The following is a 71,256-nucleotide window of genomic DNA, read 5'->3' as shown; positions in this document are numbered from 1 at the left end:
AACCTCATTATATTTCTAGATTTCATACAAATCATTAGAAATTAGAGATTATGAACTATCCACTGTTGAATGTTGATTGCTCCTCATACATTTCATAAACTTCTGGGAACAAGTATCATGCTATAAATAGAGCACCTACCTTACAGAAGAATTGTCTGCATTATGTGTTTTGTACCCATTGGGGATGTGCATGTACTGGTTGGTGCATATGGACTCCCTCCTTTCTGCATGCGCATATATTGCAGTACATATGGATACATTAATAATATAAAAAAAATTCTTAAATGTATTTGTAATTTGCACCCAGGAATCTGATCTAGACTTGTAACTGCTTGCAGCTCTTGTGGGTAAAAGAAAATTTGCAAGAGTCATGGTCTATGGCTTTTAGGTGGATGGATCTTAGCGACTGGTTGGCATATAGGTAAGCTTTTGAGATCTGATCTATAATGTGACTTCATATCTTTGATAAAAATGTAAATATTGGCTTACAGTTATGCTGTTTTAAGTGGTTGGTGTTTGGTGGACACTTATGTTGCCATTCCAGCCTTTTCAAAGCACCATAGATAATTATTCTCTTTTACATTTTCCTCAGAGCAACAGGTGATGACACTCGTAGCCTATGCACGACAGTGTGCAAGTGGACATATCTTGGTCATGCACATATGCAACAAATGAATGAAAATGACTCTCAGGCTATGGAAGCCTGTGGGTGGGATGATGTCTTCTGGGAAGAAATTGGGCTTGGAGATCTTGTGGAAGGGAATCATGCAAAAATAGGTATGCATGATTATGTTGAGTTTCCTCCAAATTTATTGACTTAATCCCTGGATGAAAGGGTTAACTTTTTTCTTCTTTCAGAACTTGGTGGGAAATGAATTAAGGAAAAGTATGCTATGGACCATATGATCATGGAAACAGTATGGTCCCAGAGGCCTTCTCTTCCCCTCAATAGGTCAGATGGTGTTGGAGGGAGATTGGGTCTACCAAACATGTCAGGAATTCAGTTGTACCTCCTATTCTCCTTCCATCACTGCCAAACCCATTTATCTATGGTGATAAACCATTAACCCCCATGACCTTGCTGTTGCCGTTATAATATGAGTAATAGCATATACTATGTCATGAATTAATACCTTATGATGCTTTGATAAATTGGATTATTGAAACTTTTAGCCCTTTGGTGCTTTTCCATGAAATATTAGCTAGTAGTGTGTTGTTCGAGTGCACTTTTCTAGCTTATTTTCTTTTTAATGTTTGTCCTTTTTATGGAAACTATACTTAGTTTCAATTATTTATTATCAGCCAGTGTATCTTAAGGAAGCTTCATGGTCTTTATTGTGTGGTGTACGGTGATATTAGAACCACACCAGGAACTGGTATTCACACCGATTGGAGGGGTCCCAGACTGGAGTGGACCCTGAACCTGTATCAAACTGGAGCATATCCAGTTCTACTGACCGGCTGGTTCAACTGATCTATAATGGATAAGTATGTCCCAATAGACCGGTTGGTTCAACTGATCTATTGTGGATAAGTATGTCCCAATATGAAAGGTCAAAACAAATGATGAATTTTCTGGCCATTTTTTTACCCATTTTGTCCTCTTTTTTTTTTTTTTTTTTTTTTTTAAAAAATAAAATATTTTCACACATTTATAGGGGTCTTGAGGTCCATACGAACACTTGGCTTGGTTTTAGGTGTTAAAGCCCCAATATTGAGGGAGAGAGCAAGTTTGGCTCTTTTGCTTTCTCTTCTCTCTCTCTCTAGACCCAAAACTCCTATAACTTGAGGTCCTTCTCTGGCGAGATTTAGGACTTCTCTGGCCACATTTTGGGGGAATGTGTCAGCCTCCCATGCAAGTATTATGTTTTTTGCTTTTTTTATTTAAAAATTGAGAAATTAGAAAGGGTTACATGGTTTCTATGGGGTTCTAGGAAAGGAATTTTTAGCTAATATTGCAGTGGGTTATATTAGGCGTGTGATATTGTGCTTTTTATGATATATTATGGGAATTTGTATGGTTATGGGATTCACTTACTTGATTAATGCCCTTCAAATTCAATGTCTATATCTTAAGGAGTTATTCGAGTGCTTCATGTAATATATGAGATTGTTTATATTGTAATTATGAAATTTTTGTTATTTAAATGTTTTTGTAATTTCGTTTATTTATGATATTATATTTTCCTTTTTGCTTGCAAATATTTTCAGATATTTTTTCTAAATTTCTCTGGAGTTTTTTCATTTTCTTCTTTTTCGTTTTCAACTTTTTTCTATTTGTTTGTACTTTATCTAATTTTACTTATTTTTAAAACCTTTTAACTAGTTAAATATTGCCTCCATTGGTTCGATGGCCAGTCTGGTCTTGTTAACACTTATGGTGTGTGGCATGTCCTATGTTTTGCCTTTATGTTTAATTAGTAGGTTAAGTCTTTGGTCATAAGTAAACTGTGTACAGGACGAAGCGTTGCATTTCCTGGACATCCCTTGGGTTCTGGTCTGACGGCTGCTGCTGCACAGGCAAGAAATTATATTGAAGAATCCACATTTATCTTAAGATGCATTTGCGGTTCACCAACTCAGAGAAACACAGTTATTCAAGAAAAAATTTGTCTAATACTCATTGGGGATGATAGTTTTAGTTGCGAGACCAATTTTGTTTTGTACGTTCCACTTTTAACAAAATCATGTTGAATGTACAGGAGCTTGGTCTCGCAGTGGGAACCCCTGTTGGAGCTTCATTGATTGATGCTCATGCAGGAGGTGTAGGGGTGATGGAAAGCATGCCTGCTTCACATTTTCAAGCAAAAGGTATGTGCAAGATGCTTTTCCTTTTCTTTCCATTGGGAAGTATACAATAGTAAAATGGATTATGGGGAAACATAATCCAGTGGGGTCATCCTCATTGATGAAATAATGGACATGATGGAGAGAGAGTAAGAGAACACACCAGGAAAGGGCATCGCTCCCATGGACAATGGTTTTCCGCTTTCCATTTTATTCGATGGTGATGACCAATGGACAGTGTTGGTCTACAGTCCTTTGGACTATAGTTTCTTTTCCCTTTTCCCATTGTGAGGTTTTTCTTATTTTTTATGAGAAGAGTGGACATTGCAGGGGTTGACGACAGTGAAACAATAACCCATCGTATGGTTTTGGTTTGTGGAACATCTACTTGCCATATGGCGGTGTCACGGAGTAAAATCTTTATTCCAGGTGTCTGGGGCCCATTTTGGTCAGGTATGCCTGGTGTATATTGGTCTTGTAAATTAGAAAGTTTGCTATAATCCAATGGACTAGGGTATACTAATAGTCCATAGGGGTCATTACAATGATGAATGATGATGTGAGAACTAAGATGACCTCATTGATGTGTCCTTCTCCCTCCATTCTTATCAATGTGGTTGATAAATCCATTGGACTGTGGTTTCCCTTATTCCATCGATTATCCCTTGGTCCATTGGATTATAATTTGCTTACTGCTTGTCAAATCCATGGTGAAGAGTAGAAAAGTATGATGGTTCTGCGATTTTATAGGCTATTAATAGATGCGATAAGTCATATTATCCTGGTTTGTATTTGGAATTCAAATGCATCCACTGTCAAATAACATTGATCCTGTTTGCCAGCAATGGTGCCGGAATATTGGCTCACAGAAGGAGGTCAAAGTGCAACTGGTGCCTTGCTAGATTATGTCGTTGAGAACCATGTTGCCTCTCCTCATCTTGCTGATCGTGCTGCATCTCAAAGTAATTAATGCATTAACTTTTGGGCTATATGGAACTTTGGTGAAGTGGAAGTTTTCCTTGAGTTATGGATACAGCATCAAGCTTAAGCTTGTTCTTTTCATGTAGTTTACTAAATTTAGTATCACCATGAATGCATTACTTTCTATTGCCAAATTTTCTAGGTCTTTCACTCTATGAATCACTGAACAAGATATTAGAATCAACCATGCAAGAGTTGAAAGCTCCATTTGTTGCCTCCTTGACCCAGGATTTACATGTTCTTCCTGACTTCCATGGGAACAGGTAATATAGTCTTTTGCCGAATATTAGTAGAGTGTAGCATAATGGGCCTTTCTAATTATCATAAATCCTACATTTTTCAATAAAATGCTTACTACAATGGTGAATGATACAGGTCTCCAATTGCAGACCCCTTGGCAAAAGGAATGATTTCTGGCTTAACACTTGATTCAAGTGAGAAACAGTTGGCCCTCTTATACCTTTCAACACTGCAGGGTATTGCATATGGCACACGCCATATTGTTGAGCACTGTAATGCTCATGGGCATAAGGCTAGTATTCACTCTTTGGCATGATACTTACTATTGAGAGAGAAATTCTTTAACATGATATCTTCTGATTGATGGATGATCTGAATGTATTTAAAGTTCCCTTGCTTGGGACATCATAGGCACAATCCATGCGTTTTTTGGGAAATAGATTTCCTTTTATGTAAAAAAATACATTCTGTCCAAATGCATGAGAAACTTTATTATGAAGATATTCCTGATGGAAGAGTACTCTTCATTGAGGGCGATTCCCCATAAGTTAAGAGTCAATGCCACCCTATCCCCTTTCTGGCCTGGTGATAGCATAAAATTTAGACTAGGACTCTTATTGGAATCCATCAGTTTCCCATCATGTATATGAGGGGGACTAAGAAGAGTTTGACTTGCAAGCTTATTGTGATTCATCCCTGGCTTTCTAATTCTTTAACATAGAGCTCTGTTTATATGCATATACTAACCCGAGGTCAGGTACCACCTAGGAACTTATTAGCGATTTGGGGCGTAAACTTTCACAGAAACTACTCTCAGTTTGGGGCAAAAACTCCCACTTTCTCCACCTTTAGTGGAGTTTGTTTCTTTTCTTTTGATGTTGGAAATATAACAAATGCTGCTCCTTACTAAAAAGAAATTGTTTCTTTTGTTATGCTTTTCATCCTTTGTGCCAGAATGTCCATTAATTGTCACATTGACCATTGGCTAAATTGTGCGCTACTGGAACGAATGATTCTATTGACCCCCATTCCAACCTCACAACTTGTTATCTTTAATGATCTTCTTTTTTGCAACTCCAAGGCACCCATTCACACTATAAGGTTAGGTTAGCAGCATTCAGTTCTTTGTATTCTCAATTTCTAATCATTCATTTGGTCTCATACTCTGTTATCCATTATGATGCAATAGGCTTATTTTTTTTTTATGTGACATTTTTTAATACGAGCTATGTTTTGTCTACAGATTGACACACTTCTTGCATGTGGTGGACTTTCCAAGAATCGCTTGTATCTTCAAGAGCATGCAAATATAATTGGTAGGTGAATGCACTCATGCTGCCTTTGGCTGCACACTCTCTTGCTTTCATACAGACACACATGCACACACACATATGCACATGGAAACCTGGTAACCTAATGGACCTGTTCTCATAGGCTGCCCAATAATCCTTCCAAGAGAAAATGAGTCTGTGCTATTGGGTGCTGCCATCCTTGGTGCTGTTGCTGCTAAGAAGTTCCCAAGTCTTCATGCTGCAATGAAAGTACTGAATGCAGCTGGAGAGGTAATCTAAAGAACTTGTTACTCAAATAGAACCAACTAGAGAAAAATAAACTGTAGAAATGTTGCAGCCATTGATTACTCACATCTTATGGTTCTAGGTATGTTTTCTAGTTGAGTTCAAGCAGTTTTTATGATCCAGTTCTTGGTTTGTAGGTTGTTTTGCCATCTCAAGACCCTAACATGAAGAAATACCATGACGCTAAATATCGAGTTTTCAGGGACCTGTATGAGCAGCAGCTCTCATACCGTTCAATTATGGCTGAAGCTTTGAGCTAAATGTGAAAATATGATAACAGTGCATGAAGATGCAGAGAGAATTTAAGTTACCCGAGGGAAATATGATTCCTTCAAGTTCCAAAGATCACAAAAAAGATAAAAGCAAAAAGAGCTCATGGGTTAATGATTTATTCATGTATTACTATGGCCATTCAATTTCTTGTAAATGACAGCAAATAAAGCTCTCTGACTAATTGTATAGAAGACTTCAATTCATACTTCTCTGTGAGGTACTGTAAATAGCTGAACTTTCTTTGCGGAGACTTCTTTCGGCTAGATATAACGTGTATGCAGAAAAGTGGAAGTGGCGAACACAGTTGTTCGACTCTTGAAATAGCTGGGCCTTATCTTATCAGGAAATGGAAATTATAGGAATTATTGAGGCATTTACCCATAAAACTTTTCCACTGTGACATGGCCCAAGGTTCAAAACCAAGCTTCCTCACCCAATTTGGAAGGAGCAAATCACTAATTAACCACCCCGTATTCTAATCAATTAAAAATTTGGGAGGTTTGGGGTCCATTAAAAATTCTCTGTTTTGGTCTGCTATGTGCATATAAGCTTCCCCAATTTTTGACAATGGTCTCTGTTGTTTTCACAGGAGACCCGTTTGGCCTCCATGTACATTTACATTCTCCTTGTGTGCAGTGAAGATTTTGGAAATTTGATGGTTGTGTTAAACTCCCAAACTCGATGAATTTCTAAAACCAAGAAGTAGATTTTGTTTTTTGTTTTGTTTAGTTTAAAATGTTAAGTGCACCCATCCCATAATAGAATAAAGAGTAGTGTTAAAAAAAATGGACTGCCCAGCGCCTAGGCGGTCCAGAAGGCTTAGGCGTATCGCCCAGGTTTAAGCGGCCGGTGGCTGCCCAGGGCCTGTGCCCTACTCAGAGGCAAAAATGTTTTTATTTTTTTTGAAGATAAAAAAGGTTAAAAGGAGGAGTTTTAGGTTCACTTAAAATCTAAACCCACAGTTTTTAGAGAGAGAAACTTTTAGAAATTTTATTTTTTAGATTTTTTGTTTTCTTTTGAGATATCTTCTTTAAGAGCTAGTCGAAGTGAAGACCCGAGTTGGAAATATGGATACAATTTAATTTCAAATGACAAAAATTTGTGAAAAAAATACAAACTGAGGGATAAAACCGATTGAAGAAACATCTTGTAGATATCAAGGGGGATGTTGTCTTTTGTAAAAATGTTCTTGAAGCTATCAAAGATGAGATTAAACAATATATAAGTTACGTAAAACAAAAAAAAGAACAAAATCCTTGTTATAAATCTATTTTTGCTATTTCTTCTAAGAAGTGGTTCGGGTTGGAAGTATGTGTACAATCGAAAACTAAATGATAAAAATTGTATAAGTTGCAATTTTGTGAAAAAGATACCAATGGGGGAATTAGCCGATTTAAAAAACACTTTTTTGGTGCTAGAGGTAATGTTGCTTCTTGTACATAGGTTCTTGAAGCAGTTCGGGATGAAATTAGACATCTTTTGAATTTAAAAAAACCAGAAAATGATGAAAATAAGCATTGTTTTATGGAAGTATCTTCTTCAGGTTCTAGTCGGAGTGGTGATTTGGGTTGGAAGTATGGTTATCACCAGAATCCAAGTGATAAAAATGGTATTAAATGTAATTATTGTGGAAATGATACTGATGGGAGAATTTACCGGTTTAAAAAACACTTTGTCAGTATTAAAAGGGATGTTGCTTCTTTAAAAAATATTCATGAGGCTACCGGAGAGGAAATTATACAATATTTGAGTTCAGAGAATCACAAAGAAAAAGGTAGAGTACAAGACTCCTAGGGCTTCATTGGACAGACTGCACATACTAGTAAGAGGAAGGTAGATAAGAAACAGAAGAAGACGCGCATTATATTGAAGAGGGAGATGACTCTGATGATGATGGCGTCGACTCTGATGGATATGATGATATGCTTGTCCTATTGATATTCCTTCTGATGATGATGGCGACTGAAGATTCTTACCTCTTGGTGTTGAGTGTTGACTGTTATGTTGAGTCATGAGTGTTTACTTTTGTTAGACTGTATATTTTCTAAATTTTTGTATATTTCTGTTGTGTTGAATGTTGATTTTTATATCCTACACTTGTATAGTTTTATAGTTTACTTATGGATTATCAAAATTTTCTTCTCGACGTCCAATTTTTTTTTTTTTTTCAACTTGGAATATAGTATATTGGTATGTTTTTTTCAATTGGGTAGCCCCCCAAGTTCTAGGTGCCTGCCTAGGCACTGGGCGGCCTGGACTCCGAGGCTGCTTAGGACCCGCCTAGCCCTTTTTGTTACACTGAAAAAAAAACATGAATCATCTGAAAAAAGAAAAGGAAAAAGGCCACTCTTTTAGAAGGGGAGAAAAACAGAAAAAAGTTGTCAAAATACCAATGAGAGATGAGCCATTTAACAATTTAATCATATATTTTGATTTAATTTTAAAATACCTAAAATGACATGTGATAAAAAGGGTAAAATTTTAAATAATTCATCTCTTATAGGTATTTTGATAAATGGAAAGTTTCTATATTTCCCCTACAACATAGATACCTCCACCCCCCATCTAGCTGTCCAATTCAGATCAAGTGACCTGCTGACTATTTGATCTAGAATAGGCGTCTCAAAGTATTTTAATTTTAAATTTTTATTATAAATTTTATGAAAATAAAATTTGGTACGTGCCATCTTCTCAATGGGGCACACCTAAAAGAATATTAATTTTTTTTGATAAAATATAATAACCAAATACCCCTTACTTTTAGGGGTATTTTGGTCATTTTATTTTAATGGGAATACTTTTTAAGATTTTTTAAAAGCACGAGTTTAAGAGAGAAGTGGATGCTCAAAATTTAGTGTCAAAATAATTTATGAAAAAAGTAATAAAAATAAAATAGTGTAGAGACATGACATTGTGATTGGGGTCATCTTAGCCCTCCATTCAGAATGGATGGTTGGATAGGAGGAAGTACATAATTTTTATGCAGTGGGAAACATAAAAAGTTTGCCCTTTTGATAAATTTTCCCAAAAAAATGACCACTTCTTTAAATCAAAATTTATGGATATTGACTATTTAACATTTATCCTCATGTCTTTTGATTAGTAAAAGTTGGTGAGACACTAAACAATCAAATTAAGACGCGCCTTAAAAATTCACAAGAATTTTTTTTGATACTAGACCCATAGTTTGATCATCTCAACCTCGATATTTATGGACATAAGAAAAAATAGATTTCAAGTTTTGGAAATAGTGCATCTTGTAACGCGTAATTGTTATTCATTGATCTACTTGATTTACGTTATTTTTTAATATTAAAATTTTATTATTAGAGATGAAAATAAATTTTCAAGATATCACAATGATTTTTTATACTAAAACAATATATTTTGACACTATTGAAGGTGCACCTTACTTTGATTGTTTAGGGGCCTCAGCTTTATACAAACCACAACCCTTTTGATTTAATTTGAAGGTTGCAGTTTATATAAGGCCTAGGCATTATCAAATCAAAATAAAACCTTACCTCGAATCCTCATCTTGATAGCACTTTAGGCATCAAAAATCTCCATGATGGCTTTAAAATCAATTTCCAACACTGACTATGAAATTTGAAACTAAAAAGTATACCAATCTTACGGATCCATGAATACTTATATTTAAGGTGAAATAGATGGCCTAGATAATATGTTGCAATTACATTATTTTAGAGTTTGAAATCCTACTTTTTTTCACAACTATAATGGTAAGGCTGAGATGATTGATTTGAAAGTTTTCCGACACCATAATCGCAATTTTTGTTTTCGTTTTGAAGTGAGGCTTTACTTATTTTGATAAGATTGTAGTACTATCAAATCATTTTCCAATTTTAAAATACCTATTAAAAGACATACGATCATGGTGTAGAATAGTTGTAGAAGGGTAAAATGTTGAATATTAAATCTATTATTAGAAAATATAGAATGATACCATTTACTTTTGATACAAAGTTGTTACAATAATCTTGGTCATTAGATATCCAATTGGATAGCTGCAATTATTTCATTAACCAAGCTCAAACTTCAAAAGAAATTTTTTCAAACTTTGTGGCACATCTAAGCTATCAAATTTCAGATCAACTGATAACTACCTTGTATCACTCATTATATACGGTAACTACCTTGTATCACTCATTGTATACAATCCCATATGTTATTGGTAGTTGAATAAATTTGCCCTTTAAAAGATCGAAAGAAACGGTAATTCAAATAGCCAAGGAAATGTAAATGTGTAACACATCCAAGATTCAAACTACAAGAGTATATAAATCCGTTGTCCTACTCGTATCAAAACCATTCATTGGATTTCAAGCTGATATGTCATGGTTGATATTTTTCATAGAAATGCACGTGTTTAACTAAAAGAAAAAGTTCACATAAACTTTTACCTTATTCGAGGCCCACATCATACACTTCTTAGAAGCGGTTTTCTCAAGTCTTAAAAAATAGTGATCTCCATCATTTTTTATGCTTTAAATTTATCATAACAAGTGGGAACCAATTCATCGGATTTCAAGCTGATATACATTTTTCATAGAAATGTACATGGGCTGATTTCAAGCTGATATATCATGGTTGATATTTTTCAAAGAAACGTACATGAGACCCGCATCATTTACTAGAAAAGGTTATTATGACATTGACATTGGAAAAGACTCTATTGGTATATATATATATATATATATATATATATATATATATATATATATAAAAGATATCTGGTATGAAAAATAGTGATATGCATATTTTTTATGCTTTAATCAGTGTTTCAAAAAATGCTAGGCGGTGACTACGTGGCCGGAGATTCAAGCTGCCCAGCACCCAGACGGGCACCCAAAACCTAGGTGGCCCAAAGAAAAATGTTTATGTAGTCTAACAATATAACACATAAGAGTTAGGGACTTAAGACACATCAAATGTATAGTACATAATAACTGTATGACACATAAGAGTTAATGACTTAATGAACATCAAATATATAATACACAAGTTCACATAACACACACTTCTCCCTACTCCATAAGTCTATATCCAATTAGCCTCGTCCATATTCCATAAATCTACATCCAATTATCCATAGTTGTCCATAGTTTGGTAGTCCACACTCCACACATTGTTAAAATCTTTTAAAAAAAACCTTCCAATAGATTTATAAAACACACATTGTTAAAATCTTTTAAAAAAAACCTTCTAATAAATTTATAAAACATCTAAAACTAAATCTATTATCAATGGGTGATGCTTAGATCAATTTTTCGTAACTTTGAAAAACTCTTCGATCCTATGAAAATCACTAAAACTAGTTTTTATAGGTTCTTTTCCTCTAAAATAAGCTCTAATAGGTTTTTCCCCTTTTTTTACTAAAAACCCAAAAAGTACTTTCAAATGAACCTAAAACCAAAAAATACCCTCAAATATCATTTTAAATGAAAATAAACCCACAATTTTGGCCATTTTATATTAAAAAAATCATTAATCATTTCCACCCTGCCTCTGGACATGGGAACCCGCTTAGGCGGGTTTCTTAAGCACCCGCCTGGCAAACGGGCCGCCCTAAGTGGGCCCAAATGGGAGCAATTTTCAAGCCATCTTAAGAGTTTCTAACACCAAATCAGCATCTTTCAGTAGCAGCGCACCTTTTATTTTGATTGTTCTTTTGGATCGCTTAAGCACTTGACGGTCCGCTTCGCTTTTTAAAAGAATAGCGTTCATATTGTTATTACCAAGTGGGAACAAAGCCATCTTAAAGAGTTCTTACACCAAATCATCATCTTCCCGTAGTGCACCTCTCTTAGATGGTTTACGATGGGCAACTGGGCAAACCGCATCGTCGACAAGATGGTTTTTAGTATGGGACATCACAATTAGATACATATCCTATTGGGTAGGGCGACGTATTTGGGAATTATGATGATCTTTTTAATCGTGGTCACAAGAAGGAATCCCCAAGTACTCCACGGATTTAACTTTTCCATCAACTATATCGGGAAAGGGGCAATTCACTTGATGATACCACCGATTTTATAGCTTGCATATATTGCAAAGTTCAATCCTTTTTCACAATAATTGCATACATCAAAACACCGCGTCGTCGAGGTAGGTTGATTTTCATCGCCTTTTAATATGTAAAAAACAAAAAAACTGATGTTCAAAGTGGCAAAAAGTCAGCGTACACCTCTACTCAAAGCATGTAATAACATTTTCATGCAGAGGAAAGAGAGAGAGAGCGCACCAATGTCAACACAAGCTAAAGTGAAGTCATCCTTTGTTTCTTCCTTTCCTCTTCCCTCCTTGTTTTGCTCCCCTCTTCTTAGGTTTCTTACTTGGTTTGAATGGTTTCTTACCACTCTTGAATGGTTTCTTTTTCACAGGGATATGGTGTTTCTTATCTGCTTTGGTGTCTATCAATGTAGCAGGTTGTGGTGCCTTGATCACATTGTCTTCAGGAATTATTTCACTTGTTCTCACAGTAATAATCATATCTTCATTGTCATATGTAGTTGTTTCTAGAATCAAAGTGCAATTCAAAACAAGTCAGAGCCAGATAAGATGAAACAACTAAAAACCAAGTCAGAATTATTCAAATGATGAAAAACAGATCAACCAATTTTCATAATAAACATTACTTGGCAATATTTACATCAACAACAGAATATGTTATGCTCTCTCTCATATGTTATAGCGTTTCGGCTGCCCACCAATCAATTTCCAGTTTGCTTATTTTGTCAACATAATAAATGAAATGGTTTTAAGAATGAAATTGCAAGTGCCAAGAGAACATGATGCAGAGAACTTAAATAAACAGTGAAAATCAGCAAAACAACAGCCAGACGTGCAATTTTGGAAAAATCTAAAAGCTTTCCTCCCACCTAAGGCTCAAGCCTTGGACTTCCTTCTTTCAAGACACAGTCTTTATTTCTTTTCTGAAAAGAGGGATATGTGCTCTTTCTCCAGCCCATCCACACCCCCTCTTTATATTAAATATTTATTGTTTTAGACAATATTTGTCCACAATTAACTTTTGATCAAAAGGTCTAACGTTTTGGACAATATTTGTCCATACAATTAACTTTTGATCCAAAAGTCCTAACTTAAGTATAACTCGAACTTAAACTCCCTTAATTTTAATTAAAATGTCCAAAAAGTCTTTAACGTGTCTAGTAATGAAATAAATAAATAGAAAATCTGAAATAGCCACAAAACACCTAAACAAATTATTTGTTGCTCTTCTTGTTCATCTGGAAGCCCTCCTAGGGTTTTGAAGCTCCAAATATTAATGGGAAATGGGAGGAATCCATCCCTCCCAAAGAAGATACTCATGGCTATTCGTGCTCAGCTCATCATCAGAACATCAGAAAAATTTGCTTGGATATCCAATTTACTTGGAACCCACCAAGTAATATCCAGTTTACTTATTTCATCAAAGTAACAAATGAAACATTATGGGTTTTTTTTCCATTTCTGATAGCCCAATAGATATTATGCTCTCGAGGGAGTATACTGTCTATTTACTCCCTCAGGTAAAACCTCATCTAAGATTAACTTTAAGAACCCAAAATTTGAGGAAATAACCTCTTCCTCATAGATTAATCTCAATATAAAGGGTGCGGTTTACACAAGGTTGAGGCCCCCTAAACAATCAAAGTAAGGCGCACTTCCAAATAGTATTGAAAGATATTTTTAAGTTGCAAAAATCTTTGTGATAGCCTAAAAATGTATTTTCATCTCTAACTATAACATTTAAAGCTTCAACAATACTGTAGATCGAGTAGATTAGTAATCACTTCAAAAAATTGAAAATTGATGACCAAGACAAAGCATTGCAAGATGCACACTATTTCCCAAACTTGAAATCCATTTTTTTCCACATCTATTTATCTCGAGGTCGAGACGATCGATTTGAGGGTTTTTTGACATTGAATTAACATCTTCCGGTGACTTTTTGAGGTGCACCTTAATTTGATTGCGTAGGGCCTCAACCTTATATAAACTTTTTCCCAATAAAAAAGCTCTCCTAATTGCATTATCTATGCACTGAAAAAAATTGGTATCTCAAGATTGAATAGAAACTGCCTAATTTTTAGAGGGTGAGACCCAAGTGTTGGAAAACTCAAAATTCATTTTTTTTTTCAATTTGATAATACTTATCTAGTAATTCTAAGGTGCTTAGTTCTTCTCACACTATGATCCCATGGGAGTATAATATACACACTCTTCTCATACAAAATAGATAAAGAGTGATCGGCTTTGTATAAGATGTAGGGATCAATTTAATGGTATCATAAGCAACATCCAATGATGGATTTTTACCTTTTAATTGATGTGGAGCCAAAATAGACCACACTCGAAGCTAGAACTACAGCTTGCATCAGGCTGTTAGTCTCAGAAGGTGTCCACTTCTGTAAAAATCCGAGAGCTTTAACGGGTTTTCCGGACTTTCAATAGAAAAAAAGGTAATTATTCGAATTTATCAACTATTAAAATCGTGCACTTACGAGTTCTACCACATAGTAAGCTCCCTCATCTCATTAACTCAATTTTCAATTTCCTTGTTCCTGACTTCAATACTATTTTAATTTTTAAATTTTTGTTATTTTTTAATTTTAAATTTTTTTTAACGAACAATCAAATGCTGATTCTTTCAGTTACAAGTTCTGACTCTTGTGAAATGTTGGGCAAAATCATGACAAAGAAATTGAAATTGGTCAAGTAAGCAATTAGTTGCTGGAGCAGTAGAATCACACAATGCATACTACAGAACTGAAAAGCCCAAAACTTCAAATAGACAGGCAAACCATAACAAAGAAGGATTCAAAGTAAATTCGAGATTTGTGAGATGAACAAAGAGTTCGCATTCATAGCCAAGTTTCAAATCAAACTATAGAACTGAAAAGCCCAAACCTCAAATAGACAGGAAAACCATTACAAAGAAGGACCCATAGTAAATTCCAGCATTTCAAGTCAAACAACTTGTTTGAATTCGAGCCAAGTTTTAAATCAATCATCAAATTTGAAATGGCAATCACACGTATGAGGAATCTAAACTACTACTCATTCGAAGGATAATCTGCTTCAGTGTATAGAAAAAGAAAATCAATTCAGCTTCTAAGGAATCATCTGTACTGGCAGCAATAATTTCAAATTTAAGAGGAACGAGGCAATTAAATTAATCATAAGAGTAATAACGTTAAACCACTCACCAGATATTGGAGCATGGTCACCGTCCTCTTCAGAGTCACTACGACAAGCACCTGAGCTGGAAACCGGATTTTCCACAGCTCCAGGTCCACCATTTAAAGCTGATTCTCTTTCTAATTTCCTCTAGAGAAATAACTATTAATTAGAATCAAACTAGGTACAGTAAGGAATCTCCAAAAGAAAGGTTATCATGAGATAGAGTAAAGCAAATTAATCAATTCTATTCTCTCTTAAAGAACCGAATTCATCAGACATTTATTTGGTTAGCGATGGAACTACAGATTCCCATTTCAAAATTTAAAGCCATATGGTGCACAAATTCAAAACCTTAAGCCTCCCTATTAAGAAGCAGATTTGTATGAAGAGATTCAGTGCAAATCCAAACCTTTTGCCGCTGTTCGATTCGCCGGAGTCTTTCTTTCTCTTGATTCTGTTGTTCCGCAATTTTTCGCCTTTTTTTCTTTCTCTTGTGGAAACCAGTCACATAATCCCTGTTTAAATACATCGATTTTCTCATAAGAAAGATAAAAAATTGTTCTTTTGATTAATACAACGGGAAGAAATACCTAGCCAATGCCAATTATGAATTTATCGCTCAGAACCACAAGTATGGAAAACTTTAACAAAAATCTCAAAAACCCTTAAACCCCAAAAAATACTTTTTTTTTGGATAAAGTAAAAACCAAACGGAAAAAGGAAAAATCCATTTGCCCTATTCCAGCTCATGTTATCTTACTTGAAATATTCCATATAAATATAACCATAAATATCTATCTCATTTGAAAGAGTCTTCCACAGTAATCAAACCCTAAGATTTTCTGATGATTTGCCTTGAAAGCCAACCCAATCCACCCACAAACATCAAACTTAGGAAACCAATAGAGGAGAAAAAACACCTAAAAATTACAGATAAAAACTATCAACAATAATTATAAACAAAAGCAATCGACTATTAAAAAAAAAAAAACTGGGGTACCTTAAATCTTTGTCGTTGAAGGCTATGGTAAGAGCCTTGTTTTTTAGGGCTCGTTTCTTGACGTGCCGGATTCCAAGTGAGTATTTCTCAGGGATCGCATCGTCTTCTTCTTCCATTGAAATCACAAAACTAGAACTGGTTTTGCTCTCAAATAATAATAAAACATGGAATTTTCACCAGGGAATCCATGAATCTTATATTTTTTGCGACTGCTGTTAATACTTAAATTAAGACCATAATAACGAAAATACGGCAATCATTCATTGTAATGACTAAGTGGTCCTCAGTTAAACGGTGGCTCTAAGAAGGTACATTCTATGAGTCCATGTATAAATGTGTGAGCCTCTTAAAAATCTATTTTTGAGGTGGATTTTTTGACCTAATTTTGAATGGACATGTAATCTCTAATATGGTGGAATGAATATGAAACATAAACAAATTTTAAAAATTAAAAATAATAATTCTATCACAAAAATATTTGGACAAATAGTTTCAAGTGTTTTTAGAAGGACCTCCTATTTGCATCCATCCAGCATGAAACAATTTTCCTTTAAAAAGTTCATATGAAATTGTAATCTTAATAGTAGAAGTAAGGTTGGAGTAGGGGTAGTAACATGTTGGGTTTGGATTATGAGGCCTGGACCCACCTGAACCCGAAGTTATCAGATCCAGACTTGGACCCAGTTGGACTCGGACCTAGACCCGATCAAATAAAAAAAAAAAAAGTACATTTATATATGGGAAAAGTTTATATAGAGCCTAAACAATCAAATTTGAGCCTACCCCAAAAATTTCATTAGAAGAGGTTGTTTTGATGCCCAAATATCTTTAAATTGATCATCTCAACATCAAGATGCATGGACAAGAGAAAAAAAATAGATTGCAAGTTTTGGAAATGCATTTTGTTACGCATTTTTGGACCGTAAATTTTCAAGATTTTTAAATTTTCATACAAATGTTGATCTACACTATTTTTGAAGCTTTAAACTTCATAAATAAATATGAAAATATATTTTACGGCTGTCACAAAGATTTCCAATATTGAAACCACATTTCTCGATACTATTTGAAGGTAGGTTCTAATTTGATTGTTTAGAGCCTAGGATCTATACAAACCACACCCTTTAAATATACTAATATATTATGTTAGGGGAGTGATTTCATGCAATAATTGTAGAGTTATATAATGAAACAATCTTCAACAACCATGTTAGAGCCATTCGTTAGACCTCAAAATTTGAATATACACTATTTTCATTTTAATGAATAATCTCAAAAAGGCAAAATTTGAAAACACACCCTATAAAGTATTTTTTTATAATAGAAAAAAGCTAAAGAAATAGATAGCTATAAACTATGGTATACATGAAATGATAATAATAGAAATGATATACGCATATAAGTAGAGTTAGATGATAGAATTAAGAGACAATTTTGGGAGGACATAGATGGAATAGTCCAAGACATACCAAATGGAGAGATGACCTTTTTAGGTGGGGTCCTAAATGATCATATAGGGAGGATGGTAGAGGATATAAAGGGGTATATGGGGGATATGAGTTTGGGGAAAGAAATGAGATGGGTGAGATAATTCTAGATTTTGCTATGGCTTACAACCTAGCAATAGCAAGCATTTACTTTAAAAAGCGAGATGAACATTTAATAATTTATAAAAGTGGAATACATAAAAACCAGATAGACATCTTCTTAGTTAAAAAAGTAGATCGATCATCATGTAAAGACTGCAAGGTTATCCCGAGAGATAGTTTGACTACCTAACATAGGCTCGTTGTCATAGGCATCTGCATAAAGACATGGAGGATAAAGGGTGAAAGTAATGGGTATCCGAGAACTAGTTGGTAGAATTAAAAAAAAAAGAGAAAATAGACTTATTTCGGGATAAATTAGTTGAAGAAAGAAAATGAAACTCTAAACATGATGTCAATGTAAATGGAATGAGATGGTTGAATGTATCAAAAAAGTGACAAAAGATGTTTTAAGAGAATCTAAAGAGAAAAGAAACTTCGATAAAGAAACTTGGTGGTGGAATGATGAGAGATATGTACGATGGTGCAGTAACTAGTGTATGAACAACTAATGAGGAGACGAGTGAGTTTTCAGTAACAATAAGTCAACATTAAGGGTCAGCATTGAGCCCGTACATCTTTGTCTTAGTCATGAGCGACTTAACTAGGCACCTACAGGATGAGGTACCATAGTGCATGTTGTTCGCAGATGACATAGTTTTGATTGATGAGACCCGAACCCGAAACGGCATCAACATAAAGCTAGAACTTTGGAGGGATGCTCTAGAATCCAAAGGTTTTAAAATTAGTTGGACTAAGACATAGTATATGGAATACAAATTTAGCAATAATAGCAATAGAGATAATGAAGTAGTTAAGATTGACAGTCAGAATATACAAAAAAGGCCGCACTTTTGATATCTTGGGTTGATAATCCAGAAAAATGGAGAGATCGAGGAAGCTGTCATACACAGAATTAGAGCTGGGTGGGTGAAGCGAAGATGTGCAATTGGAATTTTATGTGATCGCTGCATATCAATGAGGTTGAAGGGCAAATTCTATTGGACAACGGTGAAATCAGTTTTGCTTTATAGGGCGGAATGTTGAGCGGACCAAAAATAATATATCCATATAATGAGTGTAACGGAGATGAGGATGTTGAGAAGGGTGAGTGGTAAGACAAGAAGAGATAGAATTCGCAATGAATTTATTCTAGAGAATTTAGGCATGGTATCAATAGGCGATAAAATGAGAGAGAGTAGATTTAGATGGGCTGGCCAGGTGGCGCCGACCAAGTACAACACCTGTTAGGACGTGTGAATTAGTTCCAGTGGAAGAACTGAAAAAGGCAAGGAGAAGGTCCAAAAGGATGTGGTTGGAAGTTGTCCAAAAAGATATGTGGACTTATCGCCTCATTGAGAATATGCCTTTAATAAAGTAAAATGGAGCACCATGATTCATGTAGCCAACTCCAATTAATTAGAAAAATCCTAAATTGATAATGATGATTCTATAAAGTATTTTCTTAGCCAATTAATATAGGCGAACTATTTTAGTAAGATGCTTAGATCTAGGTTTTAGAAAGATTTTTGTTTTCGTTTTTAAATTTTTTAGATTACTTTATTATGATTCGATGAACAATGTTAAAAACGAAAACAATGATTTTGAGTTCGTAAAGACCTAGATATTAAAATTCACCAAATAGATGGTCTAGATTCATTGTTGGAGGGGTACTTTTTTTGACCATATATAGGGTGTGGGCTGCATTTTTTTTTGTTAGGATTGATTATTGGAATGAAGAGAGGGTGTGTGCAATTTTTGGGACTACACAAATACCACAAATATGGTTTTCTAAAAGTGTGGTTTTATTATAGGATGCGGTTTGTATAGCCTTCAAATAGTGTCGAGAAATGTGGTTTTAATACTAGAAATCTTTGTGATATCCTTAAAATATATTTTCATCTTTATTTATAAATTTTAAAGTTTCAAAAATAGTGTAGATCGAGTAGATCTATGAAAATTTGAAAATCTCCAAAATTGATGGTCGAAAAATGCATTGCAAAATACACTATTACTAAAACTTGAAATCCATTTTTTTCTCATATCCATGCATCTTGATGTCGAGATGATCAATTTGAGGATGTTTGGGCATCAAAACGACCTCTTCTAATGAAATTTTTGAGGTGGGTTCTAATTTGATTATATAGAGCCTTGGCTCTATAAAAACTTTTTTTTCTATATGATATTAGTGACATGAAAGTATTCCCCTTAAATATAACCCTAGCGAATTTGTATTTTTTTTAAAAAAATTGTGTTTGTGTTTTATAAAATATTAACTCAAGAGTTTGTGAGAATAGAGCTGAAGACATCATGTAACACCGTCCATCCTGGCAACTTTGCTTTGGGGCCAATTCTTCAAAATTTATAAAAAAAAAATTTATCTTCTTTTGTTTTTCCGTGTTACCTTTTATTTTTATTTCGGTGTTGGATCACACTTGTGTCGGCCCGGACCCGATGGAATGCCTTGAATATAAGGTAAAAAGGCTCACTAAAGGCCAAAAGGAGAGAAAAAAAGAAAGGCAAAAAAGCTAACCTAAGTCACATGGTACTACTTTTAAAACCACTTAAGAAATTTAATTAGTCAAATTATTTGTCTTGTTTTTTGCTAAAGCTTTTATTTTGTTCTTTTTAAAGAAAAAGAGGGGAAAAAATCAAGAGCATACTTTAATCAGAGCACACTGCGCGTTTACTCCCTCATGCAAAAGTGCTATTTAGGAGGATTTTTCAATTTCAAATTTGGGATCCACCTAAGAATCATTGAGCTTTTTTTTTTGAAAAACTGGATATAATGTTTACGAACATTTAGATCTCACCGTTGAAAAAGTGGTCCATACCTCTTCAATTTTAGGGCATTATTTTTTCAAGCACATATGGAATCGCTTGATTAATACTCCTGGATATGGTTTTACCTTCTGTGGTTAATGTGTTGGCACGGTCCCTCCAGCCCGTCCGTCCATGTGGTCTAACATCTGAATATTATTTGGGTGAGTTCATATAAAAACTCGGCCTAGTGGTTTCTACCTGGACGAGTTAGTTGGGGTCCGGTCCTTGTTGAGGCCAAGTTGGAGGCCAATTTGAGAATCTTAAAAATAAATTAAAAAATATAAAAACTAAAAAATATATTTATAATATTTAATTTATATTTTCTATCATTTTGGCAGATATTAGAATGTATTTTGATTATGAATATTTATTTTTATATTTTCCGACATTTTTTAGAAAAATTTGAAAATATCTCGGATTACCAACTCATTTTTTAAAATCTATTTTATCACTACTTTTTTAACCACAATTTGTTGTGTTTTGTTAAATTTTACTTTTGGGTATATTTTCTCTTCGTTTTAAAATTTTTTTTTTTATATTTTTTATTTTTTAAATAATTTTCAGGTGCTACGATACTCGGCCCTACTCAAGCCGAGTTACTCGGGTGGGGGAATGGGGGCCGGATTCAACTTTTCCAACACTTGTTCATGTTTAAATTTCAAATCTCAAATGGATGAAAGTGGAAATCCAACGGTCATATTATGGGCAGGTCCCACGTAATATATGTATGTGCATTTAAAATCTCACCAAAAATTTGATCACTTTTTCAACATGCAGCATCTTTTTCTCCACAAAGGCACATGGCATCCTATGCTCAAACAACTGATTTATAAGCCACATTCAATCAAACCAGAGTCTCTTCACCTCGTTCCAAGTCACACTTGTCCCTGATCATCTCTGCTAAATTTAGCGGCAAGGCCAGATTCCTTATGTTGAGGGCACTGAGAAAGGGCAAGTTCTGGATTAAAACCAAGAAGAGGAGGAAGAGCATTTGTCCACACTGTTGCAGCTGCTCCTCTAGAATAGAGCCATCTGCTCCTCCTCTGCCACCTTCATGGATAGATTTCCAGCCACCCCAAATGCCAACTCCTCCTATTGTGAGCTCTACTTCTCAAACCCCAATTCAAGAAGCCTCTTCTGAGACGAGTCCCCTGTGCGCCCCTCCTCCTGTTACAAGCTCTTATCAACAGTACATGGACTCGAACCCAGTATATGGTGTCCCTCTTTCCGCTGCGAATTCAACGGATCAGACAGCTGGGTCTTTTGGCTGTGCTATTGGAATGGGCTCTTGCCTTCTTCGCGTTTTCTGTCCTTGCTTTCTGGTCAGGAGAATAGCCTAGAATTCAAGTGTGGCATTTAACTATTAATAGTTTCTAAGGTCGCATTATGTTGGGCTGATTGGCACTTAATGTTGATAATCCAAATTGCCCAAAAGTGATGCTTCAGTTGCAGATGCCATATGTTAGTGGATAATGTATTGTAGTCAAATGGACTATGGAACACTTTTAGCACAGAAAGGTCATCACCGTCTGATGAGCCAATGGACGGTGATATAGAGAGACCAACCAGAACAAGGAACCAAATGGTGGGTGGGTTTCACTCTCTCCATCACTATCCATTGGCTCATCAGCAGTGATAATGCCCATGAACTAGGCTCTTCCATAGCTATATTATAGCGTGTGTAATTCCCCAATTAATAGTTTCCAAAAAACCTGTTGCCTTCTCTTAGTTCAGATTATGTTTGGTTCTCCGTCAATGGCTGATGGCATTCTTCCCTTATCAGATGATCACTCGAGCAGTTTTTCTTTACCTGAAAAATGGTTCCCATGTGTATAATCGAAAGAATGCTTCACTTTTAAAAGCTTCGTCCTAATTCAAGTTTGTTGAAACACTTCGGAGTTTCTCGTCATGTAAGTTTTATCCCTATTTAGCAAATCGCCCTTTAATTGGCGATTTTTAAAAAAATCGCCTTTTTTATGGAAACAATTTTAAGCGACTACTTTTAAAAGATCGCGTAGTTTTCCTAAAAACTTTTACAACGCGCTTTTTTTCATAATAAGATTTAAATCAGGCCAAAAATGATCTCTTTTTTTACCTATAATTTTTTGAAAGATATTTGTTTTTTCCCCCTGTTTTGTGTATTGCAGCCATGCTACTTTCAAGCTTTTGAAAAAGAATTATTTTTTAAAAAAAACCCTAAAATTGAAGCCCATGATCTCTTCCTTCTTATCTCTATAAACTCTAAGGACTGTGAGCCCAACCTTATTTTATTCTCTTCCTTCTTCCTTCATCTCTCTCTAAACCGTAAACACGAGATTTGAAACCCAAATTTCTAGGACCCTCTTTTCGATTAAAGAAATTTATAAAATTTAAACATAGTTAAATCATTGTAATGAGAAAACAAAAATCATGTATTTTTTTTGTACCTTCTAAGTAGGTGTGATGTTTCAGTATTTAATGAATATATTTGTATAGTATATTTGTCACCATATCATAGTTAAAGTATTTACTGAATAAATTTATATAGTATATTTGTTTTTGATATGTGATAAGTAGGTGTAATGTTTCTTAAAGTATTGAATGGGGTAGATTTTATATGACACATTTTTTTTTGGTATATACTACTTTTATTGGATGATTGGATGAAGAGCCACGAGACATCTAAATTAATTAACTTAATTATATTAGTCTAGTAAAGTTTTTATGGGTGAATTAGTTATTGATGGCTTTAATATAATTTTTATTTTTTAGAATTTCAAAATTTATAATATTATAAATTTATTAATTATTGATGGCTTTGACGTAATTTTTATTTTTTAGAATTTCAAAACTTTTAATATTATAAATTTATCAGATTTGTTGACTTCGATTTTTTGAGCCTAATCCAATATATTAGCGATATCTTTATATGAAGTATTTTTGCTGATCTGTATTTTTTACCCAAGTTTTTCATCTGACTTTTTAAAATAAAAATGATTTGTTTTTTATTTTATGGTGAGCCAATTTATTGATAGTCCCCGACTTGCTAACTATAGTTTTATCAAAAATATTGTTGAGTCCAAAATGTATTCAGTATGTCACTACCACCGGCAATACTAAGCATTAAAAGCCAGTTTGGATGATAAGTAATTTTATCTCAAATATATATCTTATATGAAATGGGCAATCTTTCTATGCTTCCCTTACAACATAGAAGTTCTATCTTCCCCTTTATCCAACCGTCTAGTCTATTTTGAATGGAGGGCTAAGATTGCTCCAATCACAATGTCACGTCTCTACACTATTTTTTTTAAATTTATTTTTTCTATAATCTATTTTGATACTAAATTTTAGACATCCATTCCTTTATTAAACACGCACAAGCAAAAAATATATAAAAATTATATTTTCAATAAAATAAAATAACCAAAATACCCCTGAAAGTTTCAAGGGGTATTTTGGTCATTATATTTTATTGAAAATTATTTTTAATATTTTTTTATAGGTGCGTCCAAATGAGAAGATGACACGTACAAAATTTCATATTCACACAATTTGTGTAAACAAAATTAAAAATAAAATGCTTTAAAACGTCGGATCTAAGATCAAACAGTGAGTGGCTCTCTTGATCAAAATTGAACGGCTGGATAGTAAAAGGAGGATAAAACTTCTATATTATTTGGTACATATCTTATATATTATATATACTGTTATTTAAAATATTTTTCTTGGTTTCTAGCTATTTTTGGACAAGAACATGTGATGCTCAACAAATTACTTTGAACAAACAAACTTTCAAAAGACAACTTACACGTAAAACTGCCTTTAAGATGATCTCTTTATGATGAATAGAACCAAACAAACAGGATTAGCTTTATTGAAACAACAAATTATCAGTAATAATGAGTACACCCTTAAGTAATTGGTGCGGCGAGGGTATAAGCTTAAAAGCATAATGCCTTCTCATTTCATGGTTTGGATGATTTCGCATTCAAAACATCTACAAATCCATTTTCATGACCCCCGAGATCCAGATCAGATATAGAACCCTAAAATGCTCCATCTTGAATGTCACTTCAACATAGGATCTGGACCGTCTATTTCAATGGACCCTAGATTACTCAAATTTGCACTATCTTGAAGCTCCTAGTCCAATTTTCCAGGGTAGTAAAGACTTTGCAGGGCTTAGATTGGCATAAAAAAGATGGAACTTAAGGGGTCCGCATATGGAGCTTGCAATGGCGCAGACCATGTGCTAGCACTATCCTAAACCTAACGTTTGAAGTCTAAGGGTTGATAGTTGCAGCTTGTGAACAAATTCAAGAACATAACCGTTACAATGGGATAGAAACATTACAGAAGAGAAGAAGTTAAAAAATCATGATCAGCATAATATTTCCTCCATAAGGCATTACATTGGAATACACAGGCAAATCTTGTTTTTGGTACAACATAAATCAAACTTTTGAATATTGGTATCCTAAATGGGGTTCTCCCTTGTAATCTGTAAGAATTGAAAAGCTAAAAAGTCCTCGAATACTTCCTGATATCATACATGATGGAGGCTATGGAAACTAAATCTTTGTTAAGGGAAGAACCACCTCCAATTCGCTTTACACATTCTGAGAACCTGGTGTAATAGAGCAGCAGTTGGGTCAATGCACCTTTCAAGATGTCCATGCCACATAAAAAGTTGCTGAAAGACGTGATGACATCTTTATGCATGAGTTCTATCGCAGCTTTCCACCTGCTGGAGAAATCCTTAACTAGTGGTTCCACCTCTGCGGCTGTTACAGGATTCTCTGAATTAGAAGTTGTCTCTTCACCTGTTATGTAGGTTTGTAAATGTCACTATATTGCCAAGAAAGAAGTTAAATTGTACCAGAACAATACACGCTTAATGAGGTTGCTTTCCAAACTTACCAGCCCTGGTCTTGACAAACCTTATAAGATCCTTGAAGTGCTCCAGAAGAAGCTCTTCCTGCAGGGAAAAGTAAAACTTCACATTCTCTCTTTTCTGTGATGGTTAACTAAAACTTCACATTTTGCGAACCTATAGAAGGCTTGTAGCCTTAATATCATCGCATATGAATGTTCTTCATGAACAATTAGAGAGAGAGAAGGAAACCTCATCTAGTAAAACAAAATCTCAATCCACAAATTTTTTCCCACAACCTTCAAGAATTACACTGCTACATTGTCATCCCCATTCAGTCACAAGTAGCTGAAAACTTACCACATAGATAGAAATGTTGCTCCTAAGCAGTTCTTCAAAATGCTGCTGAGTCTTTCCACCTTCTGTACCCGCTTCCTAAGAGATGGACAATTCTCAATAAGTATGTGATTCTTGTGAGATATGTCCATCCTTAGAAAAACATATGATTTTCATTATGACTGCCATATGTCATTGCAATCATAGTGAGAGAACCTTATTAGGATTTGATTAAAAAAATACCTTTAATACAGCGAGAATCATGTCGTAATTGTTTATGAGAAACACAGTTTGGTCCTTTGGTTTTAAGAATGTCTTAGCAAGCTTGACAAGCAAATCATCAACAGCCATTCGCAGACGTTCCAGGTTCAGATCAAGCTACAGTTTCAAGTGACCCAAATATGAGCAGCAGTGTTTTAGAAAGCAAAAGCTGGACTCATTGAACGTTTGAAAAACTTATCAGAGCTGCAAATATAACACTTCTCAAGTCATGCAAATAAACAAGTATCCAAAGTAAGCCACTATAATGGGGTAAAAGGAAAGTCCACAAGCAATCTCAGAGAGTGACAATTTGACTACTAAACCAACCTGACCATCTCCATATTCAACATTGAGGTGAAGGAGTGAACTAGTAAACTCAGCATATCGCCTCATAACATAGTGGGGATGGACATCATCTTCCCATAATGTTTTTACATTAGCATTCCGCAAGCTATTAAGATGCAAATCAAATACCATTTTGAAACGAGGCCACAAAGATATATTGACCTGTTCAATCAATTCAAAAGTTTTAATGCAGGTTAGAATACCAAATTCAACAAACTCAGTCTATTCACAGCAGAAAGACACCATTGATGGGATGAAAAAGAAATTCCTGGTTAAACTCAACAACTCGTAGAGACCACAGCATCATATTTGTCATTTGTTGATTTGCTTCGATTGCTAGAAATACAATTATTTTGATTTATTCAGAAAGCTTTTCTCTTTTTACAACAGGAAAATGTTGGTGAGTTAAAAGCACACCCAGGGGCTCAACCACCAACCACCTAGATGTTTTTTTCTGCATAAGCATGCTTTCAATAGTTTGATTATATGTTGACTGCACTTAATTGCAAAGCAAGATTGTCTTAGAGGTTAAGGGAAATGAATTTAATGCCGGAAGCCAGGAACAATCTAGTTAAAAACATTGGTAAATCATATCAATGCATAACCGAGTAACTAAGAACCAAGTAAATCCTAACTAAGATGCCATTACTCACAACATTTATCCACCAATTTGCAAGAAGAGATTCTTACTTTGTCCAGATATGAGTCCAAGCATGGAATCCGGCGACGAGACATGATCAACTGTAAAGGAGATCAGACAAATAATCAAGTCAAAAGTAAATAGAAAATACTGTTTTTTTCAATTGATAATTTCATATTGAAGATTTATTTGCAGATTGCCTATCACGACTTCAACCATGGAAATAGTACTACGTGACAATTCATCCAGTTTAAAGAAAAAAAAAAGCACTTTAACAAATCAGGAACACTTGCAGAGTCAGAATATGGGAAGGTGAAAGCCCCCAATATGCAACAAAAAGAACCCTCTTCACAGAAAAAGAAACCAGGCTTTGCACATTCCTTGGGAAACTTTTCTTTTTGCTAGTAACCATGTGACCTGTGAGCATATATGAAGGAGCCAGATGCATCCTAACATCTAAGGCATCATTTGGACACGTTAATAGTCACATCGATGAAACAGCCTGACTTACCTTCAAGGACAATTATGAACTGTACTCTGAAGTGGGCATCCGATCATGTACTTTTTTCACTCGCTGATTAGTCATATTAAAGTAGTCGCTTTTTGGGAGAAGAGGAAAACCACGTTGACTTTTCTTTTGGTAGTCTTATGGGGGATTTGGTGGTGTTTTTAAAATAGGCAGCGAGGCGGGCTTACAAAAAGATAAACTTGCTCATAAATAATAGTTAACCAAGCTGAGACACCTATCACCCTTAGGTGGGTGTATAAAAAAAAGGCATTATTGCAAACATATCAATTTCCCATACACAGCTATGGAATGAAACATATTTCCAACCTGATGCTGGTGTATAATGCGTATCATTAGCATTAAACCAATAGCATCGAAACAATTTGACAGAACCGAATTGAAATATTCATCAATAACTGCGAACGGCCCTGAAAATACCAAATAAACAAACAAAAAATGCATATAATCAGTCAGTGTCAGAATAAATATCAAGAAAACCAGATCTAAAATGGATCTGACTTTGCTCCAGTAGCATGAAATTTGAAGCAAGAAATCCATCAGCAAGATTTTCACTTACCGACAACTGAACCAAATATTTGAAGAGAGAAAAGGTTGTATCGATGGATGTGGGTGGTGTTCAGACAACTCCATGTTTTATGTAATTCATATATTGCATATTTACCAGATACTTTATGTAATTGTCCAGGTCAGTATTTGCACATACGCCTTGTAGGATGTTTAGCAATTCTATACATTCACTCTTGTACACAAGGGCAGTAACCTTCAGTTTACTTAACAAGAATAAACCCTTTTTCTGCAACTGAATAATATTCAGTTTCAACAAAGTAGACCATGAAATTCCAAGTAACTTTGTTAGCTATCTACATTCAATAAAGAAAACTTCATGCCAAAGGAAACCCAGAACATATATCTTAGTTCAGTCAACCCTTTTACTAGACTGAAAAATGCCACTTGACACATTTGGGATTTACCTGCAAATATTTCATAAAAGATTGATTCCTCTCCAAAGAAGTCATCGCAAAAAAGATATCTGTAAAGCCACAAAATGTTTAGGCAATGCGGAAAAAAAAGCAGCTTAACTATGTCTCGCGTAAAAGATTTAGATCAGACTATTCAATACTCTGAAGTAGCAGTATCCATCAGAAGCTTGTGTAAACTCCTAAAGAGAACTTCATATGGGTACTTCTGAGAACTTGCTTCAGCTATATGAGGTATCAATGCAGGTTGATCGATTTCCTGAAATAATAAGAAGAAAAAATTACAAGTAGCAAATGGAACCTAAAGCCTACAATGTAGCAAACAGCAGGCGCGCACAGCCAAAATTCAACCAAGAATTAACAAGACAAGAATGAAGGAAGAGCTAAAAGTAATTATCCTCATGCCTTTTCCAAAGATCAGGTGCTGAAATCAAATATATATTCATTAAAGGTAATAAATAAGTCCAATTTGGTGAAATGATAAACTCCAAGAAAGGAAAAGGGAAAGAAAAAAAAACAGATCCAGAATCAAAGAGAGAAGACACCAAAAATCCAGCATTCACTAAGTTTCAAAAGAAAGAGAAAAAGATAATGGACTAAAAACAGCACAAGAGCATATAACTTGTAAACCAAAAAAGTAATATCTATAAAAAATTGAAAGACCTAGTATATAGAGGAAAACCTTCAAGATATTGTGCCTCTCCCCCAATGCAAAAACAGCAGATCGGTTCTTTAGAGGTTCTCTTCCCCTTGAAAATAAACTACCAGAACTCCTGGTCTCTACTCCAATCAAATCACTGGATGATGCTATATCCAATTGCAGTTTCTCCAGTGCTTGTATATATGCACGGAAATGAGCACTTAGAACCTGAAAACACGGTGAAATTAAATTCTCATTATGAAACAAAATTGAAGGAACAGAGAAGGTCTTCACACGAATATGTCCTCTACAACATACAGTAGCTCCAAGACTGCTGTTGAAAAGGCATTCATTTAATTAATTGTCATACACAAATAGACAACTACAGAGTGATGCAAGCCAGGAAGAAGAAGAGCACAAGAACAAACTCTACAGGCTATCTTATTTATTAAATTCAGAAGTCATCACTTTCAGTCAACATAGATAACGTCTTATAGACTCCGAGTGTAAGTGTAGATGCTCCTAAGGACCCCTCACCAAGTTCCCATGCATTGGAGGACTAAATGTCACATAATACCCCTCAAAGCATCTACTGAAAGTAGACGATTCATGGGAATTAAGGAAAAGATAATCCAAACCTAGAGAGCCAAATATTCTGCTCCTAAATTATTCCTATTAATGTTTTGATAGTTTTTCCCCTAAATTTCCAGCGTAGGAAAAGACTCCACTCATGTAACTTCAAACTCCACCATAACTTTATTTCCATATTCAAGTTCCCACATCCAGCCAAGTCTCTTGAATATCCACTTATATATGACAAAACCACTTCTCTAATAACCATCATCAGAGCCTTGTCCCATCCATTTGGAGTCGGCTACATAAATCCTGGTCTGCCATTTTTCTCTATCAAGGGCCATACCCACTTATCCAATAATGCAAAAGAAAAATGCGCACGATGAAATACCTAGCACCCATTCCAACAAACCAAGAACTAAGCATCATATGAATTGAATCACTGGCATTCTCCTCAATAACAGGCTTAAAAGAACTAGATACTATTTAGTTCCATATCCAAGTTCCCACATCCCGCCAAACCTCTTGAACATCTACTTATATATGACAAATCCCCTTGTCCAACAATCATCATCAGAACCTTTTCCCATCTATTTGGGGTCGGCTACACAAATCTTGGTCTATCATTTTTCTCTATCAAGGGCCATGCCCACTTCTCTAAAAATGCAGAAGTAAAATGTGCACAATGAAATACCCAGCACCCATTCCAACAAAACCAAGAACCCAAAATATCAAATCTGTGGCTTATATAACTATTCTTTCACGAATAATTTGTTGCAGAGTACGTTATGTTTCAACAAGAAATTAAAATTAAAGATGGCATCCAGTCCTATTCTTAATCGCAAAAGACAGTGGCAGTCCAGCATCAAAACACTCATATCTGGCACTTCTATTTTCCAGCCTCAACTAGAAAGTTACGATTGGTTTGTTTTTGTTGCTTCTTGGTTCATTGTGAGTTGAGACCAAAACAAATATGCATTATGTTATTTCTGAATTTTATATAGTGGAGATTCATACATTAGCTTTATAATTTTCTATAGGATAAAAAAAGTGACAAGAATTTCATTGAACCATAGGAGACATTGATCAAACAAATTTGTGAAAAATGAATTTATAAGAAGCTAGCATTAGTACGAGTAGAAAGAAGATTGGATTCTAGTCTTTGGTCTAAATGGAGTGATATGGAATTCTAGTATGAGACCTTAAGTTCAAAGTTAATCCTCATCATCACCATTTTACTTGCCAAAAGAGAAAAATAGAAAAAGATGCACCAACCGCTATGGTTCTTCATATTCGACATGGTCATGACTGATAATGTAATACTAAACTCTGAGTTTAGTATTTGAGTATATCATGCAGAATTGCCAGAGAGTGAACATAGGATTTGATATTATACAGACCTTTCTTTGAATAATAAAAGTTTCCTTTGGCGAGTTTTCTTCCAACTACTATAAAATTTATAATAATAATCTAATTTCAAAACTTTGCAGGCATATTATAAAGATTGATTTTAGGTGAGGATCACGATTACTTTAAAGGACATCTTAACAAGGAAGGGAAAAAGCTGTGGGTTTAAACACAATGCAAATTGGATTGAGGGATAGCAGTATCTTCCGATTAACCTACATGGAGAAGGTAAAGATATTTTCGACATCATGTAGGATAAAAATTCTCAGTATGATGCATCAAATCAATATGAGATTTTCATCCCAGTACTTTCCTCTCTTCATATGGTTAGGATAAAATATTTTGGATCTGGTGCATTGAATTGACCAAGAGAAATCACACAAAAAAAAAGAATGGACGAAGAGAATAAAATTGTCTGCAGGAATATTCGACTATTCATATGGACATGAACAAATTGATCCAGTACATAAAAAACTGGAGAGTATGATGCTCCTCGTTCAACACAATGAACGGGTTGATCTGCATGACATAATAATCACTACCAAAAGCCAAAAAGAATTTGACAAAAGAGGAATTTATACAGATTGCATGTTCCGTTGTTGCTGGAAATATTACAGAAACACTGACCTTGTTCATTGTGTCAACATATGCTCCACGAACCTCGAGATACACCTCTTTACCATGTTCTTTAAGAAAGAGAACAACATACCTGCAAATATATTTTGTAGAGAAGAATATCAAATGGAACAATCTACGAACCTTGTGGGGCTTTAAAAATAATTTTACCCATTATTCCGGATACAACTAATTTTCCAAGATTAAACAGAATGTTTAGGTAACTTTCTCAGAGGAAGAATATGTGCAACACCCTTATGTGTCACAAGTATGTAAATCTTAAACCCTCTAAAGTAACAAAAACAAATGTAACACTGAGCCATCATAGAGTTTTGGCATCTAGCTCAACATACTATCAAGATGGAATTAAACTTCCATCGGACAAAGCAAACCATAAGGAAAAAGCTCACAACTTCAAATACTAAATAATTTATAGACAAGGAATCTAGGACACAAGAAAAACCCCATCAGATATTTTCCTTTCTAAACTATCGCAAACCAAGCTTCTACGTATAGTCACAATAAAAGGAAGAATTTTTCTTAACAATGAAAATGCAAGTAAAATAAGCAAAAACTATGCATGACATATGACATATGCATGTGTATATGGTATATAGTTATGTACTACATTTACATACACAGAACAAATTAATATGAACACAGACCTTTAAATATGCAAAAGACTCACTTGTACTTGAGAAGGACACTTTGCTGTAGGATCTGAATATTTGTTTTGGGCTTCCTCAGGGCATAGAGCTTCTGAACAATGAACTCAAAACCCTGCAAGAATACAACATTAAAACACCATATTCTTACTCCAAATTAGGAAGGTAAAAGGCAACTAATGAGTAATGACCAATACTTATTACATAAGAATGATGACTGATGATTTTCTAGATTAATTGTGGGTCAATTATGTGGCTGCGGAATGCTGAATAGCACTCGTCCTATTCTATTGCAAGGTAAAACATTGGTACAAATGTTCATCATTTCTAGGATATATTTGTCCTCTTAGTAATTTGTCTTCTTTCAATAGAGCTTGGCTTTGCCTTACAAGAATTCAAAATAAGATAAAATAAAATCTAAAAGATTACAAAACAATTGTCCTTCGCCACTCTATGTAACAAAAACATGTTTGCCGGAATCAACCAGGCCAGTGCACTAAATATCCATGTCAACATGCAAGACACACATGCACAAACACAGGAAATTCACAGCAACATTGCCTGGATATTCTCATTTTTCTGGATTCACAGACATGGCATGTCTGCTATGTGGACATGAATCCATAGATTGGATGAACCAAACATTCATGTTCTTAAGACTTAGTCCTTGTATGACATGCATGTCTGTTTTGTAAGATACTCTAGGTCGCATGAGTCAATATTATTTTGGACATAATTGTCACTGATTTGAACAATTATAATTGATTTGAACCCATATGTCTTTTTAGGATATATATATATATATATATATAGAAAAAACCTAAAACATTGCTATAGGCGAAATGCTACAGTATTTCACCTTCGTCAAGGACTTGCTATGTCCGTGGCGGCTTATTGAACGGACCCACAATGGACGGCGCCATCTGTTGCGGTTCCGCGTGAATTTTTGGACCGCCACGGACCTATTATGTCCGTGACGGTAACCGCCACAAACATGCTACATCCGTGGCGGTCCAAAAACATACGCCGTCCGATATTTTCGGATGGCGATTGGCCTATCGGCGAAATCACTATAGCATTCGCCCATAGGCGTAGCGTAGAGGCTTCCATATATATACATATATATATATATATATATAGGAAAACTCTTCCCAACGCCTATAGGCGAAAATGAACAGTGATTTCGCCTACCCTCATCACCATCGAAACTTCATCGCACGGTCACAGTTGTCTGGTAGTGTTTCAATTTTCATTTTTTTTCTACAAATCCAAATTACTTAAAATTTAGAAAATTTTTGGGGGTATTTTGGTCAATTTATTATTTTGTGAATTATTTTTTTCATATTTTTATTAAGTGCACCTCACTAAAATGTACACACACTCCAAATTTCAGATCATTCCGATTAGTAAAAAGAATAAAAATTGAAACACTACCGGACAACTAAGACCGTGCAATGAAGTTTGGATGGTGATGAGAGTAGGCGAAATCACTGTTCATTTTCGCCTATTGGCATTTTGTAGTATCTTCCATATATATATATATATATATATATATATATATATATATATATATATATATATATATATATATATATATATATATATATATATGTATGTTTGCATGGTAGCAACCTTAAACAATCAAAGTAAGGCGCACCACCAAACTTTGTCATAAGATGCAATTTTAGCATCGGCAATTCTTAGGATGGCCCAAGAATCTGTTTTTATCTCTAATTATAGAATTTTAAACTCCAACTATCAAGCAGATCTATAAATGCATGAAAATCTTGAAAATAGACGATCCAAATAATGTGTAGCAAGATGTACTATTTTTTGGACTGGAAATCTTTTTTTTTTCTATATCCATACATCTCGACTTCAAGATGATCAATTAGACGGCTTATCAACGTCAAAACAACCTTTTTCAATGCATTTTTGAGGTGCACTTTACGATTTAAGCTGACTGTGGTAGGAATGGAACACAATATGCTACGCCGTGGTGCCCCACTAAGTCTAATACGACGCATCTGTACAATTCTGTCCAAGGCATTACATATACGGTGTGGTTTGTATAAGATTGCAACCTCAAACAATCAAATTAAGGCGCACCTCCAATTTTTATCATAAACATAATTTTGATGTCAAAAATTCTTAGGATGGCTTGAGAATATATTTTCCTCTCTAATTATAAAATTTTCAACTCCAATAATGGTTCAAATCAAGTAGATCTATAAACACTTGAAAATCTTGAAAATGGATAGTCTAGATAATGTATTACAAGATGGAAAAAGTTTACATAAGGGCAAGGCCCTAAACAATCAAATTAAGGCACACCTAAAAGAAGTTTCGATGCCCAAACATCCTCAATTTGATCATCTTGACCTCAAGATGTATAGACATAAAAAAATAGATTTCAAGTCTTGGACATAGTGAATCTTGTAATGCATTTTCGGACCATCAATTTTCAAGTTTTTCAAGTGTTCATAGATTTGCTCGAGCTACACTATTTTTAAAGCTTTTAATTTTATAATTAGTCATGAAAATAAATTTTCAAGCCATCACAAAGATTATCAGTATTGAAACAACATCTTTCAATACTTTGAAGTTGCGCCATACTTTGATTGTTTAAGATCCCGGCCTTATACAAACCACATGCCACAAGGGCTGAGGCCAAATATAGAACTTGCACGGAGGAAAAGAATAGCAATAGCCAAGAATATGTCAAGGGGAGCAATAACTCAAAAGTAAGGACATAGTCTTGGCTGAGAAAGAGAAAGCGAGGCAAACTCATTTTCTGAAGGAAAAAGCCGAGCTAACTACTGTCAAGGGGCTCCAAAGAGATCCAACTCATAGAGAAGACAGTCAAATTCTAAATATATAGTACATGCCAGCCTAGAAATGGAATGATCCACACTAAAAACTTGTAGTTGAATTTTCATTGTTAATAAGTTCAAGGGAAATTTATCAAAATGCCCATATGAGATGAATTATTTAACATTCTATCCATTTGCAACTATTCCAACTCAAAATCATGTCATTTTTATGTGTATTTTGAAATTAAATCAAAAGATATAGGCAAGGCGTTCAATTATTCATATTTCATGGGCAATTTGATAGATTTCTTGAATGTGATAGTTTAATAAGACTGCCACACACTTTGTTCTATGTTGAATGTGAAACTTGCCAGCTTTACATTCTTAAGGTACATCCAGTGATTCAAAAAGCGGACCGCCCAGCGCCTCGGTGGCCGCCTAGGCGGTCCAGAAGACTTGGGCGCATCGCCCAGGCCTAGGCGGCCAAACTAGGCGGGCGGTCCCTGGGCGGCCACCTAGAGCAGGCGCCCCGCCCAAGGGATGGAAATGGGTTTTTTTTTTAGAGTTCTTTTGGGGTTTTTTGAAAAAAAAATGCTTTTAAAGATGGATTTTGGGTTCATTTAAAACCTAAAACCACAAACATCATCCATCAAGTTTAGATTTAGCTTTGGAGTTTTTTTAGTCCTATTAGAGGGTATTTTTTAATATTTTAGCACCAGAAAACATCTCAGAGGTGGAAGTTTGGAGTTCAAGCAATCAAAGTAAGTGCAAAACTTTATTTTTTAAATTGCTTGTTTTATTTTGAGATGTCTTCTTTAAGATCTAGTCAAAGTGGAGATCCAGGTTGGAAATATGGATATAACCCGAATCCGAATGACAAAAATTGCATAAAATGCAATTATTGTGAAAAAGATACAAAAGCGGGTATAAACCGATTTATGAAATATCTTGTCGGTATTAAGGGTAATGTTGCCCCTTGTAAAAATGTTCCTGAAGCTATCAAAGAGGAGAATAACCAAATATATGAGTTCAGTGAAACATATACAGGAACAAAATGCTTGTCATTTGAATAGGTTTATTTCTGGTTCTGCTAGAAGAAGTGATCCGGGTTCAAAGTATGGTCATAACCTGAAACCAAACGATAAAAATTATATAAGGTGTAATTTCTATGAAAAGATACCAATGGGGGTATTAACTGATTCAAGAAACACCTTGTTGGTATTAAAGGGAATGTTGCTTCTTGCAAAAAGGTTCCTGAAGCTATTCGACATGAGATTAGACAATATCTGAACTTAGTATAACCAGAAAAGGATGAAAATGAGCCTTGTTCTATGAAAATATCTTATCCAGGTTCTTCTAGAAGTAATGATCCAGGTTGGAAGTACGGTCATAACCCGAATCCGAATGACAAAAATTGTAATAAATATAATTATTGTAGAAAAGATACTAATGAGGGTATTTACAAGTTCAAAAAACACCTTGCCGGTATTAAGGGGGATGTTGTCCCGTGTAAAAATGTTCCTAAGGCTACCAGGGAGGAGATATACAATATTTGAGTTCAGGGAAACACAAAAAAATAGAAAAGGGAAGAGCAGCCAAGACTCCCAGGGCCGCATCTACACAAAGTAAGAGGGAGGTAGAAGAGGCAGATTCAAAAGAAACAAAGGAGGATGAGCATTATGTTGAAGAGGGAGATGACTCTGAGTCTGATAATAATAGCCTCGAATCTGATGCATACGATGAGGCTTACCTGCTCCTTCTGATGATGATAATGATGATTGAAGAATAAGGAAAGGAAGACTCTTGACTCTTGGTGTTGAGTGTTGACTATTGAGTCCTAGACAGTATATTTTCTGAATTTTTGTATATTTGCTTTTTCGTTTTAGTTTCTAATTTCTACTATCTAACTTTTGTGTGTATCAGTGTATGCTTGTGTGGTTTTAGCATTATATGAAAATATGGATTATGGATAAAATATCAAAATTCTAATATTTGTGGTTAGAATATCAAAATTGTCCTCATTTACGGTTAGAATATTAAAATTCTAACATTTTTCTTTCTACTGGACAGCCCAAGTTCTGAGTGCCCAACTAGGAACTGGGCGGCCTGGACCCCGACGGCCGCCTAGGTGCCACTTAGCGCTTTTTGAAACACTGTGCACATCAAAAAAAAATTTTCTTTGATTTTATTCTTTTTCTACCTATTAGGCCTTTGTATAGCAGGTCTGAAGTTTTTCTCATGCATATAGCACAATAAAGAATTTATTCCAAATAATTTCATCCATGAAATTCCATTGCAGTCTTATAAAAACATCTTTAGCTTCCTACAAGACAAGAACTACACATCAAATATATCTAAACTCATTGCCATAATATAATTAAAAAAAACACAGTTGACCCTTTAGAGAATTTAGGATGTATATCATGCTCAGAGATGAAATATACGAGCAACAAGTTATAGAAATTTCACTCAATCATTGAATAGGAACACTACAAATAAGTATGTTTCTAAACTGAGTAAGAACCTTTGACACTGCTTTTTGTCGGAGCCTTTCCAACTCAGGCTGCACATCTTTCAGAGCTCTTGATGCTTTTATCATCGGATCCGTTTCAACATATTTCAACTTTTTACTCAATATCTCCAGAGTTCTCATATATTCTCCATTCACCTGCATAACAAATCATTTTATCATTGCCCGTGTACCAACATACAAAACTGGAAGTTAGGCTTGGTCTTGATTGGTTAAGGTTTTTACTATTGCAACACTTAACCCCAAGTTCGAATCCTACCTCTGAGCTACCGAAAAGAAAGAGAAAAAATGAAATGCTGGAATACAGAGAGCACTACAGAGGTTCTATAAAAAAAAAAAGAAAAGATTTACAGGCCTAAGTAGGCATAAAAGCAGAAAAGTGTTAGCACTACAGGAATAAGCCAAAAGAATCCAACTTCAAGTAATGTCATATACAGGTCCTTATCAGCAAGCCGACTCATTGTGAACCAAGATAAGGAAACTAAGGGGAAAAAAGACAGTAAAGATAGGGCAATTCCTGGAATAATATACAGGATGCTAACTTCACAGCAGCAGAATAATCAGGTTGTGCCACAACTGCAGTATGAATCAAGTGACAATGAAAACAATGAGTTGACTCTTATTGTCAGGATTAGGTAAATCCCAGACAGTAATGTGTGCTCAAATGGAAACTCTAATTAAAATCACATCGCTTGTGCATCAACTTCTAAAATTGAGATTCTTCATTTATGCCCTTATAAATCCTCAAGAGGTTACCATATATAACTATAGTTTAAAAAGTCGGCTGCCACACCCTCACCGCCCCGCACTGGGCTATGTCGTTTGGGGCAGGGCGGTGACCTTGGGGGGCAGGGCGGTGACCTTGGGCGGCCAACTAGTTGCCCAGGGCACTGCCTGGGTGCCCGCCCAGAGACCTTTTGGCGACGGCAAATTTTTTAGCTCAAAGATTGAATTTTTTAAATATTGAATTCAAGTTCAAAGTTGTGAGATAGAAAGGCATTCGACCCTGAACTTTTTGGGAATTAAAGTGGTTTCCAAAGAGAGCATTTGGCAACCGAAAGTGACAGATTCTATCCTAATTCAATAGGTTTTCAAAATGTTAGTAAATTGTTTAATATTTAGGGTTTAATATTTTTCGTAGGTAATGTGTTATGTTATGCTTTTTTATCATTTTCTTGTGTTTATTTTTGAAGTTTGACGTTACATTTATGATTAAACTTAATGAGCGGAATTCTTTTTAAGAGTTTGCTATTTTTTGTGACTATAGTATTTTTTAATATGTTTTTAAATTTACAATGCAAATTTGAAATTTTATAATATATTTTTAGCTATGTTTGAATTTGTTTCTAATTTATAAGTGCAACTTTAAAAATATTACTCTATATTATTTCTAATTTTTAATGCGAAAATGAAAATTTAAACACCCCTACCCCTCCCCCCCAAAAAAAAAAAAATCTTCTTTACACCTGGTCACTTGAGCGGCTACCCAGCAGCCTAGGCGGTTGGGACCACTGACCTCATGGGCAGCGGCCGCCATCGTCTTGAACATTGTATCTACCTAATGTATGTGCCCAAGTGATGAACTACACCTGCTGTCGTATCTCACTCTATTTCTATCTATGTTATAAAGTACCAACCATTCCGAAATCTTTGACAATCACTATGAGTAATTTCCCAATTTTATTATTATTATTTTTTAAAATTTTAAGTTAGTGATTTGGAGAAGCATTTCTCTGTACATGCTACTTGAAAATGTCCCAATTTCAAGATTTTTATTTCCTAAAATTAGATATAACATGAAGGTTATAAAACATTGCACTTTTCACCTTTCCCAAAGACAGCCTCTAAAACATATATTCCCCCATTTTTCCGACATGAAAGGTGATAGGGATAGAGAGAGATGGAAGACACGCATATGATGGAAGAGATAAAAATCCCCTTTACCCTCTACCCTTTCCCTCCACAATCTCTTTATTCCATTTCTTCAAGCAACAAACCCGATTACCAGCAATATAATCTAGCTGTAAACCGGAGTGTTCAACGATCCTATCTCCGTTCTTTTTTGTATATTCTACTATGAATTCAGAACAGTAAGCACTTTTTTGTTTTTTATTTTTGCCTAATTAGCCTTTCATTTCATGGTTTGGTTTTTGTGACGTGTCTGAAATCTTGATTTTGTTGGATTTGCCATGAGATTTCTAGGATGGCGACAGAATTGTGTTGCATGTTTTCAACAAATTGTCTGGGATATATAACATGTGGGTTTTGTGATGGCTTTGTGCTCACTAGAGTGGTGTCATATATCTATACTACCTTCCAATTGTCCTGTGCATGTCGCACAAGACAATCCCAACCATTTTTACAAGAACATCCAACCATTCCAACTTGGCCTCTCTTCATAGAGAACCCCTTATCTCTCCCTCTCTTTGTATAATTCTAAGAAAATCCTATCAAAGAAATCTTTCATATTTCCCTCTGTCTCCTTATGTATCACATCTTTCACCATGCCTTCCTCCCCCTCTTTTTCTTCTCTATACAACCTTATTGTATCCTTGCTCTCATCTTCTTATTTATAGATCTCAATGTCCTATCCCTGCCGCTTATTCGTTTCTTTATTAGGTTCAGCCAATGTATTAAGGATAAAATATCCCAAATGAAAGTGAACTTTTGAAGCTGGTAGTTTTCCACTAAACAGTTTGTAATTTTATACCAAATCAATGGAACAAACTTTTTCCAAAAAGTAAAATGGAAAATATCATTAAAATGGTAAACGACCTTAAAAATCAACAAGGAAGTTAAATCAACAATTTATTAACAAGAAGCCGGTAACTCCTCAAGATTTTTGTTAAAAAGATTTCCATATTGCCCTTGTTCCGGGTTTGTAACCATGAATAAGTCAGGGCATTTTGGTTATTTGACCCACTTAAATCACTTGAGCCTAATGACTTCAACAACCCTTCCTGTTCTGGGTTCCAAACGAAGAACATGTTTTTTTCATTAAAAAATCTTGTTCCAGGTTTGGAACTAGGAACAAGATAGGGCCAATGTGTTATAATTCATAGATACACTGCTTGTCTATGTTCCAAACTCGGAACAAGATTTTTTAACGAAAAAAACATCTTCCCGGTTTCGAACCTAGAACAAGTAAGAGTGATTACTTATTCGGACTTAAGTAACTTTAGTGGCCAACTTCCAAAAATGCCCTCCCTTGTTTGGGGTTCCAAACACCAACTTGGAGCGAACTTAATGTACCTCTTATTATGACAATACTATGTTTCAAATAATTTTTTGTAGGCAGTTTTCTTTTTCCAGTACATAGACAATTGCGCTTGGTCATATTAGATTTTGCCTTTTTATAAGAAGCCTTTTCTTTTGAGGCTCAAGATTATTTATGGTATTTTCTCATATTGTTATATTAGTTTGTGACTTCTTTTTTTTTTGGCTTTATTTTCTTCAAATATTTTTGGAGCTCAGTGAAAATTGATCTTCATTTCTTCTTTTGAATGATTTCAGTAATTGGATTTTTATGAAAACAATTATCTCATAATAACGATTAATTCATAATACTTTCATAAAAAATGTTTATGTTGTTCCTCACTTTGTTACAGTGTTCCCTTTGGAGTACTTTATCAGCAGGGACTCTAGAGCTTGGTGAAATTCATTTTTTTCTTTTTAAGGTACATTTCTTTTCGACGTTTTGTGAGAATAAATTTCTCATGTCTTCTTTTGGGCTTATGATTATTTATGGTACTTCTGATATGTTAATTTTTCAGGTATTTTTAGATTTACTTTTTTGAAGGAATTTTTGGACTGCCAACTCCTTGGCTAATATCAGACATCAAAGGAGCTTTTGATACAACTAAAAACGTACAAATTGTATTGGCAGTGTTAAAAAACTCAGTGTGTCTGACTTGGATTCGCCGGAGTCACTCAATACTGGCATCAGCCAGAAGACCCCGACTCCGATGACACAAGTCTTGACCAAGTCTGGCTGAGTCTCACCGAGTCTCAACTGAGTCTATCTGAATTTCTAGAAGAAACAGTGAGCAAAGTCCAACTCTTGACCATTAGGACTTGGGACTTGATGATTCAGACCTGGTCCCTGCCTGGTTCTGTGTTGCAAAGCACCACTCGGTGGTAACTTCATCATAGGCACAGAAAACCAGGTTTTGCGAAGATTGGAAGAAATAAATGATTTATGTAATAACTAAGTGCAGGCAGAAAAATGGACGAGAAAGCACCTCTCCATCAACAATTATGTCCACCATCCTTGGGGGGACAATAATGTCTTCCACAAATCTGGCCAATTTCAACTCAGCCACCTGCAAAGCAATTTATATCAGAACTGGTGCAGTTTTTCTATAAGTAGCATATGTGCAGATCAAACTCTTTGAATTTCCATGAGGCAAGTGGGAAAAACATGAAGAAACTAGACTTAAAGATGAAAAGAATCCAGGTTTGCTTTGTAACAAGCAAGGTTTACAAAAAAAAGAGCCTGGTCGGATCGAAATCACCTGATCCGATCCAGTTTCTAGGGGACCATCCAAGTTCCCTTTCCTTTACGGAACCGGGAATCAGTATGATCTACCTTGATCGCACAGTTGGTCAGAGAATTGGGCAATTCAATTGGGAATTTGCCAATTCAAATTCAGAAAATTGGTGATTCTCCAATTATTATTTTTTAAAAACAAAATCAGACCCCTTTTTGAAAACCTGCTTTTTTACTTGGTTCTCCCCCATTTGTGAACCATTTGTGTAAAACTTGTGCCAAAATCTTCTTCTTGCAGCCCTTGACAAGATCTGCACAACTATTTTGCTGATTGGAACCACTTTTGGTCGATATTGAGTGCTCCAAATTTGGGAGTTTTTTGAAAACCAAGGCTCAAATCTGTAAAAGAATAGCCTCAGATCTGAGTTTTCATCCTCAATTTGACCCAGATTTCACTTCAGACCATGTTAGCAACAATCTATAATAGGTATTCCATCATTTTACCAAAATATTTGTTTAGATTTGGATTCTTCATTCTCGGCTTTTATTTTTGACAATTTTTGTAAAAAATTTTTGTTTTTCAAAAGTTCATCATTACAGCTTGTTCTTCCTCATTTAACATCCATTTTGTATGAAATGTCATAAATTTTTTCCATTTGAGCCCTCTACAAGCTTTGTACAACTTTTTTAGGAACGAAATTCCTTTCATGCTTGATAATTTCAACAAAATAAATACTGTTTATCATCAAATTTTATCACAAACCCTAACATCTCATTTTTCGTAACTTTTTCTGCAATTTTTTCCTGCACTGTAATGGCCAAACCGGTGCGATCATGTCAAGAGGATCGCCTATCCAGACAGGTCTGGCCAGTGACTGGTTAATGTAAGCCTACATGAGTAATTGGTACTGAACAATTAGGAAATGCAAGTCTAGCTACCACATTAACACTTCCCACCAGGCAGAACACCTTGTTGCACAAGGAAGCAGCTCCTGATATGGAGCCAAGGTCCTTGACACAACATGGACTGCAGCTCGCCAGCATTAAATTGCTCAGTGCTGACAAGTTTTTCAGACAATGTCCTTTTCTAAATAACTGCTTGCCTTCCCTAGGGTTTGGGATTACATGAGGCAACCCATATCTCCTCAATTGAGCCACCTTTCACCTCAATAATGTGTGTATTTGATGTATTGCATATGATATTCATTATATGATTATAATGTACATGAAAAAATGGATATCACACACATAAAATACAAATCCTATACATGTGTTTTGCATGTGTGTGAGGCCACCCTATATTTCCTAGGGTACCCTTTATAATCACAGAGCATTTCATATACTAGGGCATGTTGGTGTTGGCCATGGACTTTTGGTGCATAGAGATACATAGCCTTTCAAACCGTTATGTACTTCCCCTGCCAACAACAAAGGAGTCGAGAAACGCTTTGAAGGTAATGGTTAACCCTCACCAAAGGAACTAGGGTGTTTCATAAGTATGTACATCATGGCATGGACTGATCACGATTGCCCTGAAGCACAGAATCAAATTCCCAAGAGCTTCAACCTTCCAGCATCCATTTCTCTAACATGAAAGGAAATCAAGATAAGATGTTGTTGACCATACTTTGGGCATATAATATCATCATTATATGCGCTGTTTGTGTTGTTATGGTATAAATTCCATGTCACATTGTCAGCCATGATTATGTTGTTTCTTTTATGATCACATACTTCATAATTTAGAAGCCAAGAAGATAAAAGGACCAGAAAGATCAATATATTATATGGGGCAACAATGAAACTGCTTCCTATAAGAGGTTAAATTACATGTATATTGCCACAGAATCACTGTGATAAAAATAAAAAGTCCAGACCCATGAAGGAAAACTAGAGAGTAACATGTGTTTGTGACATAGTACAAAAGAAAAAAGGGAGACAAGACGTGTGGAGGTTAAAACATGATGCTACTAGCAAATGTAGAGGAGTGACTAATAGCACGTGCAGAGAGTAGTTAAGATGCAAACCCATAAATGAACACTACAACCACCATAAGGATATGCATGCCAATTTCAATTTGTCATATACCTTACGGTTTTTCAGCTTCAACCCCATATCCATTGACTTCTCTTGGAGACTTTTGATCTCTGAGCTAATAGAACCAATCTCAGCCTAATACACAAAGGACATACATTATCATAACCAAACTGTACACAAGAAGTTCAAAAGCTATAATATATATTTATGTCCAATGTACTTAGAGCAACAAAATGGCAATCAAGAAAACCAATTTGCAAAAGAAGCTCCTAAATAACTGTTATCAAGTAAAGAAAGAACCAGAAGGCAATTCGCTGACTGAGGGGTATGCAGGATGTAAACCAATTTTCAATCCTCTAATTTCTTCCAAGGCATATACAACATTTTAAATCGAGGACAACATCCAGAAAGCTTTTTTACACCACAATGTTGTTAAATTATATATCTTATCAATCAGTAAATTTCCATTTTTTATTTCTAATATGATTCATAAGAAAAAGAGATTGACTAAGAAAATAATTGATTAACATCTTAGATCTTATTTAAAATTATTGCTAATGAAACATTTGTGACAATCAGATAGGGTGAAGGACGACTTCATATAAAAAATAACCTAGGAACTGCTCAGCGCCATGAACTGCTCCTAAGAATGTACACTGCCAAGCGCAAATCCCATAACTAAGCACCAGTAGTCCATTACTTTCATATTCACATTAAATAGATGTCCATTATAGAATTAGAATTACCTCATTCTATTGAATAACTGAGCAATAAAGGAAAATATCTTTTGATAATTAATAATTAAAATATCTAGTAACTAGATATTCTCTTAGCATTGCTGCAACAAGAAACCATTCCACATCAAATCCCATCCTATCATTCGGACCAAATACACATGGTTCAAATTTTGATTCGAAAACTCATATGAAGTGATAAAGGACGTACCTGAAATCCACTGAGCAGAATTTCCATCTGTGATAAAATGGAATCACAATCACGAATTTGATTGTGGAGGGAGACCAGGTTGTCACTCTCTTTTATGTAATCCTACACAAAAGCAGAAGAAATAGATTATAAGTGATATCTGACAAATCTCTGCAGGGAATACAACAGACTTAAACAGATCAAAATGTCGAGCAGAATAAGTACAAATTCCCTTCATCTTACAAGTCCATTATGCAAATCAATCTATCCCCAAATGCAAATAAAAACATCAGAAATGTACTTTGTTTTCCACAACCATACAGGCCATCCACACCGCAACTGAATAGAATGAAACTAGGAAAGAACTGGCGAGATCTAGCGAGGTACACATTTCAGTTAACCAAAACAAAAAAACAGGCTGGCCAATACAAAGAAATGCTTGAACCCATAGGTTCTTTTTCAAACATAATATACAATAATAGAAAAAGTCATCCAAAGCCAGTGTGATTGAGTCGTAAAATTTAAGATGGTGCAATTAGAAACACATCACAGGACAAGGATAAATACTAAGTGAACACAGACACCACAGTACCAGGTGCTCAACTGGTGTTATTGGATTATCCTTTAGTGGAGGTCTTCCGAGAAATGGATCACCAAAGAGATTTCAATTATCTCATAATCTGGATCTTCACCATGGATGATAGAGAATTAGAAAGATAAATAGAGTAACACAAAATGTATATGGATTTCAGCTAATAATCCATAGTTCCATACAAGCATGAATAAAGTATTCTGTAAATATTTACATACACCAATGAAATACTGCATAGGAAAGTCAAAAAGGAATCTTCAGTTAGGAGAATTCTAGATAGGAAGTAAGGAAGACACCTGAATGGACTCCAACTCATCTTCACGAACATTATTTTCGACACCTTTTGCATATTCTCGTAATGATGTGCCTTTCGCCAGTATATTTGTTACTACCTGTAAATAAAGCAAGAAAGTACCATAATAATTAGAAAAACACTTTAATCAACACACATGTGACAAAGTAATCACTATGGCAGTAAAATTCAAACATTCAATCATCATATTTGACTCCTACACTTGTAACATGATCAAAGAGTAAATGTCCCCCTTTGTGCATCTTTCGAACAAAAACTTACAAACATTTGCTACACTGTTTTATTCCCCCAAGATATACTAAAACAATCCCGTTTAGCCTCCAAAGAAAAATCTTAACTTCACCATCCTATCTAAAATGTGTGCCTTGTTAAAAAACTATAATCAGAGAGAACAACGCCAACATGTGGAGAAATCCAAAAGTTATTACTGGAGAAATCATAAGAGTAGTTATGTTCCTTTCTCTTACATTCCAAAGGCAATACCTTCAATGCAAATCAAGTACCCAGTAAATGCAAACATCAGCAATTCTATAAAATCAAATATGGACTTCTGATGAACGAAAAGATGCAGCAGAGCTGAATGCATGGTATGAATAATTCTGCTCAACAAAATAAAAAGCAGTGAAAAAATATCAAGAAAATAGGAGTCTCCTCTAGATACCCAAATGAACACGTACTGCAGAAGCCATCGGACTTACATTGTCATTCTTACAGTCCTCCAATTCCTGCTGTAATCCCTCCAAAGATATGTCATCGCTACAAAAGAAGGTGAAATTTCAGTTCTTCCATTTTGTGATAATGAACATAACAAAGATCTTCAAAGACATTGACCTAAAACCTGTCCAGGACACTAAGCATAAATAGGCAAACAGGTCAATTCAAAGAGCATTAAGCCTGAAAAACCAGAAAGAGAAAGGCAATAGAGAAAAATGGGCAGAATGCAACTATCAGATATGAACAATGCATGGATGATACCATCCAACTCATGGCCACTTGCTTGGGAATTATTCTCACTCTAAGTGATGGAACATAGGGTGAACATATTGGAGGGAAGGAAGATAGCGAACAATCAACGAAGAAATGAGAGAAAACAAACGCCAGAGCAAGAATAATATTACAGGGCCTATGAAGGGCTCAGGCAGGCATTTATATCTGGCAAGTTTGTAACCTTCTTCCTTTCTTCTTTTAGAGAAAATGACTACTGATCTGAGAATATAAGAAAGGGAAAAAAAAAAAAAGGCCATCATTAGAATATCAACTAAATATCACCTTACTTGCAAGATGTCTTGCAGATTCCTCTTATCCAGGAGTCCTGCTAATTTGTTTCATTACATTGCAGTTACTAACAAAAGACACCGTATGCATGTGACTGGTAACAAATAGGCAGAGAAAAGTACAAATTTTTATATGAAAACAAATAAATGCTAGGCGTTTACAGTTGTGATCTTTCTCAATCCAACAAATAATCAGTTAATCTCTAAATAAAGACCAATAAGAGAAGGCTATTGAGGATTTCAATATCAAGCCAAAAGCAATAAATAATATGTGCAGTCTCCGAGCAATTCAAAAATCTAAAAATGCAGAAAAGTAGAGCCATAATTTTCCTCTATTGCTAAAAACCTCAGTCAACCTCATATAATTTTCCTATCGAGAAAGTACATATTTGATTCATAATACCTGTCACTATCATCCTCAAATGCCAAATCTCCAACAACTACACCCAAATCAAATCCATGTTTTTGCACTTCATGAGCGTCACCAAGTGTGTCAGCCTATAACCAGTTTATATCACGTTAAAATTTCAGATAAATGAAAAAGCCTCAAAAGTAACTCTCATCTCTAAAACAAAATAAACATGCAACAACATGACGATCCTTGTGAATCACATACTACAATGAGAAATCTTACCATGAATTGACAAATAACACTAGCACAAATGCACTTTTTTTTACGATCCTTGGCACAAATGTACATCTAATAATTATTCAAAAAATACTGTATTAAGTAACTGAAAACAACTTGCTCAACCAAGTGACTGGAGCATCTACTTGCATGCTTATGAAAAAAATGAAATGGACAAAGGTGAATATCCAGATATTAAACAGCTCCATATACACAATTACACATGATGAAAGGAATCCATTTAGAATCATGTTCATAGTGCGAATTTTATTAACTTCCATTTATGATCATGGACAGTGAGGAACTTGCGTCTAAACCACAATCAAGGTGTTATTCTGCAAGGCAAAACGTTTACCATTCTCATGCTTAATAATAAAGGTATGGCAGGAACCATTAGTGATAGTTAAAAAGTTCAAAAGTTCCCTAGATACTCTACTTCCAAAACACAATGAAGTGTATGAGCAACATTCTCGATTTCTTACCCAAGACAACAAATTTAAGTTGAGTTTAGAGATACATAAAGTGAAGAAAAACTGATTTACATTTGTTATTCTTTTAAATTTTCATAATGCTTAGTTGTTCTATTCGCAATTAGGTCATCTTAATTAGAAGCGGCTCCTTGCATGCTAACATAAAACTCCCAGCACTCATAAATACCAATTAATTCATTTTGCAGCAGTGACAAAAAGGAAATTTGAGAAGTTAGAACTCGCAAATGCCATCAAAGTTTTTTTAATTGAATTTCATCATCACAAACAATAAAATGAGAAAAGATGTTCCTTGTGTTTCTTTTAATATAATGCAGTTCACACAATAGAGGAATATTAACTGGTTTTGACACAAGCACTTTTCGCAACAAGCACAAGAATATGAAATAAAGGTACTTAGTAACATAATCATCATCATCGTCCAATCCTTATCCGAACTATTTGGGATCAGCTACACGACTTCATATCGCATTTTGACAACAGGTTAATAAGTTACCTTTCTATTTGCAACCTCAGGCATTTTGGCAAGGATTTCAGACAAGCATGACCCTCATAATATCTGAAAACATGCACAACTTTCTGTCAGAATGTCAAAGTGAGAACGTACCAATTCCATCTCATTCTTGTTGAGGAAACCATGAACCTACTTTTCTTTTTTTCTTAAATTAGTTTTCTACACCAAATTTCCCCATCTTATCCGACCGAAAAGATTTAGAAAAAACTGTGACTGCTCATTATTATGAGAAAGGACTTGGATCAATAAAATAACTGTTAAAGGTTACATATGCATGTGCAAGAAGAAAGATGATAGTTCGACAGGAATATAATTACAACAGCTTCAATGCTAAAAATATAGCATCAAATCACAAGTGATAATTGAAGTTTAAAAGAAGATAAATAACTCCGTATCTAAATCGCAACATACATATCTAACTAAAAGAAGGTAAATAACTCTGTATCTGAATCGCAACATAAGTATCTAACACAAAGAAACAGAAAATAAAACTAAAAGAAAAGAAACCATAAAATTACTCATCTTTACTTGTATCAAGAAGCAAGAAAACATTCACATGAATTCTCTAAGAAAGTACAATGAACTTCTCAATGGAACCCTATAAACATTTTAATATTTTAATATCAACTATCTAAACATATGATGACTATAACAAGTGAGAAAACTCTCAGGAATTCATAAGCTACATATAACAGGAACTCACAAATCAAAACATATATTCTACAAATCCCTTTCCTCTTATGACAGTTAGGTCATTAAGTTATGACTATTCTGCAGATCCAGACACTAGAGTCCATTGATCAGTTTTTCAATTTCATCGACATACAACTTAATTAAGTCTCAATTAACTTAATTAAGTCTCAATTGTTCCATGACAAAGCAGATGGCCATCCCAAACTTGGGACTAATTTAATCCCCCATTGAATCTTCACATCAAAATAAGAAAATGTTAAACCAAAGCTTTTTCCTCTTTTTACAGTGGACAACAACAACAATAACTGAAAGCATTACAAAATAGTCAACCCAACAAAAACAAGCACCAAATCCCATAGCCCATGTCAATCCATACCAATATTCAGCAATCTATCGATTTTTAAGTTTATCCCACAAAAAGAATGAAATAAATGAGATCGCTTTCTCTGAATCGATCCATTCCACTAATAATTTAGTGATTAACTCATATGAGCACATCGAAAAAATTGGGGTAATTGTCTATTCGTACAAAGTAAATCACATTTTATACTTCAACATAAATCCAATAAGATAAAATACATATATATACATATATATAACTTCACAAATTTGCAGGATCAAATAAATTTTGAAGAAGAAAATAAAGGGAAAATCGAAGGAAAAAGACAATTACATGTTCTTAATATGAAGCACCGGATTTCACAGAATACAATCGAATAATTACAGTAAATTTCCTTGGATCTCTAAATATAAGTCAAAATTTACAGGAAATTCAGCTAAATCTATGTTCAATCTTCATTACGCAATGTAAGCAAAACGAATATTTTTCACAAAAAATAATAATAATAATAAGCCTGCAAGTAAACAGTACCCGATAAAAATGTTGTTTTAGAGAGAGAAATCTATGGCTGGATCATTCTTTCGAGAGAACTTCAGTGACGAACCGGCTGGTGCACCTGATAAAAATGTTGTTTAGCCGAAGGGTTGGGTGGGTTAGAGCGGAGGAGGACGCGTGACGAATTCTCGTATTTTAATTTAAATTTGCTTGTCTTTTGGTAAGTCAGTGGGGTGGAGATTTGGACCGTACACCCCCATAACCCCAGCTTTGTTAACATCCTCCCCACAAAAACCTTCCCAAACGCTAACGTGATCCGTATCTGTTCCCCCAAGTGCAAAAATGTATTTTTTTGTTTCCAAAATACCCCATTTGACCTTGGTTTACAACACCCAATTTTTTAACTTTTTTCTTTTTGTGTCAAACCAAAAAATAAATGTGTTCGTCTTCAACAAAAAAAATTTGTTGGACTGCTACAATAAAAGCGTCAGACCAGTCCGGCATATTGATTTCATAGTGCCGGTCAAACAATTGAACCGAAAAATGAGTCCAGTCTAACACAAAAAATGTATCGAATCGGTCCGGCACATTAATTTCATAGTGTCTGTCCAGCAACGGCTCTTAAAGCCGGTTCGACAGTGTTTTGTGCCGGACTATCAATATGAAAACATGGATATAAGGTAGAGAGTAGGGTATTCTAGTCATAAATTTTTGGGTGCAGTTGGCATACGAATGCATCCGTAGCTGTAGAGGTAAGGTGCACCTTCAAATTTATCATGGTATATAATTTTGATGTAAAATGTTCTTAGGATTATCTCAAAATCTATTTTTATATCAAATTATAAAATTTTAAATTTCAAAAATAGTTAACATCAAGTAGATCTATGAACATATGAAAATCTTGAAAATGGAGGCTGTAGATAATATGTTGTAAAATGCACTATTATTGAGAATTAAAATTTTTTTATTTTTCATGGTCATATATCTCGATGTCGAGATGATCAATTAAAGGGTTTTTCAACATTAAAACTACTTTTTTTGATGGATTTTTGAGGTGCATCTGTAGTTCTACATTATAAGGTTGCATCCGTATATAAACTTTTTCCTAAATTTTTTGACCTTTTCACTAGGGGAAAGCACAAAAAAAAAGCATTACTGGGGTTTTTAGTATTTTAAAAGTTCTTGGGGAAGGATGTTAAGAAAATTTAGTCAATGAGGTTTTAGTAATTTTCCCTAAAAATACAATTTAAATTTTTATTGCATTTTTTATATTCAAGCACCATGGCTTAGATAGTGAATCTCAACCAAAAAAAAAAGGTTAAATCCATCTTTCCACTCTTTTTTTTCTTTTTCTTTTTTTTTTTTTTTGTTAACAATGATTTCATTGAGTCAATAAAAGAAATACAGCAAAATTCAAAAGGATGAAAAAGAGGTATGGAGAGAAAGAAGAAAGAGAAGCCAAGGGGAAAAGAGGTAGAGAAAGAGAAGAAAGAGGGGAAGAGAAGGAAGGGAAATAGATTAGAGGGAAGAATAAAATGAGGAAGACATCGGAGTCTATAACGTTGCCAGCTTTGTTGAAGTAGCAGCTGGTCCATTCCTTTCTCTGTTGATAAGGGCAAAAGTGACATCTGTGCCCTGAATGTTAAGTATTTCGTCCATGGTGGATGTCAATTGTTAAGAATTTGCATGAGGGTTCGAGTACCATCTGATCACATTTACAGAGTCCCCTTTAAGATGGATTTTAGAGGGGGGTCGCATTTGTACATGTGTGTTGGCCGACTCATAGAAACCCTATTCAAAAGTTTATACTAGGTGTCAAAAGTCTGCCCAAAAAGATTTTTCCGACGTTAAAAGACCCTACAATTGATCGATCTCGATCTCGAGATCTATGAACCTGAGCAAAAAGAAAGGATTTCAAATATTACAAATAGTGCATCTTATAACACATAATATTTACCATCTGTTTTTAAGGTTTTCTAGTGTTTATAGATTGGCTCCATCTACACTATTTTTTGAGCTTTAAATTTCTAATTTAGGGTTAAAATATATTTTTAAGCCATGGTACGTGTTTTCGAAACTGGAATTGCATTTTTTAGTAAGATTTAGAGGTGTGCTTTACATTGAGTTTTATGAATAACTAAGCAATTTAGAAGTAAGACCCACCTTAAAACTCACTAGAAATATTGTTTCAATGATAGGGAACCTTCAACTGCTCATCATGGTCGTTAGGTACGTCAATATCGGAAAAAAAAAAAAAAAATTTGATGTCCAAGAGAAAAAAAGGTGCGGTTTGCATAAGGTTGCAACCTTAAACCATCAAATTAAGGTACACCCCAAACTTTGTCATCAAATACAGTTTTGGTATAAAAAATTCTTAGGATGGCACGAGGATCTATTTTTATCTCTAATTATAAAATTTTAAACTCCAAAAATAGTTCAAATAAACTAAACTATAAACATATGAAAATCTTGAAAATGGACAATCCAGATAACGTATTGTAAGATGTACTATTTTAGAATTTGAAATCTCTTTTTTTCTATAATCTATACATCTCGATATCGAGATGATCAATTAGATACTTTTCCAACATCAAATTTTTGAAGGATTGTACAGGTACACCTTAATTCTACATTTTAAAGTATCAACCTTATATAAAAAAATTTCAAAAAAATAATACATCTTGTAATACATTATCTGGACCGTTCATTTTCAAAAGTTTCAATTATGGATCTTCTTGATCTGCATAAATTTTTTGAGTTTTAGATTTAATATTTATAAGAGAAAACAGATTGCAAAGTTTGTTAGCACAGGAAATGTGTCCTTCGACATGGGTTATATAAACTACAACGGCAATAGGATGATCACATTCAATGAGAATGTCATCTTTCCTTAACAACGAATGCAAATACCTCAAACCACAAAATCCCAGAATTTGGTATGTCATGTTTCTAAGAAGATTTATCAAGATGGATATGAGAGATTAACTATCTAACAACTCATTCATACTTTCTTATTTAATTTAATAATCGGTTGCCGTTTGTATAGAGACTAAGCTCTAAACAATCAAATTAGAACCTACTTTCAAATAGTGTTGAGAAATGTAGTTTCAATACTGGAAATCTTTGTAATAGCCTTAAAATATATTTTCACTTTTATTTATAAATTTTAAAGCTTCAAAAATAGTGTAGATCGACAGATCTATGAAAACTTGAAAATCTTGAAAATTGACAATCCAAAAATGCGTTGTAAAATACACTATTTCCAAAAATTGAAATCCATTTTTTCTCATATCCTTGCATCTTGATGCCGAGATGATCAATTTGAGGATATTTGAGCATCAAAACAACATCTTCTAGTGAAAATTTTGAGGTAGTCTCTAATTTGATTGTTTAGCGCCTAGGCTCTAAATAAACTTTTCCCCGTAATAAATTCCATCAGTACACATAATCATGAGTCCGTGGAGTGTGGAATCATAGAAAACTCATCCTTTAGGAGCATGTCATTGATTCGACTCAAAGTTCCAAAAAAAACAAAAATTGAATATCATGACACATACCAACCTATCCAATTTGACATTTAATGGCTATGAATAATTGTGACATTCTTGTGTAGAAGATAAATGATTTTATGCGACATATATGTGTCTGTGTGTGCGCACGCAAGCATGTGTGTGTTCCAAAACTACACCCGCGTCCAGTTGACCCATCAAGTTGGTGGGTCGACCCAACCCCATTGCCACAACTAGAACTAGCAGGGCACACACAATGGTGGTACGCTTTGGGGAAGACTTTGCAAGTGCAATGTCACAACTAGAAACTAGCAGGACCAAAGAAGAACACACAATGGTGGTAAGCTTTAGGGAAGACTTTGCGAGTGCAATGTCGCGAATATCTTTCATACAACTAGTGATTATCTAAAAAAAATAAAAATAAGTGAGTTTGATTATCAGCTTTAATACTCTACATCTTCATTGTCCAACAAACCAACATTTGATAATTAAATTTTTTGGACCGTCTGGAACTAGATTTTGGAGAGCTCAATTTTATTTTATTTTTTGAGAAACTAGATAAATTATTTTTATTTAAAAGTGTCCATAAATTCAGTCAAAAAATATCCCAAAAATTTGAACCCCCATGAATGGTTATTTATCAGGATGAAGATCCCAAGAGATACATAGAATAAGATTGTTTATTTTTTATATAAGGTAGTCACAATTACCAACAGGCTATAAGATGGACACCGGGAGTACAAGAGAGTTGCACTGATTAGGCTCAAACTCCTTTTTTTTTTTTTTTTTTGTTTTATGTGATGCAACCCAAGCTATTGGGTTTTGCATTTGATGTCTGTGGATAAGGGCAATGATTTCATGCAACTGTTGTATAGTAATATGATGCAACAACCTTAAAAACCCATCTTATGAACATTTGTTTGATCCAAATTTTGGAATATACACTCTTTTCATTTTAATAAACAATCAAAACAAAATTTGGAATGTACACTCTTTTCATTCTAATTAACATAGGGCGTTTATTTTGATGAGATACAAGATCTAGGCCTTAGAAGAATTTTTTCATTGTGACCTCCATTTGCTATAGATAAAGGATATATTCAATCCCCAATATTTTAAAACCTAAAAATCCTACAAATATGGGTTCTTTAGCATTGCACATCATTAAGCCTAGGGAGGGCTTTCTATGTGACCCTATCCACATATTGTGTAGAGCATCATAATATAATGCAAGAACACTTCTATAAAACCATGTTTGTGGTATTTGTATGACCACAAAATTTGCATACACACTCTCTTCATCTCAATAATCAATCTTCAAAAAAAAAAATTTCAATTTGAACCCTAGATATGGTCAAAATGAGTCCCCTCCAAAAACGAATCTAGACCATTCATTTTGTGAATTTCAAGATCTTAGCTTTTATAAACTCAAAATAATTTTTTTCTTTTTTAACATTGTTCATCTAATCATAATAAAACCATCCAAAAAAATTGGAAATGAAAGAATCCTTCTAAGGTCTAGATCTAAGTATCTCACCAAAATGAACGGCCTATATTAATTGGGCTAAAAAAATACTTTCTAGGTTATGTTTTCAATTTTTTCTTTTTTTGTGATTGTTCATTAGAATGAAAAGAGTGCATATTTCAAATTTTGGTTCAAACAAATAGCCATAAGATGGTTTTTTAAGGCTGTTGCATTATATTACTATGCAACGGTTGCATGAAATCATTGCCCGTTAGTGTATATGTGACCCTTTATCTCAGCCATCAGATCTGAGTAGATAGCTGAGATGGTTTGAGTCATAATGTCATAGGCTAGCACTTAATTGTAAAATCTTGATCAGACAGCTCATAGTGTTTTATTTTTTTTATTTTTATTCTATAAATAATTTTGAAACAAAATTTAGGGCATACATAGACGTAACAAGGGCGCACATGATAAAAATATTAAAACATATCTTTGGTGATGAAATATTTCCAAAATGCCTCTGAAAATTGAAGGGGCATTTTAGTAATTTATTTTTGCATAAAATATTTTTTATTTATTGTTTCGAGGTTTGTCCTAATTTTTTTATGAATGCTCAAAATTTCATCAAAAAATATTTTGTAGAAAAAAATGAAAAATAAAAATAGTGTTTGACGTGACATTGTGGTATGAACAGTCGTAGGTGTTCGATTCAGATCGAACGGCTAAGAGGTGGGGTTGCATATAACTTATATGTTGTTGGGGTCATATAGAAACATTTCCCTTAAGGCTATGTGTGAGATGTTAGGATTTAAGAACCCTTTTTGACACAGAAACAAGAATCCAAAAGTTGGATCCCATCAAGATCGTATACTTATCCAGCTAGAAACAAAATAGGTAAGAGCACGAGCCATAATATGATCAATAAAATACGAAACATACACGCAATAAGAGCACAAAAATTTACGTAGTTCACCCCAAGAGGTCTACATCCACGAGCACGACAAACCATACTTCACTATACCAATGAGTTACATCATAGATTTTGAGACATAGAGTTACCTCTTTAATCCTCGACAAAACACAATTGAACAAATCCTTTTAGACCCGCTCTTTTGATCGGCACCCACCAATCTCGCACCTCTATTCCATAAATAAACTATTGTTCATGAAGAGACCATCTATGTCCCATAGCTAAACCATTGTCTAGTAGGAGAACCATCTATACTCGTTTACAACTAAACCATTGTTCAAGAAGAAGAACATTAAGAACATCTGAGACTTTCTCTCACTAAACGAGGAAACCAACCAAAATCTCCATGAGAATCACTTCTCTACAACAAATCAGCCTCTCAATCTACATGATGCACATCGATGGTGTTTCTCTTTATAGGAAGTTTTTTTATCTCTAAGGGAAAACCACCCAAAATCTTCATGAGAACCGTTTCTCTACAATAAATTAACCTCTCAATCTGTAGGAGATACATCATGGTATTTCTCTTCATTGGAAGCTCTTTTCTCTGTAAAAGAAGGCCCTGCAACTCTCTTATCTCTAAGGGGAAACTACCCAAAATCTCCATGAGAACCGCTTCTCTACAAAAATTTATCCTCTCAATTTACAGGAGATACATCAATGATGTTTCTCTCTTTAAGAAGCTCTCTTCTCTCTAAAGGGAGGCCTTGCACAGGAGGCATATGCCTTTCTCTCTAGAGGAAGTAACATTTCTTATATAGTAACCCAAATAAGGCACACACATTCTTTTCCCTTTCATATATCTGAAGAACAAAGGTTAGGAGTCACACTAAATAGAAAATTTCCTTGTTATATCTCAAGAACAAAGAGATATAACCAAGAGTTTTAATTTTTTTAGATTTCTTTTTCTTTTAAAAAACTTATCAATACCAATCCTAGTCTCGCATAATATGGGACTTCCTTATATTGCGTGATTTTGGATATCATCATATCCAACACAAGACACATAAAACACTTATCTTTAACAATAGTTATGGTTATTAGTTGACAATCACAATGTAATATAAATTGAAAGTATATGAGGAGACTGTTTACAATTGCTGCAATGTCATAATCATCTTTAGTTGTCTGATATAAAATTGGCCAAATAAGGGAATTTTTTAAGACACCTTTGCTTGCTCAATTTGTAACAACATTTGACATCTAGGGTATACTGTGACCTTATTGTACTAGAGGCAATGGACTTGTACAATCCCTTAAAAAAGTCATGGTTTGTAACAAGAAGACGAACTTATTGTACTAGAGGCAATGGACTTGTACAATCCCTTTAAAGAGTTATTGTTTGTAACAATAAGACTTTATATAACATGAAAGGTCATAAAATAGGGATTATCTAGAAAAAGACCATTTACCTTTTGTACAATGAGGTTATAACTATTCTCACTCATTAGGTGTTAAATTGGATGGCTGGGTGGTCACGAAGTCCGAGATTTTTTTTGAGAATTTTGTGTCTAATCTATGATACTCTTACAACCACCAATTTTGAAATTTAAGGAACAAAAATTATTGTGACCTCCTTGTATAAAGCGTAAATGGTCTCTTTATACAGTCCGTCCATTACACAATAGTCATTATTTCCTTTATAATTGTTGTTATACAAGAGAAATGAAAATAGTCCTTGTTTTAACAAAATATAGTAAAAACAATGGCTTTCATAAGGGAAAAAAATACCTTTTTGCAAGAAATTAACTACATATGTTTAAAAAATATTATCTTTTTCTTTCTCCATTCTTTCTTTTTTTCCTTTTTTGGTTTTTCATTTGTCTTCACTATTTTTACACACTTAGCATTATTACCCTATTCAGGTGTGGCTTGTATAAGGTGCAACCTTAAACAATCAAATTAAGTCGCACCTATCACAAATATAAATGTGGTGTCAAAATTTCTACTTTTAGGACTATGAATATTTTTTCCTTGTCATATTCATACATCTTGATGTCGATATGTCCAATAACAATCTTTTATGATAGATTTTTTTATGTACATCTTAATTCTACATTTTAAGGTTGCAACCTTATATACTTTTTCATTTTCTTTATAATAGTTGTTCGAATTACAAACTGAGAACACTTCATGCCATTGTGTTATATCACAAACATTTTTGGAGTTTTTCTTTTTGTTTGAATATTAACGGTTTTTTTTTGTTTGAATATTAACGGTGAGAATAGAGGGTGAGACGATATGTTAGTCCTCTGTACATCATCCAATTTGAATGGATGCCTAGTAAAAAAAAAAAAGGCTATCGTTTCACTACCTAAAGGAAAGAAAAGCAAAGCAGTGATTAAAAACTCGCCAAGTTGAGTTGGGAGTGGCCCGAGTTGATGTGGATAAGAACCTGTGATATAGGAGGGGGTTTCCAAAAATTCCTCAAAAAATTGGATGGGTTAGACCCAAAACATCCACCTCGCCCATTCTTGGATGCCTCTGGCTCAGGACCATGGTTATCAAGACGAAATTTCACCAACCTAACCGATTGATTGGACTGCCGATTGGTGTCTTAACTGATTTTGATCGAAAGCAAAACTTGGGTTTGATTGAAAATATGTTAAAATTAATGTTCAACTAGTTTTGGCCGGCAGAACAAACCAGTTTAATAAAGTTGAAATTTTTAGTTTATAATATATTTTATGTTTTTAAACTATTATTCATTCTTTTTTGTTTTCAAGAAAGGGTGTGGTCTATATAAGGTGGTTATAATATTCTACATCCATTTCAGTCAGATGGTGTAGATTTGACACATATTTTAAGACAATATGAAAAAGTTGTACATATTCAAAGATGAAAAATGTTTCTATACTTCCCCTACAGCATAGAAGAACTATCCTCCCCCTACCATCTAGCTGTCCAATTTTGATCAAGAGAGCCACTCACCGTTTGATCTTAGATTCGACGTCTCAAAGTATTTTATTTTTAGTTTTTTTTAAACAAATTTTATGAATATGAAATTTGGCATGTGCCATCTTTTCATTGGGGCACACATATAAAAAATATTAAAAATAAATTTTCGATAACATATAATGACCAAAATACCCCTTAAAAATTTCAAGGGGTATTTTGGTTATTATATTTTATTGGAAATGTATTTTTTATATTTTTTGCTAGTGCGAGTTTAATAGAGGATTGGACGTCTAAAATTTGGTGTCAAAATATTTTATAGAAAAAAATTAAAAATAAAATAGTATAGAAACGTGTCATTGTGATTGGGGCAATCTTAGCCCTCCATTCAGAATGGACGGTGGGATAAAGGGAAGTATATAAGTTTTATGCTGTAGGGAAAACATAGAAAGCTTGCCCTTCAAAGATATTATCAAATCTACACTATCCAAATAAAATGGATCGTGTAGATCACCATATTGTTACTTATTTTTACAAGTGAGGTTGCAACTTTTTACAAATTTTTTCCTTCAAAAATTTTTGCTCAACCAACAATCCTACAAATTTTGATCTGAAACTATACACCAGTATTGTAGTTAGTCCAGTTGTCATAACACTGCTCGGGACTAGGGCTGGCAATGGGCCTAACGGCTTGACCCAACCCAATTTGTCCCCTCCTTAAAATCTAGGATCCCCAAGGGCCGAGCCAAAACTCAATAAGAGCCTCAAAAAAACCAGCTCAACCCTATACTTCTGCTCTTTTTCTTTTTTACATCATCATTATCATAGATTTTTGACAATTAATTAAGATCGGTTACACGAATCCCGATCCACCATTCTGTTGACCTGACCAAAACCAGACCTGGCTTTCGACTAGGTTGGCCCTGCTTATTGCTGGCCCTCCTTGGTACCTAACAACTTAGACACCGTTTCGCATTTCAACGCCGGAGGAAGACGCCCGTTCCTTGGTGTACTTATGAGTTGCAGGCCACAATTTCCATAGCGGCCACTCAGCCTTTGCACAAGGGGGAGCTATCAAATCATGGTCTTGGATTTCTGGAACTCTTTGCATAAGAGATTCAAAAAAGGAGCCATTTGATGGCTTTTGTCCCTTTCCTACCAAAATTTCTTATGTTCCTTGATTATAATTGATTGGATGGCAGTGCAATACTGTGAGCAATGGAAAACCCACTGCCTAAAGCCGTCTCCTTATAGAACTCAAATTATTTTTTGCTCCTGAAGGAGCCCACTGTTCATTGCTCCTTTCGGGAAAAATCTGCTATGAGTACTCTTAGACCTCAACTTTTGGGGACATACACTCATAAACATAAAGACTGACATTTAAAAAAAAAAGAAAAAGAAAAAATAAATAAATATCAGGGGGACACTATGTGCCCTAAAAAAAGTCATGCGACAATACGGAGACCAATTCTTTGATGATTACATCAACTCAAAGTTCAATTTATTTCTTTCTAAAGTAATCATCTAATAGTTGTTAAGCAGATCCCAAACTCCCAAAAAATAAAACTCTAAAATTAGCTCTTTTTCCTGAAAGACTTAGTGTATAGTATACACTCCTGCAGGAGCATTATGAATATATAGAAAGTTTGGTGCAAGAAAGGAGCAACAAACGGGCTATCCCCTCTTTCAACTCTTTTTGTGGCAAGGTCAGATCATAGATCTAATTTCATCACTTTTTAACTTTTTCAAGAAATTTTGAGGTGGAATGACTCTTTAAAATTTTCAAAGATGCTCGATAATAAAGATGGAACCTTAAATTTTGAAAGAAGGCCCTAAGATTCGAGTGTCTAATCGTCTTTGATTTGGTGACCTATTTTCACAAGGCATTTTTTTTTTTGAAAAAATATCCTATTATTTTCTATTTTTAACTTCTATATATAATTAAACCCAAAAATTGAAAATATTACTTGTAAGTAAAAAGATTCCATCTTTTTTATCTTCCAACCCCCTAAACCCTTTTGATCATGTATTGGTGACCTCAACAACTTATGAAATGACTATATATATATATATATATATATATATATAACTCCATCTCTCTCTCTCTCACATCATTGTCTTTCTCTCTCAAAATTCCATCTCTCTCTAAAACCCAAACTCCATCTCTCACGCTCACATCATCGTCTCTCTCTATCTCTAAACTCCATCTCTCTCCCAAAAACTCAAACTCCATCTCTCTCTTAAACCCAAACTCCATCTCTCTCTCACACATAAGAAGGTGTGCTCATGTTCGAGCTCAAGCTAAACCTCTTGGCCGGTAAACTCACCGAGAAACAAAGAGAGAGAGATTGAGTTTGAATAGGGTGTCATTTTAGTGTTTGTTTGGGTTAAAAATTTATGGTCAAAGGAGTCCATGTGGTCGTAAGATAGAAACGATAGATACTTTTTGCTTACAAGTAATATTTTTAATTCTTAAGTCTCATAAGATATGGAAGTTAAAAATAAGGAATGAGAAGATATTTTTTCCTCTTTTTTTTTTGACAATATGTTTCACAAGGCAACTTGCTATAATATAGTCAACCATAAGTAAGCATTACGTGGAAATGGCACATATCGATAAAAAATATATATAATAAAAATTTTCTTCTTTCATATATCAAGGACACAATCATGTTTGGCTGTTAGAAGTGAAATTGGGCTTACTGAATTGCGCTTTGAACTGCAACCAAAGCTCAAGCAATATTTTCTTCACGCACCCTAAGTCACCTTACTTCATATTTAGTGACTAGGAGAGCATATAACATTTTTTTGTATCAATTATGCTATGTAATTGTATATAATAATACCATTTACCTCATGTACAAGGTGATCACAGTTGCTTACAACCATCTGATGTGAAACATGATACATTGGGTGTGTCGTAAAGTTCGAAAAAATTTCTTTTAAACTTTGAGCTTGATCTATGAAATAAATGTAACTACCTAATTTCATATCCAATAGTCAATATGAATTATGACGACCTTATACTAAAGATAAATGGTCTCATTCTATACTTTTCATTACGTTATAGCATACAAACCAGTATTAATAACAAAGCCGGTACTCTTGGGACCAAAATTTGGATAAAAAATTTGTCCTTGATATTTGGTTTAGATCCTCCTACATCTCTTTTACTAGGAAATGCAATGGGCAGGGCAGGCTCGGCATAACCTAGAAAAACCAGGGCCCAAGCGACAAAATTTAGCCCGAGGACCTAGCCAGGCTTGACCAAAGGCGACTGCCGACCTGGCTAGCCTAATTTTCCTTATTCTTTCTGTTATTTCTTTATTTCTTGTTTTATTTCATTAGGCTCAAAACCAGTCAAAGGCCCCAAGCAAAGGCCCCAGGCTGGGCCTAGATGAGAGATTCCTTAGCTTTTTCGCTTGTCTGGGCCATGCACAGGTCAGGCCTGTGTAAGGACTGGACAGGCCCATTGCCAGCCCTATGATTTCGACTAAGGAATATCTCACACACACATACATATGTGGCTCATGGTTACCCACCTGGTCTCAAGCTAATATCCTAGGTCCAAATCCCAGGTCCCTCCCTAGAAGGCTAAAACAAAGCAAATAAGTGCCAAGTCATTGTCCCAAACTACGTATATAAACATCAGCAAGGTTCAATTTGAAAGTGCCATTACTAAATCAGTTGAATGCTAAAATGTCTCTTCCTACACACAAATATGCATCCACGTGCTCTACTTCACCCTACTCAACTTAAAGTTGACTCAAAGGCCCACCTTGAATGGACGGCCCAGATAACTCCCCATCAAGAGCGCCTAATGCTAATAAACGGCCCAGGTGCTCCCAAAATCTAATCATCTTCTAGATGCATACACAAGCACTCAACTTTCCTAAATTAAAAAGTGGGTTCATTATTTAACTAATTAATCTTCTATTTAATTGCATTACATGTCATAATCATGTAGATAAGAACATGTCCCACTTGATTATGAATAAGATTAGATCAAGTTTGGTAGACAGAATATATCTTACAACCATTCTGCAAAATCCTGATTCTTAGCCCAATTTAAGACATGATCCTTAGTATGTGAGCTCAAATAATGTATTATATGTGACAAATGATGCATATTGGACTTAACAAATTGTATTATATGTTACAAATGATGCATATTGGACTAAACAATGGATTATGATATTCATAAAGCAATGCTATCTGTATTTTGATTTTTGAGTGAGGATCATATATCTTAAGAGTAAAGCAAGTCATATTGGGCATGGACCTTCCAATTAAATGATTTATATTCTCCAATAAAATGAACTAAATTCTTCAACAATTGCTTTATGAGCTCGGGTGGCAACCGGTAGGGTAGGGTCCGGTCTGGTCCCAGTCGTTGGACCCGGACCCGATTGGACCCGACCCAAAAATTAGAATATATATGTATTTAAATATATATTAAATATTTTTATAAATTGAGAAATTTGGGACCTAGACCTAGACCCAATCGGTCCCGGTCGGACCCGTACCCAAACAATATTTGGGTCCAAGATTTGGACTTGGACCCAACCGGCCGGGTCAAATTTTTGGACCTATACTTGGGCCGGGTCTAGCCGTTGGATCCGGGTCCATTGCCACCCCTATTTAGGAGTGTGATTTGTATAAGGTGTCAACCTCAAACAATCAAATGTGTACTTTCAATCCATATTGGAAGATGCAATTTCGGTACCAAGAACCCTTATGATGGCCTAATCCATCTCCAACCTTAATTATAAAATTTAAAGCTCTAAAATGGTACAAATTGGGCAGATCGAAAAATACGTAAAAATGACCGATCTAAATAATGTGCTAGGACTTGAAATTCCCTCTTTTTTTTTATATATAGTCGTACATTTGGAGGTCGAGATGATCAAATGAAAGGCTTTTCAGTGGGTTCTTATGGTGCCTTGTATAAAAAAGTTTCCTTTACTTGTAGGAAAAAGTTTATGTAAGATTACAACCTTCTATTTTAGAAATAAGGTGCACGTTAATAATCCAACAACAAAGAGTATTATGAAGTTGGAAAACCTTTCAATTGATAAACTCAACTTCGAGATATATGAATATAAAGAAGAAAAAAAATAAAAGTTTTAAAAATAGTACATCTTGTAACAAGTTATATAGACCGTCTACCTTCAAATGTTTATGTATCTGCTAGATCTATGTCGTTTTAAAATTTTTAAAATTCATAATCAAGGTTAAACATGAATTTTCAATCCATAGTAAGATTTCCAACACATTTTTTGTCTTCAAAGATGTCCCTTGTACAGTGCAAGGTGGGCACCTTATAAATACCTCGCCCTTACTTATATGACACCAGAGAGGAAATAAGTGTTATCCTTCTAGAGAGTGGAGTGGGGTTATTAGACTGTGTATTTTCAAGTGCTTACCAATCTACTTGATCTACGTCATTTGAATTTCATAATTAGAGTTTAACATAAATTTTCAAACTATAGTAAAATTTTCGACATCGAAACTACATTTTTTGTCAAATTCATAAGTGCCCCTAGTTCAATGTAAGGTGGGCACCATATACATACCTAGCCATATACTTATATACATACCTGGCCATTACTTATACATACCTGGCCATTACTTGTACATACCTGGCCATTACTTATATGACACCAGAGTGAAGCTAAGTGTTATCTTTCTAGAGAGTGGGATGGGATTGTATGCTGTTCAATTAAGTGAAAGTGACATTAGATGCCTGATTTTTTTAAAAATGGAGACCAACAGGATACCTCGTGTCACGCCTTGAGACTCTCAACCCACTACTAATTCCATGCTTGTTTTGCGGGGAAAAGCCAGTTTAATTAAGGTTCTTTAAGGCTTTATAAGGACTTAATCATCATTGACTGAAAGAACCACTAACAATTACATTCTTGTTTTGCGGGGAAAAGCCTGTTTAATTAAGGTTTTTTAAGTCTTAAATCATCATTGACATGAAAGAACCACCCTACATTGTTCTACCTTGTGAATTAAAAAATACTAATGTGAAATAATTGTTATACGTCGCCTTCAAGTCACACCATGTAAAATATCTGGATTAGACTATAATACAAGATCATATCCATATTATTGAATCTACTAATGCACCGAAAATCTGGTGATTTTCCAATGCTGATAGCTGCACTTTGCTAGCATATCTGTTTTGAGATTTAGGAACGTCATCCGGTAATATCTCTTTTGTTTTTGATAAAGGATTGTGTATTATAAAACTGTTTATTTTTTTATACAATGTCACAATCACTATTAGCTGTACGATATAAAATTAATAGGTATAATTTTGTCATAAATTTCAAGAACTTATATTTTTAACTTTAAGCTCATTAATAATACAACCCCACCACCTAATTCATATATCATCGTCATCATCCAAGCTTTATCCTAATGATATGGGGTTGGCTACATGAATCATGTTCATCTATTTTTCTTTATCAAGGGTCATATCTTCAATAAAACAAAAAATGACCATATATTTTCTCATTGCTTCTATCCGTCTTTTTGGGCCTTCCATTTACTTTTTTAGAGCCTTCCACTTGAACAAAATCACACCTCTTAAGCCCCGTTGTATAAAGTCTATGTTGCACGTGACTAGTCCATCTTGGTCTATTTTCTCTCATCTTATCGCCTATTGAAGCTGCACCTAAATTCCTTCATATATATTAATTTTAAATTTTTCCTTTCATATCTTGCTACTAATGCATCTCAACATCCTCATCTTCTAATGAATAAAAATAGACGTGACTCTCTTGTACCAAATAATAAATAATTCTATATAACCCCCCATGCAACACCAAGTTAGCATTTAACAATGTCGAACTACTTTAGGTTTTCCCAAACCAGACAAATTACCACTGTGCCCCTTGCTCTAATGATGCAACAATCTATATGCTCTCTCTCTCTCGTCTTAAAGAAACTCATCACATTATATGCTTGGCTCAAAACCCTAATATATTTTATGATCATTGATTCACAACCTCAAAAGGAACTGAAATACTTGTGTCCTCTCATTCTTTGTATTTTCTTTTCCATACAGATTCCTTTCCCATAACTGCTTCCTTTTGTAATTGCATCGAGCTTTCACATTGGCGTTTCCTCATTGTCCCTTTCCTTGGTGAATATTCATTTGGGAACATGAGATCAAATAGGAAAACAAATTGAGGGGAGAGTATTTTCTCTCTAAATATTATATGCTTGGCACATAATATTTGATACATTGAATATTTTTTAATGAGAGTATTTTTTGTGCGGGATATAATATCATACACTTGAGGTGCGATATCACCCATATGGAGCACATTAGTGGCTTTTAATGTTCCATGTAGATGATGTCATACTTATCTTAATGACCAAACAAACTCTTACTAAAAAAAATATTGTAGTATAAAATAAAAGTATATAAATATATAAATTTGTTGAGTACAATTATAAAATATTTTAACGTATACACACACGTTAATATAATTTTATTTTTATTTTTAAACTTATTTATTGGGTTTAAAAGTGGGCATATAAAAAGCTTTTATTTAAGTGAACAAGCGTTGGCCACGTGGTCTTGGCTTGGTTCCACTAAAACCATACAACTTGTATGGTTGGATGTGCATTGTGATTTGAGACATTTTGGGATGACACTTTTGTGTTTTCCCTCTCTCTCTCTCACCTTCACGCGGATCAAGAATATGAGTAAAACAATAGAAAATTAGGAATAGATATAAGTTTTATATAAAAATTATAAACTATGGTAAAAATAAAACCATTTAGAATTATCAAATTCAATGCCTTGTTCTCATGATTATTGGAGACACGCTAAAGTGACACCATAAAAAGAAGGGCATCTGCGTAGACAAGTTTGTGGGAGAAGCAAAGACGGAGAAATGAAAGAGAGACAAAGAGGATAATTAAGTGATATTTTATTGGGCATAATTTTTATAAGCCAAGCACCTTTAATTATTGTATAAAGGGTAGTTAGATGGAATTTTATGTGAAAAATAAAGAGTTTTATCGAAAAAGATTTTTCATTCTAAATGCTGAGATCCACCGTCCACCAAATGAACAGATTTACTTTTTTTATTGTGATTGCCTAAATGAGATTTAAATGTTTTAGATAATTTATGGTCTAATATACTCGTACTTTTCTAAGTGGCTTACGTCACAGTATAAGTTTGTTGGTTTCCCACATTCTCGTATACGCGCTATGATGCTTGTGTGTGATTTACATTTCTACCACTTCCCATTGGTGAGCAACCCTATTGTATCATGAAGGAAAATTGTGTACGAAAGGAATGACCTCTAGGCCGCGACCGCGGCCTCGGCCTCGGCCTCGGCCTCGGTAGTTACCAAGGTGCCATAATGTGATGGCCAGAGTGTTAAGATAACACTTTGTTCATAATGTGCTGATTTGAGTATTATTCCTATTGCTTAAAAAAAAAAAAAAAAACCTGATTTGAGTATTATTCCTATTGCTTAAAAAAAAAAAAAAAAAACCAAATTTACGGGAAAATTTTACAGTAGTTTTGGAATTGGGTGAGCCATGTCAAATAACCACTCATTGGAACCTATCATGAAATTGTCAAAAAGTTAGATTCTAAAGACATGATCCTATAAAAATGAGCACTATCACTTTAGCAAATTAGATTCTTAAGAGAAGACATTGTAAAAATGAAGACCACCATTTTAGCAAAAACTGGTGGTTTATCTTTCAACTTGCCGCCTACTAAATTAGGTTTCGGGTGCTTTTCTTATCCATGTGGACCAAATTCGTCACCACACACCCAAATATGGCAACAAAATTGAAATATCATTGTCATAAGTTAATATGAAAATAAAGGTGAAAGGTCATTGTCCTAAATTTTAGGGAACTTTATAGGCATGATAATTTGTTAGGAGGTTTCGATAAATTTGGATTTTCCTCAAAACATTTGAGAATGCAATGGAAAACATACAAAACTACAAAATATTCTAGGTTTTTAAGAGGGGAATTCTGATAACATCTTTCACAATATTTATGATATAGGCAAAACTCTTTAAATTTAGGTTTCCATGAACTCCTATCTTTATATGCATTTATATATATTTGTAGATAATGTAGTGATCAAATGAGCAAGTGAAACCACATTTACGATTTTTTATTCATAGAAGTAAATATATTTACTTGACGATAATTTCGAGGATGGGTATATGATAGGACTATTTAACTATTTTTTATTCATAGGAGTAAATATAATTACATGATGATAATTTCTAAAAAAATATATATAATAAGGCTATTTAACTTTTGTACATAGAGTTCACAGTCAATCTTGGTTGTGGGATGTGAACTCAATCGGCTGAAGTGTCTTCTTGATCAAGCCTCAAAGTCTAAACGAAAATATTTTTAACTTTGTGGCACATCTCAAGCTGTCAAATTTCAAACCTAAGAGCTATGCGTGAATTTCTGGTCTTATAGTATATTGTCCCCTTAATGTTTAATATTTTAAAAGAAGGTACACAATAATTACAATTACGGAAGAACTTATCTTCATTTCCTAAATAGACCACATTTTTTAGCTTTAAAGAAAGAAAATGGATATTTGTCCCTACAATGAAAACAAGATGCCATTTTTATCACTTGAATCGTATGGCGTATGGGCCATATGGCCAACTCCATTAAAGGGCAAATATCCCGTAGTTCTAAACGGACAGCATTCTACGGATTCTTCCAAGATAAGGCTGCCTTATCAGGCAAGACACAATTATTTTGAAAATCCTGAGCATAATTTCACTAAGTGGGAAGCAAAACTTGTTACGCTTTAAAAGTTCTCTTAGATGCATAAACATCGCTTTCAAAAGTTGGATTCCATCAAGATCATGTACTTATCCAGTTAAAAACAAAATAGGTGAGAGTATGAGCCATAATATGAGAAATAGGACATGAAACACACACGATACAATAATACAAGTCATAATACGATAAATAAAACATGAAACACACGTAACAAGAACACAAACAATTACATGGTTCACCCCAAGAAGACTACATCCACGGGCATGACAAACTGAAATCACCAATCTCTCATACCTATTTTATTGGTAAACCACTGTCTAGGAAGATACCCATCTCTATTTCACCGTTAAACCGCTCTCCAAAAAGAAACCATTGAGTGCAATCAAGACTTTCTCTCACTAAAAGAGTAAGTCACCTAAAATCTTTTTAAGAACCACTTCTCTACAAGAAAACAACATCTCCATCTACTTAAGGCATATCCATAGTGTTTCTCTCCATATGAAGCTCTCTTCAATCAAAAGGAAGGCCTTGCCTCTCATGCACAGAGGTATGAAGCTCTATTCTCACTGAAGGGAGGCATTGCCTCTCATGCAATGAGGTATGAAGCTCTATTCTCTCCGAGGGGAGGCATTTCCTCTCATACACAGGAGGCCCCTGCCCCTCTCTAAAGGAATACACATTTCGCATATGGTGACCTAAAGTGCACCCATAGTCTTTCATCTTTCATCTCATATATAAGTTTAGGAGTCCACACTAGATAGGAAACTTAATATAAATGTTATATATATCTCAAGAACAAAAAGATATATCCCAGAGTCCTAATCTTTTTGGATTTTTTTTTCCTTGAGAAAACTTATCGATATCAATCTCAATCCCACATAATATGAGTTTTTCTTATGTGGGTGATTTTGGACATCACCATATCTAACAAAATTCTGAGCAAATTATAGGGAAATATCTTGAGTGAGTAGGAAGTAAGATTCTAGTGCAAATATCAATAAAGTTATCAAACCATATAAATAAAGCAAGGAGGTGATTAAATCGACTACTTTTATTGATAAAATGCTCATTTTTAAAATGTTATTTTAAGTGAATACCTTCTGAACTATTTTCTTAAAAAACATTCCAACTGTCTTGGTTTCATAACTAGAACCCCGAGCAAGTGAGAGCGACAACTTGGTGAAGTTATTTGAGTCACGTGACCTAAATACCTATACTTGTTATCAATTCTATATCCAAACACATGTTTTATTGAAAAAAATTTAATTCATTTTTGGACCCCTGAATGAATAAGATATGTCATTGTATCTTTTAGCTCAGTTCAAGTGATTTTAAGTAGGACTAAAATACGAAAATGATTCCACTTTTTCCAATATCCAAATCATTAGTAAAAATTTTAATGGAAAAACATGCTTTAAACTTGGAACCCAAAATAAGTATGGATATATAGGTAATTTGGTTCAATTGAATTACATAAGTCAAAGTATTAAAAAGGATTTCTATAAATACATCGTTTATTTCTTGTACATGGATGTCACAATCATTTTCACTTATTAGATGTCAAATTGGTAGCTTGAGGGGAGTCACAAAGTTCGAGAGATTGTTTTTAAAATTTTGTGTCTATTCAATAACACTCATACAACTACCCATTTTGAAATTTAAAGAACAAAAATAATTGTGATCTCTATGTATAAAAAATAAATATTCTCTTTTTAAACAATCCTTTATCAAAATATGCTCGCTCCTTCAAGGTTATAAGATTGGAACAAGAGCAATTTATCCATTTTTAACGGAACTCTTGAAGAGGTATCCAAGTGAGAAATTTCTAAAAGTAACCATTTTGCATGAAAGAAGTGTTGATTTTACCTTAAAATAACCATTTTTATGAAAGAATTGTGGATTTTACCTCGTTGTATTTTTATTTTTTTATTTTTATTTTTGAGTGGCTTAACTATTTTAATGTCAATATCCCAAATTTCTTAGAAGACCATTCTTGTCATTTCAACAAATGAGAAAGCTTTCTATTATTCCTCTACTGTATATAAGTTATATACTCCCCCTCTCAAATCCAACTATATAATTTAGATCAAGTGAGCCACTGACTATTTGATTTAAGATCAAACATCTTGGAGTATTTCATTTTTAATTTTTATTATATG

The 71,256-nt window shown here is 34.4% G+C and overlaps 3 protein-coding genes across 10 annotated transcripts in view; 1 reads left to right on the top strand and 2 right to left on the bottom strand.

Moving 5' to 3' along the window:
- LOC18435493 (FGGY family of carbohydrate kinase) overlaps nucleotides 1-6,085 on the top strand; it is a 17,299-nt gene extending 11,214 nt beyond the window's left edge. For 4 of the 5 annotated variants that reach the window (XM_006845537.4, XM_020667930.2, XM_088854371.1 and 1 more), the window contains exons 5-15: nucleotides 339-421; nucleotides 593-777; nucleotides 2,459-2,520; nucleotides 2,703-2,811; nucleotides 3,118-3,240; nucleotides 3,630-3,749; nucleotides 3,911-4,031; nucleotides 4,144-4,300; nucleotides 5,252-5,324; nucleotides 5,443-5,570; nucleotides 5,723-6,085. In XM_006845537.4, coding sequence (XP_006845600.1) covers nucleotides 339-421; nucleotides 593-777; nucleotides 2,459-2,520; nucleotides 2,703-2,811; nucleotides 3,118-3,240; nucleotides 3,630-3,749; nucleotides 3,911-4,031; nucleotides 4,144-4,300; nucleotides 5,252-5,324; nucleotides 5,443-5,570; nucleotides 5,723-5,845 — 1,284 coding nt within the window. In that variant the 3' untranslated portion in view covers nucleotides 5,846-6,085. The remainder of the gene's footprint in view (nucleotides 1-338; nucleotides 422-592; nucleotides 778-2,458; nucleotides 2,521-2,702; nucleotides 2,812-3,117; nucleotides 3,241-3,629; nucleotides 3,750-3,910; nucleotides 4,032-4,143; nucleotides 4,301-5,251; nucleotides 5,325-5,442; nucleotides 5,571-5,722) is intronic. The other variant, XM_088854370.1, reaches the window with a different exon arrangement.
- A 5,812-nt stretch (nucleotides 6,086-11,897) lies between these two features.
- Nucleotides 11,898-16,234, bottom strand: LOC18435492 (ribosomal RNA-processing protein). Its single transcript, XM_006845536.4, has 4 exons — nucleotides 16,069-16,234; nucleotides 15,478-15,583; nucleotides 15,095-15,215; nucleotides 11,898-12,400 (listed from the first exon to the last, which is right to left on the bottom strand). Exons 1-4 carry the CDS (start codon nucleotides 16,182-16,184, stop codon nucleotides 12,153-12,155), a joined length of 591 nt encoding a protein of 196 aa, XP_006845599.1. The 5' UTR covers nucleotides 16,185-16,234; the 3' UTR covers nucleotides 11,898-12,152.
- An 8,592-nt stretch (nucleotides 16,235-24,826) lies between these two features.
- Nucleotides 24,827-50,625, bottom strand: POK (Vps52 / Sac2 family). Of its 4 annotated transcripts, none has more exons than XM_006845534.4 (21): nucleotides 50,487-50,625; nucleotides 48,905-48,967; nucleotides 47,696-47,790; nucleotides 46,717-46,774; nucleotides 46,002-46,097; nucleotides 45,135-45,236; nucleotides 44,241-44,324; nucleotides 41,905-41,985; nucleotides 37,658-37,801; nucleotides 32,344-32,435; nucleotides 31,668-31,749; nucleotides 29,103-29,288; nucleotides 28,564-28,679; nucleotides 28,415-28,473; nucleotides 27,750-27,850; nucleotides 26,965-27,015; nucleotides 26,257-26,436; nucleotides 25,912-26,046; nucleotides 25,693-25,767; nucleotides 25,380-25,437; nucleotides 24,827-25,282 (listed from the first exon to the last, which is right to left on the bottom strand). In XM_006845534.4, exons 2-21 carry the CDS (start codon nucleotides 48,926-48,928, stop codon nucleotides 24,978-24,980), a joined length of 2,124 nt encoding a protein of 707 aa, XP_006845597.1. In that variant the 5' UTR covers nucleotides 48,929-48,967; nucleotides 50,487-50,625; the 3' UTR covers nucleotides 24,827-24,977. The 4 variants fall into 4 exon arrangements, with proteins under 4 accessions (XP_006845597.1, XP_011623823.1, XP_020523588.1 ...); XM_011625521.3 differs by having other exon boundaries at nucleotides 24,827-25,243; XM_020667929.2 differs by lacking the exon at nucleotides 41,905-41,985.
- Between the last annotated feature and the right edge of the window lie 20,631 nt (nucleotides 50,626-71,256).

This window comes from Amborella trichopoda, chromosome 12 (assembly GCF_054954075.1).
Source record: "Amborella trichopoda isolate Santa Cruz 75 chromosome 12, AtrichopodaSantaCruz75HAP2 v2.0, whole genome shotgun sequence".
NCBI lineage: Eukaryota > Viridiplantae > Streptophyta > Magnoliopsida > Amborellales > Amborellaceae > Amborella > Amborella trichopoda.
Note: the sequence above shows the minus strand (reverse complement) of the source record. Positions and strands in the feature narration are given on the sequence as shown.

Excerpts from the sequence above, each read along its gene's own strand:
- LOC18435492 (XM_006845536.4), bottom strand. The coding sequence starts at position 16,184 with ATGGAAGAAGAAGACGATGCGATCCCTGAGAAATACTCACTTGGAATC. Across the intron at positions 15,216-15,477 it reads GAATCGAACAGCGGCAAAAG|AGGAAATTAGAAAGAGAATC; the intron begins GTTTGGATTTGC and ends TTATTTCTCTAG. Across the intron at positions 12,401-15,094 it reads TGACCATGCTCCAATATCTG|AAACAACTACATATGACAAT; the intron begins GTGAGTGGTTTA and ends CTTTGATTCTAG.
- POK (XM_006845534.4), bottom strand. The coding sequence starts at position 48,928 with ATGCCTGAGGTTGCAAATAGAAAG. Across the intron at positions 44,325-45,134 it reads TTCTGCTCAGTGGATTTCAG|GCTGAGATTGGTTCTATTAG; the intron begins GTACGTCCTTTA and ends TTTGTGTATTAG. Across the intron at positions 25,438-25,692 it reads GCAACATTTCTATCTATGTG|GAAGAGCTTCTTCTGGAGCA; the intron begins GTAAGTTTTCAG and ends TTTTCCCTGCAG.